Source organism: Daktulosphaira vitifoliae, unplaced genomic scaffold (assembly GCF_025091365.1).
Source record: "Daktulosphaira vitifoliae isolate Bord-2020 unplaced genomic scaffold, ASM2509136v1 Scaffold_3, whole genome shotgun sequence".
Taxonomy (NCBI): domain Eukaryota; kingdom Metazoa; phylum Arthropoda; class Insecta; order Hemiptera; family Phylloxeridae; genus Daktulosphaira; species Daktulosphaira vitifoliae.
Window position 1 is genome coordinate 26,876,135 of NW_026099574.1, and position 72,089 is coordinate 26,948,223.

The 72,089-nt window shown below is 31.1% G+C and overlaps 6 protein-coding genes across 12 annotated transcripts in view; 2 read left to right on the forward strand and 4 right to left on the reverse strand.

Moving 5' to 3' along the window:
- Positions 1–13,177: 13,177 nt before the first annotated feature.
- LOC126903336 (toll-like receptor 6) lies at positions 13,178–31,009 on the reverse strand. Its single transcript, XM_050681485.1, has 2 exons — positions 26,921–31,009; positions 13,178–14,301 (listed from the first exon to the last, which is right to left on the reverse strand). The coding sequence occupies exon 1, from the start codon at positions 30,806–30,808 to the stop codon at positions 26,924–26,926; it is 3,885 nt and encodes a 1,294-aa protein (XP_050537442.1). The 5' UTR covers positions 30,809–31,009; the 3' UTR covers positions 13,178–14,301; positions 26,921–26,923.
- Positions 31,010–35,381: 4,372 nt separating this feature from the next.
- On the reverse strand, positions 35,382–44,410 carry LOC126901197 (vang-like protein 2). Of its 2 annotated transcripts, none has more exons than XM_050677527.1 (9): positions 44,311–44,410; positions 41,134–41,249; positions 40,930–41,071; positions 40,606–40,819; positions 39,976–40,233; positions 38,011–38,162; positions 36,782–37,166; positions 35,999–36,207; positions 35,382–35,929 (listed from the first exon to the last, which is right to left on the reverse strand). In XM_050677527.1, the coding sequence occupies exons 1-9, from the start codon at positions 44,335–44,337 to the stop codon at positions 35,711–35,713; spliced, it is 1,722 nt and encodes a 573-aa protein (XP_050533484.1). In that variant the 5' UTR covers positions 44,338–44,410; the 3' UTR covers positions 35,382–35,710. The 2 variants fall into 2 exon arrangements, with proteins under 2 accessions (XP_050533484.1, XP_050533485.1); XM_050677528.1 differs by lacking the exon at positions 44,311–44,410 and adding an exon at positions 41,324–41,529 and having other exon boundaries at positions 35,383–35,929.
- Positions 44,411–46,675: 2,265 nt separating this feature from the next.
- Positions 46,676–51,159, forward strand: LOC126901116 (ATPase family AAA domain-containing protein 3). The gene is made up of 11 exons (XM_050677357.1): positions 46,676–47,081; positions 47,236–47,449; positions 47,511–47,605; positions 47,671–47,836; positions 47,907–48,064; positions 48,142–48,289; positions 48,846–48,948; positions 49,005–49,252; positions 49,311–49,478; positions 49,558–49,756; positions 50,879–51,159. The coding sequence occupies exons 1-11, from the start codon at positions 46,898–46,900 to the stop codon at positions 50,930–50,932; spliced, it is 1,737 nt and encodes a 578-aa protein (XP_050533314.1). The 5' UTR covers positions 46,676–46,897; the 3' UTR covers positions 50,933–51,159.
- A 1,379-nt stretch (positions 51,160–52,538) lies between these two features.
- LOC126900258 (solute carrier family 35 member B1) lies at positions 52,539–54,895 on the reverse strand. Its single transcript, XM_050675843.1, has 3 exons — positions 54,410–54,895; positions 53,917–54,082; positions 52,539–53,810 (listed from the first exon to the last, which is right to left on the reverse strand). The coding sequence occupies exons 1-3, from the start codon at positions 54,716–54,718 to the stop codon at positions 53,347–53,349; spliced, it is 939 nt and encodes a 312-aa protein (XP_050531800.1). The 5' UTR covers positions 54,719–54,895; the 3' UTR covers positions 52,539–53,346.
- Positions 54,896–55,113: 218 nt separating this feature from the next.
- On the forward strand, positions 55,114–64,324 carry LOC126900257 (heparan-alpha-glucosaminide N-acetyltransferase). Of its 2 annotated transcripts, XM_050675841.1 has the most exons (13): positions 55,114–55,292; positions 55,383–55,423; positions 55,490–55,607; positions 55,950–56,065; positions 57,144–57,250; positions 57,411–57,541; positions 58,003–58,106; positions 58,300–58,407; positions 59,103–59,361; positions 59,471–59,750; positions 59,960–60,084; positions 63,834–64,017; positions 64,084–64,324. In XM_050675841.1, exons 3-13 carry the CDS (start codon positions 55,497–55,499, stop codon positions 64,263–64,265), a joined length of 1,707 nt encoding a protein of 568 aa, XP_050531798.1. In that variant the 5' UTR covers positions 55,114–55,292; positions 55,383–55,423; positions 55,490–55,496; the 3' UTR covers positions 64,266–64,324. The 2 variants fall into 2 exon arrangements, with proteins under 2 accessions (XP_050531798.1, XP_050531799.1); XM_050675842.1 differs by having other exon boundaries at positions 55,114–55,423; positions 55,474–55,607.
- Positions 64,325–64,450: 126 nt separating this feature from the next.
- LOC126900259 (pre-mRNA-splicing factor 38B-like) overlaps positions 64,451–72,089 on the reverse strand; it is a 27,510-nt gene continuing 19,871 nt past the window's right edge. For 3 of the 5 annotated variants that reach the window (XM_050675844.1, XM_050675847.1, XM_050675845.1), the window contains 4 exons: positions 68,537–68,648; positions 66,066–66,307; positions 65,853–66,005; positions 64,451–64,799 (listed from right to left, as the gene is read on the reverse strand). In XM_050675844.1, coding sequence (XP_050531801.1) covers positions 64,632–64,799; positions 65,853–66,005; positions 66,066–66,307; positions 68,537–68,648 — 675 coding nt within the window. In that variant the 3' untranslated portion in view covers positions 64,451–64,631. The remainder of the gene's footprint in view (positions 64,800–65,852; positions 66,006–66,065; positions 66,308–68,536; positions 68,649–72,089) is intronic. The other 2 variants (XM_050675848.1, XM_050675849.1) reach the window with 2 other exon arrangements.

Below are 72,089 nucleotides of genomic sequence, written 5' to 3' on the forward strand. Positions count from 1 at the left end.
GTGTGTATACATACCTTGTTAGCGCACCGCCCACAGCCGGTCGGATTTTTAGGCCACACGTCGTCGTCTTGTTACTTTTTTTACTTATAATGATTATTATACTCGGGTTAAGCCTCATCACATTCATATAAATTGGTTAAGATTTTTTTTAATAACATTATTTCTCTTTCCCCCCGCGTACACCGCCGAGGACACGTTTTGGATTCAATAACCGATTACTGTTGATTGGACTCGAGTTTATTGTATTTTTACAATGGTATTACACATTATCATTATAATTATTATTCAAACTTAATACCGCAAACCGAGTTTAACTCGTCAACCGCGACTGTCCACGGCACCCAAACGTCATCCTTACAACGCAACACATACACTTATAATCGCTATCGAAATAACCGACTTGGAATTACGAACGGCCATCGTTCCTATACGAGTTGTTTGTTTTATTTGTAATTGTACGCGTCAATACTAATTTTACATTTCAGTGTTTCTAACTCGTTCGCGCGCGTAATTATAATTCAATTGGTCAATAAACTTTGTGCACGTCGTATCGAATTTTTTATTTGATTTTACAATGCGTAATATTAATATTTTTTCCCCGACAATCCTGAAAACGCTAGGAAATCATTTATATGGAAATTCTTCACACCGCCTGTTCCGTAAAAGTAATATGCTCTCGTTTAGTTAGCGTAAAATTACAATTGTAAACAACGATAAAAACAAACTGGGTTTTTATTTTTTTTGTGCACAATTCTATTTTACACATTACTCGCATACTTCAGATGTCGGTGAAAAGTATTAGTCAGTTCGCAGACCATCGAATCGTTCACAAATATTATTATGCGCGAAGACGTCAGCGGCTGATAACGTGCAGCCGGATAATAACTGTGTGGTTTATTTTACCGATTATTTTGCACCGAACGGTTGTTTGGGCTAATACGGTTTGATTGTTAAACGAATATTACACGGATCCCATTGGAACAACACAATCGCATAACTGTAAACGTTTACAATTTAATGGTATTTTGATTATTATTTAACTACTGCGCGCGCGGTCAACGTGAAATCGTGAGAAATTCTAATCTAAATAATTTCACCAGCATTCTTTGAGTTCTGCTCGAGTAACGTATTCACTACAACTTAATACCGACCAGATGATGTGTTACATTTTTTAATCAGAACGCGTAGCCGGCACTGACGACAGATGCTGTCCCGGATTAGGTATCATTATTAAGTCATTTATTACACGTCCGCCGCATCATCAGAGTTTGCGTATAAACACACAAACATTACACGCTTAATAGTACACCATTACATCATATCTACCTCAAGTATGTAATAATAATAATAGCAGCTCGGTCGAAGGGCCCACCGAGAAGCTCAACAACTACATTTCGGAAAGCAAATAAACCGAATTAACAAAGGCACGTTAAATGGCCAGGCCTGTTGTACCTGCGCACGTCGGTTAACAAAATGATATTAAAACAGAGAGCGCCGGCAAAACTGAAAAGAGTATCGTTTAAGACGCCAAAATCTCGGTAGTGTTAATTTTTTAATTATTACCGATTTCGGCCGGGAGAGTGATACGTTTAAATAGGTAATCATACAGTCTTATATTTTCCCAAGGCTAACTATTTTTACTTGTAATCACTAGAACGCGGGTGGTCAGCGTAGTGTTCCGTAGAGGTCTAGAGAATTATAATACAACTTGTTATTCCAAATAATTAAATACCTACTCGGAATAAACAACGTGCACTGCCGTACCCTAAAATTATCCTGTTGGTTTTGAAGACGAGGTGCAGACATATGCGACGGCACTCCGGACAGATTGCGTTTTTTTTTTTTTTTTTAGAAAACGTTTCTTTCCCATTGTATTATTCGTATAGAACTTGAAGAACAAAACGATAGAAAGTACTTATCGACAGTGAACCGCCATAGTAATATAATGTAATTCGAGGGGATAAAGCTCACGTCGGATGGGACGGTCGTGTTATTATCATACAACGGTTCCACGTAACGAGAATTTCGGTGTGTTTTATCGTGTTTGTTACAGATTTTTATTATTTTACCAAAAGTCATAACGCCGTAAAATCCAATGAACTGAATAATACGAGCGGCGCCAGGTCGTATACCGTCTCGGAAAGACTTAGAAACGCTCATGCAAAACGCGACAGCCAACAGGAAAAACGGCGTACCGTCACGGAGAGGATATTTTTTTACGAATATCCAAAATGTTGTAAGAGATGTTACACGTAAACACGAGAAATTATTGGTTTGGCTTGGATCCAGACAAAGGCGGCGGTGCAGTCCCTGGTGCTTTTCGAACTTTGTTGGTTTTTTCTCCACGTACTCAAGGAGGTGCTAAAAATTTACGACCCTTTGCATTCGGTGCACGATATTTTTCTTAACCGTCGTTTAAGTAACACCCTCGATAACATATTCATGCGTCCACGTGATCCCGAACGAAATACGCTACCGTCGCGACAACGAGCTCTCAAGGAAAAACTAAAAAAATAAAAAAAACGTACGCGTTGATTTAGTCGCAAGTTAATTTTCCCGTCAAACTTATCCCATTACGACGCACCCACGCCCCGTGTTGTCGGTACTCGATGAATTATAATGGGACACCAGACTTACTGTGTCGATGCAAAAAATATAAAACGTTATCGTCGCTCGAGCAAACTTGCCTAAGTGTTAAATTGCGTTTAAAACTTCCTAAACGCCTCACCGAAATATTTCCTTCGATTTTCTATACTAATTCCGCGCCGGCCGGTCGTTAGTGGAACTATGCTATTGTTTATCGTCTGAATAATAATATAATTATTATGAGCTACCCGCCGTGAGTTTTTTTATTTTCCTCGCCTTTTGTCGTACACTTAAACGTAATGTTTAAAATTCAATTGCACCTAACGCGTTCCAATAACGGGCGGCACACGTTTTAAATTATTTAATCAATACCACGTTTATTATTTACAATTACAATACAACTGTGAGTCACTCCGCTCTATATTTGCATTAGGCAATGCACTGCTACCGGAAACCAATCGAGACTAACGACGATTCGTTAAAAAAGATAACGCCATTATTATTATTATTATTATTAAGTACACGCCGTCATAAGGGTCCGTCTCCTGTAATGAAAACTCCCGTCGGCGACGTTCTTAATTACCCGAGGTTTTTTTTTTTTAGAATTATGTCGACCAAGAATCCGATAATCCCGAGGTGGTCGTCATACATTCCGAGATTTCAACACTTGCGGCCCTCGTTAGCACTGCACGACCATTACATGTTACCCGAATCCAAGTTTTAATTCCTCGGTTACAATTATTATTCCTTCCGTATTGCGGCACCAGTATTTATCACACAGGTACAGGACCGTACAGAGCCGGGGTCATCATATACATGTATTACTATGTTGTTGTGTACACATAAACGACCGGTGTTTCAAATGCAAATGCGACAGTCAAGGCACATTATTTTATTGGTATAGGAAATATACATATATTTATATGATTAAAAAAGAACGCTGCACTGTGTAGGTCTGACAATAATACACTGCAACGCAATTATTCATTTGCATTGTCCCCGTACACACTTTGAATATAAATTTCATTCAAAAAAGGTCTTTACCACTACGTTACGGCTGCATTCTTATAACCATCTACAAACAAACTAGAATTAATATCGAGTTTTTAATCCGTTAATTCCAAATATAATTCTCACAAAAAATCATTTTTATCCACAGAAATGAGTTTTAAAAATATTATATTACAATAATTAATTTCACTATTCTAGGTAACATAGTTTTTTACTATTTAATGAATTAATAATTTACTGATTATGTTTTTCAAATGATTAATCTGTTATATTATAAGACAAGGACGTTATTTTATGGGTTTATCAGAGTTGCGCACCCTAATTTTGCATGGAGCCGAGAATTCGTGTATTTTTTTTTACAAAATAAAATAATTATTTACAAAAACAAAACAATTAATGAATTTTTTTTTGTGTTTGAAATGTATCCATTTGAAAGTACGTACTTACTAAAAAAAAAAAAAAAAACTCCTTTATTTTTAGATCATAAGAAATTATAATAAATTGTTTTTTTTTTTGCATAACGATAATGATAAGTTTAAAAATTAATTATTAAATTTATGAAAAACTACTCTTAAAAAAACATTTATGAATAGTTTCAATAGATTTCATAGGATCAAACTAGTGATTTGTAATCGAACATATATTTTGTACATTTTATATATTTTTAGTAGAATAATTTATGTGCTAGTCAAAATCCTAATTGCAAATTATAAATTCTATCACTGAGGAAACTTTATTTAATTTTTAAGGATTCTTTAAAGTGTTCATGCGAATGATATGAATCCAAAATAAAACATACATTTTTACCGTGTTAACGAATTTTAATAAAATATAAAGTTATTAAGATTATTTAAAAAATATTCATCTGCGGCTCATATCCAAAAGTTGATATGTCACAAAAATGGGGGTTTGAAATTTGTATAGATAAAGATGTTATCTGTTGAAACACTCGCGGAGAATTGTGTTTTATGGACATTTTTCATTTGTTTTTATTCTCTTGAAAATCGCAAAAATTGCTTATCAACTTTTGAAAGTTACCACAGATATTTGTCTATAGTTTATCTGGTTTTTTTTTTTTTATGACAAAAATTAACAGAGTTGTAGGAGTTTTTAAATGATTTTCCATGTCCAGTGACGCTGAGATTATTGTAAAATCTAGTAGATATATTGTGACTTCTGAGTTTACCTTTGCCAACAAATTCATACAATAAAACAAGATTTACATAATAAAGACATCATGTATTTTGTAAACGATGGAGAGTGTAGGTTGTTCATTCACGTTTAACGGAGGAATTATTTTGTGTTCTAAACCCTTAACTGTAATTTATTTGTTTTTTTTATTTTTTATAAACATTTTTATGCGCAAAAGTGAAGGATCAGGTGCAATAATCGACTATATCAATTTGTTTAAATTGTTCAGATGACACAAAAAACCTAATGGTTTTCATACTAAACTGTATATTTATATATATGCCCATGTGTGAGGCATCTCTAATTTTACGGTACCAATTTTATTAGTGAACAGATATGCCCAGTGCTCTCACTAAATAGTTGTTAACATGATATAATATCTAAGCAAGTGTTGGAGTGAGCCCGAAAAATGTGTTATGATAAATATAGTAGCATCCACTTCTCACCTTCAGTCATTAATTTAAATTGTTAATAAATTCTTTTTATCATCTCATAACTACTCAGTGTTTTCCGTCATACAATTCCAAAATATTCTTTTAAATTAGCTTGAAACTCCACTTAGGGGACAAACGGCTGACAGTTTAGATTTTGTATTGAAATCGAAATACCTGTCATAAAGTTGTGTAAGTTATATCGTATTGTCATATTGAGTAAAAATTAAGTTTTGTAATTGTTATCAAACTTTTTTTTGGGGAAGAAATAAAAAATTAGTTGTCATGTTTTGAACTTATTGCAAAAGATTTTGAGCCTTTTATGAAATTTAAAACTATGAGTTTTCATAAAACTAATATGTCTAAGTAGTATTTTATGACTTTAGATCGATGGAACAATGTAATTTTAAACTTTGTTGGGCAACTTGAATAGTCGTTCTACGTAGTCCAGTGAGGAACCAGTCGTGTCTTAGTACAAAGGTGACTGGGTTCAATTCCTTTGGACTAGGCTTTGTAGGTTTTCGTGTCATCTCTTGTACAAGCAGTAGTTTTAAAGAGAACATTACACATAAGTAAACAATAATAATGATAACAATAGAAATCAAAATTAGTAATTTAAGTAAAATGTGTAGAAACTTGTGTTTAAACTATCCATTTATTAAAAAAAAAACAAAAAATTTAATTTTCAACATATTATAAATACTTAAGTACCTGAAGTTGATAAAACATATTTGTAAAATTACTCAATTAGTTATTTCTCTTATAAATATATAAAAAGCTTAATAATACAAAAATTTATCTAAAATTATTTAGCTTTCATGTACAAAATTTGAAAAAAAAATTTTTTTTATTTTTATTAATCCGACATTATCCAAAATATATCATTTTCAAGTGGCCTCAGAATATATTTTACAATAGGACTCTATCAGGTCAAATGGTTTCCAAATACCATTTACCTAAAAGTATGTCTGTAATTCTAACGGTTTTAAACTAATGTAGTGAATTACCCATAGGAAAAACATCAAAATAATTAATTTTGTTCTCTCAATTGATGTTCCGCGGGGTGCTCGATGAACGATTAAAAACTACTGTTAGTATACCTAAGTAATAGCATTAAGTAAACAAGGATTATAGTGGTCATTATAGTAAATTGAGTTATTATAACTCAATATCTATTTTAGATAACTATAAAGACAAAAAGAACAATAGTTTGCAATTTTAGGACGTTTCATTTTCTCGAGTATAATAACCTACTACTGAGCATTAAAAAATTGTGATATTACATTAGGCCTAATAATAATCTAAATAAAATTAAAATTTTTAAATAATTAGTTCACTATAATAGATTANTAATCTAAATAAAATTAAAATTTTTAAATAATTAGTCCACTATAATAGATTAACAAGGATAAAACAATTACACTAATATTGGTTCAATGCCGTGAGAGTACATGATAATTACTTTAATTTGAAATAAAAAAAAATCTTTGCCAAATTATGCGNTAACAAGGATAAAACAATTACACTAATATTGGTTCAATGCCGTGAGAGTACATGATAATTACTTTAATTTGAAATAAAAAAAATCTTTGCCAAATTATGTTNACTTTAATTTGAAATAAAAAAAAATCTTTGCCAAATTATGCGGAAAAAATATTTATATTTTACATACAAACAATATGACTTTTAGATATTTCACACAATTTAGATGAGTAAATTTATGAATTTTAATGATATACATTTTTAAATATTTTATCACAAACAATTTCAATATTTATCTAGTTTTTTTATTAAGTTAAAACACGTGTTTAATTATTGCCTATATATACTTAATAATTTGTTAATTTACATATTTTTTTATTAAAAATGATTAGTTTTTCTACTATCGATTGGAAATTGTTTTGATACGTGTTCGCTTTTCTATTAAATTAAATAATATTGTCAGAACAGACTCCATAAAATATAATAATATTTATTTTAATTTCTCATTAATACGACGTACACGCCATTTGTTTGACATAAATTGTTATGTCGCCAGATAAAATATTAAACTCACTGTCTATTTACTAAAATTACATTTTTTTTATGTTTGTTTTTAGAAACATTTTCAAAGGGTATCAAAAAATTGTTACCGTGTTTGTTCAAAAACATACGAAAAAAATTAACGGTTATATGTCAAAGTCCACGTGACAGAGATGGTTGTGTACATGTCAGCGTTTTACCATCCTACTTAAAAAACATTACACACTTATAGTAGTTCTAACTCTATGGAATATATGGAAACGTATACTAAGTACGCGTATTCAAGGAAAGTCAGTGAAAATAAAAAAATTATGTCTGCTGAAGTTTGAAAGAATAATAAGCAAAGTTAAGAGCTATAAATTAAATTCGCATACTGTCCAAGTCCATGTTAGTCGTAATAGGCCATAATTGTCAGTACACTCTAAGCTTGTTGGAACATGGGCAGAAATACATAATACTTTGGCGATCAATGGAACAAAAAAAAAAAAGACTTTAAACACACAACCTAATAAATACGGAACAACTTCCATTTTGTGACCAAACTCTGTTAAGTCTACCCCAACCCCCTCAAGAATAGATATTTTAATAAATGTCTATCTAAAGTTCATACCACAAATTTTACTTATCGAGTAGTAGAAAAATGAGCTTTTCCAACACAGATACTGTCATTAGTTTTTTTAATTGTATTCTTCATATACGAGTCACATGAACAGGCCTCTTTCATAACTATATTATCACCATCTAGTTCTAGTGAACCATAAGGTTTGAAAGGCTAAACTACAAAGCAAACTTTTTCAAACCGCGATTACAATTTGACGGAAAGACAAAAACCTTTAACAAGCAACCCGGTAAAAAAGAAAAAAATTTGGTTTCAAAACACAACACAAGAATCCACAATTTCTTTATTTAGTTTTAAATATTTTGAGAAATGCGTTCCAACTAATGTTATTCAATCAAAACTATTTCTTCAATTAAAATTCCAAGGATATTAAACTGTGAATGTAATTTAAACCAAAGCAAGCTTAAAATTAAAAACAACGAACATTAAAAAACATATTCCTCTGAAAATATTATCTTGGCTTAAAATCGTGTTCCGTTTTTTAGAGAAATTGTTTTTTTACAAGATTCCTGTGTATTTTAAATTGTAAATCATAATGATTACTTGTTCCGTTTTGAAATATATCAATTAAAATATTAGATCACGTATCATTACGACTGTATCCCATTTTTAAAATTTGCTCCGATGAGCTTAGTTTCAAATTATAACAGCAAAAAATTTAATCTGCTCATTTCCCTTTCATATTCCATGGATAGTATTGGTATCTCACAGGTCCATATTTTATTAATCCCGATGGTTGTAATAACATTTAAAAAAATGACAATTTTAAATCCTATGTGACGAGTAATTTTTCTCTCTCTTTTGGATTGTTCGACGACCAACAGTCATCGGCATTAGCCCAAACAAACGAAATCAGACGTCTATACTTTGAAGTCGACATTTCAAGCAGAACCGCTTTTTAATTATCAAAGAAAAAATGTTTACAGTATGAAATTTAATTACAATCTAATTTTGGACAGCCCGTGTTTTATATGACAACTTCTAATTAGTTTTAGCTGCACTTTTAATTTTTTCTAATCTCATAGGAATTTCATCAATAGATGTTCGTGTTTAATAAATAAAAGCAAATTAGTTCACGGTCAGTACTAATGCTGTCAGCGTTAGTTTGTCCAAACGTTTGAAATAATACACACACACACACACAAGTCAGTTTCGCTTTAAAAATAAATGTCAAATGAATAGTAGTAGTAAACATAGAAAACAAAAATATCACATGTGAAAAAAAAAACTGTTCTTTTGCTAGTGAGGAATTTCGTAATTGGACTTTGAGGTAATTAGTGAGAAATGTGTCGTAACAGCGGCCGATTCGAAACGGTCTTTTGAGAAGACATTTCTTTTATACTCAAACAACTCGACGGCGTCTCTAAATAAAACTCAACATTGGTCGGCTACAGGAACATTCCGATGTCGACTGACCAAAAATCAGAACACCGCTGTTTGAGACACGTCGCTTTGACCGGGTTTTGCGACGGTACGGACATGACCAGCGTACCCAATGAACGGGAAACAATCGAGTGGCTATCGGTTTAACGCTAAAATGTAAATGTCCGCAGCGGTATTGTAAACATCGCAGTTGTCCGATTTAACACCGTGCAATTGACCGAGCAATACATTATCGTCGCAGACATGTATACGCGTACAACATAATACACGATGGCCGCGCGCGCCAAAATTAAATCGGCGGCCCTTTATTTGGTCAGAGCACACACACACACACAGTGACCGTAATTGGGGTTCAAAGTTTTAATGTGCGCGTGACACCGAAAAGCTATTACGAAGGGTAAATTGTCGCGTGCACTCCGATGAGCTCCGCGCTGGAAATTCGGATATTTCGTGCGCTCGAAAACCGGGCGGACCGATGCCGTAAAATAGCACCGGCGAAACGAGAACCAGAAAATTGACGCCCGTTTGCTGTCCGTCCGGACGACGCATTCGATATGATGTATGTGTTTGTATATATTATGCTACGCGTGCACCTCGGGATGATGCACATTACTGTGCCATGTCAGTGCGATACGTTTTCGCACGACTCCATTAGACATTCGTCTCACGTGATTCGTCCTACGAAATGCTCATTTTTTTCGCCGTACAAGATATGTGCCGTACGTACACCGCGCATACCAAATGTGCGTTTTGTTTTTCAAACGCCATTCCGAATAGATACCATTCGTAATTATTATAATGACATCACAGAATTCGCCTACTTGTGTATTCCACTTGGAAAACTATACCACTCGATACGGCTCACGTTTACTTATTACTCATATTTATTGTTCTTATAATATCCATTTCGAAAATTAAATGACGTCATCAACACTATTCCAACGTCTTAAATCTTACGAGCAAACCGTTTTTTCTTTCCTTCTTACGACGAATAATGAATTATTTTACATGATTTTAAACGAGTTTACAAAGGCGTCAATACGAGTGGATTTTAAACAGGAAGTCGGACTAGTAAAAGTATCAGAAACGAGTTGAACGGCGTTAAAAAATAGATATATTTTGCTAATTTGACAAATATTTTTGCACGTATTCCAACAATTCGGAGACGTTATTTTTTTTCGCTGCGAGTGATAAAATGCGATAATATGCAAAATTCATTGTTCGCCTATACGTTATTATTAAGCGGTACTGAGAAACGAAGAAAAATTAGTTAATATTTCTGTGGCAACGAAGCTGCGTGTCGTTTAGACTATGAAATTTGTTGGTCCGTACACGGGATATTGTTCGTATGACACACGAGACAACGACAAATTGGCAATATTAAAAAAGAACGGCAAGAGATAGAACACAAAAAGAAACCGCACCGTTACCAATTATGCCGCCATTTAGCCATTGAGTTTCGTGCGTCACCGGTAATTGATAAAAAAAAAAAATTACTGAACACTCAACTCCAGACTATTACGACTAAGTACACAGTGATATTTTATTGGTGTGGGAGAACGGCACATACGTACGCTATACAAACGCCACGACAATCGAAAAGCAATCTTTTACCCTCTCAATATCACTATGTCTCGATGAATTAACGCGACAGGATTTAATTAAAGTTCCGGGAAAAACGTTTCGTTTGCGTTTAAATGATAAGCCGTTTGAACGTCGTACGGCGCGAGTTCGTTTGCGTACAAACGGATGATCGTCTCGTAGACAAAACGAGCGAGATTCTAGACTAGGAAACGATCGTCCGTTTCGGTAGCTGAAAAATGGTATGAAAAAAATAAAATAAGAAACAAGTTCCGCAAAACATACAGACCGTTTGAGTCCAGTCGGGCTATGAGGTCAACGACTAGACGACTATTAGGTGGAACGGCGAGTGTATATATTTTTACCGTTTTCTCGTGCAATCGATAAATTATCAGACAAATGTTGTTGCCGCGTAGAAATCGGTTATGGTCCACGAGTGCAAGAATATAATCGATCGGCCGGTACCCAACCGTTTTAGAAGAGTAAAAATTGCATCGCGAGTAATCCGAAGCCACGGAATGGTGACACAAACGAGAATCCTGGGAACTGTGAACGCGCAAAGACTCTGGCGCGTCAAACCGTTTACCGTAGTCGTGTGAACGTATTCTTAAATATTATTTACAACGCGTATGGATTTCAGACGAAAAAACGCCAGTCGAATTACAAAATAACGAAAAACAAAACAATTCGTCATGTTCATAAACGTCGGCTCGAAAATAATCGATTGCCGAGGGGTTATTACGAAACAGCGCGCGGCAGCCGTTCGAGTGAACATCAGCCGAAAACATGATAAGAAACGAGATTAGACAACAACAGTTTAACGAGTGCTGCTAATGAGCCCGTGTTATGACCTTTTTTACAATCGTTCCGACCCAATTTGTTTTTACCGACTATTGATAATATTGCGTCCGTCCGAACACTTAACCGCCGATAAGAGTTACAACATCGTACGCGGGGAAACATCATTACCTCGACGAAGATTATTCACCTCTTCCAGTGGGCCACCCGAACGGACTGCGACAGTGCCAAAGAAATCAAATATTTCACCAAGTGCGTTTTGTCTTTTCGTTGCACAATGCGCGTAAGCCGCGACGGCGTTACTGCCTACGCCGATCTATCGGATGATGGCCGGTAATTTTTCAAAACCGTTCTCTAATTAATCTTCTTGGTACAACGACCACGCCAAAACCGTGTTTCGCCGTGGATAAAAATATAATAAACACGGTGCGTGTCTTTCATTAGTGCGCCGATCTACAGTTTGATAATACACGGCAAATATAGAAACCACTGGCGAACATCAAATTATTAACATAAAAATAATCTCGTATAATTAACAACAGCAGCAGCGCCGACGATTGAAAGAAATTTACAAATACCGTCGAGCTAAAACTTTTTTAAACCATCATTATTCGAGAACGCATTTTTTAACGATTAAATCGATGCCTATACGCTGACGCTCGTTAATACGTCGGAGCTCTATTAATGATCATCACCACTTAGTTGATAAACATTTTGTAGATTATCGCGTGTAATAGATACAAACGTCCATACCATTGGAGTGTTGCGTCATTGAATTATTTACAAAAGTCCATTTTATTATTCCTCATTGCCGTGTTCGATTACAAATTCCCAATTTGTATTATCCGTTACTGATAATTACAACTCCGGACTGTAATGTATTCTGCCGCGGATTGATATTTCATTATCGATTCCGCCCGGAATGGTAAACAAATCTATAATTACGCGTCTTTATCGACAAATTTACACATTTCGCGCGAAAGAATACATGTTTTGAATTAGGGTTTTCTCCGGAAAACAGTGTGTCCATTGAGTTTTAATTATTTTTGAGTTGAAATCCAATTAGGACGTCAACTGGTCAACCACGACCACACGTGAGAAACACATATTGATTCAGTTACCATTGGCTTTTCTTAGACCGAATATTTTATTTATTCTCGGCTTGCAAACAAATCCCAGCCTTGAATTATCATCTATTTATAGATTCACAACGATTTATAGTCCGACAACATCGTGTGTGATGATAAGTGCCGGACGACGTTTTGGACAGATAAGAGTCGTTTGTCCGTCGCGCATAACACAACACCGCGTGGCCCTTAAATAAACCAACTACCGAGAAAGTATGAGATTACTGTACTTGTTTTCGCGTCTACAGGCCGACACGTCAAGCAAGTCGGTTCGAAAAGTAATTAAACAGTCTCCGCGATGTCGCACGTCAACGTGTCGCTCCTTAAAGTGAATCGATCGTTGACATTTAACACGCGCACAAAGTGTAGAAGTCGTTTCATTTGGAAGCATCAGGAAGTGTTTGACAGAAATAATAACAAACACACGGTTGAGCATTATAAATTATGACTTTTTATTAAAGCTATTATCATTTGTTTTTCATTATCTTTACACATATTACATCGAATGTGCGCCTAATTATATATAATACAAAATAAATCACATGACGACTAAAAACTTAGTACAAGTAACAGAGACGGAAAATAATAAATACATAGTAATCATAATTTTACGTAGTTAAACGAGGGTATAATAATCCGTTAAGCGGCTTTTACAATTTTAAGTCCGCCGTTCTTTTATTTTCATTTTAAGTACACTGGGTTAGTTGAAAAAATGTACAAAAAAATATCCGATAACATTACAATTACCAACGACTCGGAGCTGTACAGATCGCATAAAACTACTTATTAAAAAGCACCTGTACGCGTTTACAATGTATATAATAATAATAATAATAAGTATTAATAATATTATTTTGTTTAGAAAAAAAAAAATTAAAATTACAGGAACTTTTTCAACATCGTTTCGCGACGACAGAGCCTATAAATGTAACAAAATAGTATCAAAGTACGATTATACAATAAAAAATTTGAAACTGGAAAATATATCTATTACAGAAAATTGTTGTACGCGTCGTTGCAGTCGACATTGCCCCCCCCCCCCAAAAAAAAAAAAGCACAATAATATATTTGTATAAAAAGTTAAAAAAAGAAAAATCTAGTACAAATAATAATAACATGTCCACAAATATATTGTATCAATACAAGTTTTCAATTTCTTTTTTTTTATTCTTATAAAAATATGGCTTTATCAATTAGCTACAAGGTATCATAGAAACCTTCGAGGCCATTTCAGTCTTTTTAAAAATGTCTAGCCTGTAGTTTTGTTGTTATTTTTAAACAAAAGGTATAATACAAACAAAAATCATCCCGAACGATTATAATTATCTCGAAAAATAGGCTTATAAAATCTATATAAATTAAAACAAAACGTAAATTAAACAACAACGAAAGTTATTTACAATATATAAATTCGATGTACACGTTATATAATACAAGTGGTATTTTTTTCATTTCATTGTTTACAGATAAGAAGAAGCAAATAATTGCGGTGCGGCCACAATGTCCGCGCAGTCCGTGGGCGACTGTGGTACAGAGGAGTTTGTCAGCGTTCCTGAAATCAAAAAAATAATAAACCTTAATTAGTACGACAGCGTTTTGAATAATGCATAATTTTACGCGAAACACATTTGATGGTAAAAATAATAGCGCAATTTGTCTTTTTAACACTAAGAGGGGAACGACGATGATTTCGGTCGGGTTACCGATTCGGTACACATAGTCGGGCTAATAAAATAAACGATATGCACGGAGGCGACGATATAATATTATTACGGTCATTAAGACCACAGCAATCTTCTCCGTCGGCACGAATACGAGCAGCGCGTGTGAGCGTGTAAAAAACACAGCGGCGAAATACTGCGGGGGCGGGCGTCGTCGGAGAATATTTTAAAATTGCGAAGGAGCCACCGCAGTCAACGGCCGTATTAATAATGAATTCCCGTCGGGTATTCAAGGGGTGAAAAAGTAGTTTTCTTCTTGGCGGGGTAAATGTTATGACGGAGGGATGAAAAACAAGAGCCGAATGAGACGATTTGTATGAAAAACAACGACGTCCCGTAAAAAACCTTTTCGTCTTAGCGTCTCTCCTTTATATTATTATAAAGTGGTACACGCGTTGTTTCCGCCTCTTCCTCGTACTGAACCGACTACAGTGTATCGCCGGTACGATTATAATGCGGCAGTGAAAATAAAAACATACCGAAAGAGATGAACGAGATAAACTGACGAGGTATTGGCGTATAATGTCGCAAAAAAAAAACACACACACACACAAACCGAATCCGTTTCTCCGTCGGAATACAACTCGACTTTATACATAATACATTTTTTTGGGGGATCCTGGCGGTTGCGGTTTTCGCGGTCTTACCGCGTGATAGCTGCAAGGGGGAAAAAAAACGTTTATAATTCATTTTTCAACGCGTTATCGTAGAGGCGAGCGAGAGTAACTGGATTTCATAGAGGAAAACACCGGTCGGAGTAAAATAAAAAAACCGACATTTTCCAACTGCCCCGAGGAAAAGACGAAACCGGCGAGGAAACGGAGAGAGAGCGATCGAGTTTTTTGTGGCAGCCATGACCGGACTTCCGGCCGGTGCCCCATCGCAATTGGCTGTAGACACCATTTTGCCCGACGCGGTCCACAAACTGGCGTAGAAAATTAACGGACTGGACAATTAAAAACGTAAATTAAGTTGATTTCCTGGAATCCGAGGCGGCATTGTAAAAAACAATTCGTGCAGTGGAGTCGCGCACCGGATATCGGCCGTGTAAAATCAATACGTGCGAAGAAACCGAGCAATTTTCATGTTGTTGTTAAGAATTATTAAACAGCGTATTTTTAGATACACGACACGACAATGATAACAATGGTGACGACACGGAAAAATAAAATACACAACCGCCAGTTGCTATCGACGGCTTATGAAAAGCTCGGCAGTAATAACAACGACGTTTTCATAGACTTATAGTTGTTTTTAGTTGTCACGCCTATTGTAGCGCGTCATTGACACATACACGTCGATCGTGTTTTAATAACAATAACGACACGAGACCGTCCTACTACAAATAATCACTGCAAGTGTGAAACGACTTTGATTCCAACGCAAATTTCAAAAATGGAAAAAAAAACCAGTTTTTAACAGCGTATTTTCTCTGCATTTATAAACCGTAATTTATCGTTTTCGCGACGTCACCTATGCACTACTACTAAATATGTGAAAATATTTTTCCGGGAATTTTTTTTTCCCCTCGATTTCGGTCAAAAAAACCGGGGAGCCATACACAGAAGAACGTATCACCGACCGCATTATGGTAAATATGAAATAAAACGTTAGTGGAGAAAACTAGCTCGCGCCGCATCACCGTAATAAACAGTGTGTGTTTGGACAATAATAACATTTACAATGCGATTGACGTGTTGACATCTGCGCCAGGAATTTTTTACTGCGACAAACGGGTAACGAAAATTGGTTACGTACACCAGCAGACCACTGCGGACGGGAATGTTATGAATACGTATAGGTGTTTAGATGCACGCACGTCGTCTTCACGAAGATTACCGCTCATCATTATCACTGTGGTGTTGTATACACACGCGGATAGATGCACGGAAAAAAAAAAAAAACTAGTTTAGCCTCTGTTTGTTCATCGAGTACGCGTACAACATTTTAGATTATACGCGGTAATACGCCGCCGCTGACCAACTGTTTTATAAACCGATACCAACGCGTTTGTATGTATATAAACATCACACGTTTTTAAAAACATAAAAAATAATAGTGTGCCTAGCTATCTGCCGCCGTGGTACGGCCGCCATCGCGCGCGGTCTGCTCGTAATCCTCCTCACAATAATTGGTGGCTCGAGGGTTCTGCGGCCTTACAGTATAGTTAAGCACTACACCTATCCGCAGTGTAATTTGTACACCGTCAATGTATAATAATATCGATAACGAGCACCGACCCCGTCAACTGATAGTTACAGTGCGATGCGCTCCAAGATCTGTTTCGAAATCGTTCGTGAAAATCAGAGTACGCGACTGCACCTCCCCGGAGAGGGCCGTGAAGAATCGCCGGAAGTCACCAAACCTCATAAACGATTTACAGGTTTTCGAAAAGTCCGTCGTTGAAGCCCAACGATTTTTTTACCGATCGTTCGAGTACGCACTCGTGTAGATTCCGCCCGCCGCACTACGACCACCGGTCGGTAACTCTGCAGCTCGCACGATAACAATGATATATTATATTTGGGATCGCGATTATCCCGGTGAAAACGTTTTTTCATCAGTCGGCGGAAACGACAGACGCGCCGCTTGTGCGTACGGACACACGGTATAACGCGGTAATTGCGAAAAATGATTATAATATCACGGTGAGTATGCTCCACGCATTATTTTATTATTCCACTTCGGCCGGCAACGAGCGTTTTTGTCGTACTATTTTGTTTTTTATTATTATTCACCGCCAGCCGATGGTACTCAGCGCGGAGTATCGTCATAGCCGCCGTTCCACATTAAAATAGCTGTCGGGTTCGTTTATTTTTCTCACGAACCGCACCGGTCACGTTATGATAGACCGAACAGCAATATTGCACGTCCGCCGAACAAGAGATCGAGGGGAGGCAAACGCATCCTCCGACACACACTTACGGTACACTACATTGTAACAGCGCTATCGAAAACGGAGCACAACAATATGAGCGTACGTCATGCTAAATCATGTCGTACGCCTAGTTACCGTCCAACGTGTTCCGAGTGCTTTTCGCTCGACAACAGTCAATATTGGAGTTCATAAACGGTTAGTTCCCGTCGTCGGTTAGGTCTTTTTTTAACGAGTACGGTCCGCCGACACTCCCAACTGCTCCGTTTGCTATCGAGTTCCAGTTCTAATGTTTACATATGAAATCCATTGGCGAACATCACAAAACGATTTGTAGAGTCGGCGGCGGCGGTCGACTTGCACGGTGCCCGTAGAGATTTTTTGTAGTAATTTTTTTTTATTACGGTGCGGGTAAGTGTGTGTTTTCGTTCTCGTTTCGACCGCCTCGTCACAATAATACAGGTATTATATTATAATAAACGAGCTTGGCCGCGGGCGAACGACCGTCGAGGAGAATCGCCGACGGGCACTCGTAAAAAGCGTTTTGTTTTAATAATCGTCGAAAACATAAATCGTCGCGTGTAGATGTTAATGTGCCGACCAGCATTTTTATCGGAAATCTTTCGGACAAGTCGATTCGCGCAGCTTTCTATTTGTTCTAAAAATCACATTTGCACTTGGCCGGTAGGAAATTTCTCATCCCGTCTGTCCATCACCACAGTTATTAATTATACCGCGTGTGATAGTGGATTTTTGACCGGCGGTCACGTCGGCGCTAACGAGACGGCCGTGTAGGAGGAGGCGGATCGGATACCTTGCAACACATAAAGTAATAATTTTTTTTTTGGTGAGACCAACTGGAATATATATATATATATATATTTGTACGATCGAAAAACAGTGTTGAATGGCGGCGACGCGTGGAATTTACAGAAAAAACAACCTATGCATAGACGGCCGCACCAAAACCAACACCTTCCCCTCTTCTGCGTTGCCCGCACACCGCGAGTTGATCCTGCACCGTGCGGTTTGACACAGCACGTACCTAATAACACACAACTAGGTACGACTACCGAGCCACTACGGGCGCGTATGCTTAACGAGTCGGCGGCAAACCGACCGGTGCACATGATTACTGCCGTTATTGTTGCACTCTGAGAGGTTCGTGCAGTTTAAAGAAGTTTGAAGAATTTTGGGCTTCGGCGGGTACAGTCGTATAGAGTTCCACACACGCGTCGTCGTGGGTTTCGCGTCCGGCGGTTTCTTTGGGCTATTACGATTTCCCAGAGCAGCCGTACAAGTTATGGATAGTTACAAGTCATCTGCTCGGGGTACGAAAAGACAATCGCAGTACACCGTCTTATTGTTCGTGTACACAATTTCGGGGCACGCATAATTTATTGTAGTGCATTATCACATCAGTACTGTGTGGCTGCGCATAATAGAAGGAGGGGCGGCAACGCGTGTGGGCGACACGCGCATTCCTAATAACCGTTTGATCATAGACGTTTTTCAGATATGGCGGAAACCATAGAATATTATTAATTACAATTAATAATAGTTATTATAGTGGTAATATCTATTATTACTGGATATTATCGTGCGATGAGTCGGTGTTGTGGTGCGGGGCGGTCGCATTGTATTATCGAGAAGGAAAATGTTTTGTTAAAAAATAATTTGCGCTAATCTCGGTCAAGGTTCCGAGAATATCAATTACGTCATAACAGTGTTGATAAATGTATAGGCGTGTTCGTTTCCGAAAAGAAAAACAATAAGAAATGAACGACTGGCTTTTAATCAGACAGCATCAATAAATAGATCCAAACGGCGTCCAACGAGCAAATTCAATTAAGCTCAGCGAAAAAACAACAAACAAATAAAATTAAAGTCGATAGTTTCACTATCGTGTGCCGTGTATTGAGCGCGTTTGCGTACCACAGTAAACTGTTGTTGTTGTTATTTTTTTAACAGAAATCATCATTACTGTAAAACGGTTCCGAAAATCTCAACCGAGGTGGTCTTTCACACTCGCTCATCGGCGTTTACAGGAAACCGATAATGCGTTGCACGATAACACAGCCGTGGGCGTACTGCGACGTGTGACAGTAACTTGTGCTCGTCCTGTAAAGTACAATGGGCCACTCCGTCAAACATTTTTTCCACCCGTCCACCGATCGTTTAGGTTTTAAGTGCGTGCCCAACAGCCCAGTTCCGGTCAAGTGAAATAAATCGTAATACGCGTGACAAGGCGCGACGATGCGTTTTTTATTTTTTCATTTAACTCGAATTACTACCGCACCCCTTTCTCTCCACCAGACATAACCTCTCTTCGTCGTTCGTTCACCGTTTAATACACTCCGGTTAATGCGAGCCGGCCATAAGGTTAGCGCACGGCGGATACTTTTATTAACGCGCGTTATACATTGTCTCTAATTTTATTTTGTTCTCCGATCGAACCCCACGGGGATAGTCAAGACACAGTTATACTCGAAGCGGACGCCGTCGCCAACGACCTCGTTGGACCATCGTAAAAAATACACCCCACCGCGGATCACTTAACCGCGCGGGGGTCTCCTTTTTAATAAACGACGATTTCAATAGGTATAAAATTAATATATTTTTATTATCTTTTTCCGGCTTTCCGTATACGAGCTGGCTAAAAAATTATGCTCGGAGCAAATCGCACCACTCTCCAAAGTCGACCGTCAATTTCGTTCGAACAGTCACCCCCCAACACGACTGAGATGCAACACGAGGCCAAGTGATAAATCTACGACCGACAGCTGCGGTCCAAATATATGATTTTATGTACACGAGAACCACCACACGATGCGCACTTTTTGCAAGATTTTATCGTTACACGTCGATTGGAGGAGCTTAAAGCGGCAGGAAATTAATTAATGGATCTCATACCGTCGTCGTATTTCGTCTACAGGTTTTGTTCGAGGAGTTCCCATCGACTATATCGATCTATGTAAATATTTGTGAGAATAAGTTTCGCGATATATTTACATTGAAAATCGAGTCTTAATTAAATGTCCAGCCCCCTGGCTCACCGGTGAAAAAAAACTCGTCCCCAGATCCGCACCGAAGCGGTCCGGTCCAAAATGCTGACCGCACACAAAATTATACATGTACGTGCGTAGACGACGTGGTTCGGACGAAAACACGGAAAAAAATTCCATTTGGAAGACATATACTTGGACCCGACAATGACGAATGCGAATACAGCAGCGGTGTATACGTTTTATTCCCCGAGGTAATTACAATCAATCGAGACGTTTTACATAAATATCCAAGGAAACAGGTAGACCGATGATCGATTACAAAAAACCAATGGTCGCCCGAGATATATATCCAATAAAATAATCGACGTTCGCTCGAGTGTGTATAGGCCGTTAGTTCCATTAAAAATGCAAAAAGCTTACGTTTTTTTTCTAATCGATGGTCGAACGGAAACGGTCTGGGGCCTTTTAAGGTTTAACGGAATTAATTTACTGGGCTTCCCGAAAACTACTCGTTTCCTATTAACGTAACCAAAGTTATAATTAACAATAATTATTTTGTTTTAGTTTGTATATTCACAAACGAGTGTTTTCACATGGCTATCATAATGTGACGAAAAAACGTTTAAAAATAACATCGTTAGACTTATCAGAAGGGAAGTGGCGCACGCGGTTTCTTTTTCAATCACGTTTACCGCGCCAGTAAATCGGGTAAAGTTTCGGTCGTCCAAATCCGTATACTTATTGAACTCGAGATGCCCATTCTTTCGTAGAAGACCTTTATCTCCGGTTTCTTTTGGTAAAACCGACAAAAATCATGGTAATTGTCCGTTCGCGTTACTTAAGCGGTTTACGCGAAGGCGACAGCGACCGTGTTTATTTGGTTAAGACAATCTTTAAAGGCCGTCCGGAATTTTCGCCGCTGTTTGATATACAAGGGGTTTTTACTCCGACTAGGTTTTGTCTTCTTTGTAATAACACAGAGGAGAAAGGAAGAATAGGGGGTACAATAACCCGTGTCCGGTTACCGACAGACAATATGCGGTCACTCGCAGGGGGCTCGGATACTCTAAGCGTCGGTTTCATCATATTTCAACCAAACAACACCTTCGCTCGGCGCGGATATTGTTCTATTTTATTGTGGTACGCTGAACCGACCCCGACCGATAGTGCTTATCGGTGATGGTAACCGAATATATAAGTACTCCGCAAACAGACAACCAGTTTCGAAATTTTTTTACTTGCGGGTGTACTATAGAGATGCAATGGTGACCAGCACGCGCTACGTGTTCCTCCGGTACGACACGAGCAGCAACCGATCGAGATTTGAGACACATAATGAGTGCACCGAGTTCGAATATTACCACGATAAGAATAATAGCAGATTGTGTTTTTACAGCGTTTGTTATACGAGACGTTTTACGTGGAAAAAAAATCATTACTGTACAACGTCGATGAAATTCCCACATCAGCCGATGGTCGGCCATTGTTCGTTTTCGGTGGCGGTCAACATTGAAATCGCATCAAAACAATTAATAAGTGCAAAAATATTCACGTCCAACCCGTCGTGTCATATTCTACACCATTTATTAACGGTAAAACACCATAGTCCCGATTAGAGCACACGGAGAGAAAAAACGTTGTGAAGCGATGCGTTACACGAATATAACGTAAAACCTAATGACGACGCCGTAAGTCGTATCACCGCGATGTTACTGACCTTTTTATGTATAATAATATATAACAGTATTAGATGTAATATGTTAACAACAGCCGCATTGTATTGCGGATAATCGGATTGTGCTAAGAGCGCGAACGACGGCGGCGGCGGCGGCGGCGTTTACAATAAAACTTATCACATTCGGCCCGTTTTGGTTGATATTTATTTTTCCTCGAAAACGTAGGCAAAAAAAAAAAATTATCTCGATAATTAAAATATATATTACTTTGTTACGGTTGCCTAAAGCAATAAGTAGGTAAATCTTGTATGCATTTATTTTGTCATTAGTCACGACGAAGAAAGTCATAGTCATCGCGATCGCATTGTACCAGAGATTTAACATATACAGTGTAAAAATGTAAAAAAACAATAATTAAGGCGTTGGTTTTCACGTACGTCGCATGTTTTTTGATATTTTCATCGATACTGCCGAATACAATACGAAACGTCCGAATGTTTTTGGAACATAAACAATATAAATTCTGAATGATTGTTCTTTTTTTTTTTTATATAAACAGTGAAATTTAAGAAAACAGCACGAAATAATACACCGAGCATTTCCACTACAGGAATGATACAGTTGCCGTGCCGCCGGCAGTATGATAATGAAGATATCGTGCACGACGCGAGCGCTTCGAGAACTGATAAGACCACTGGATGAAAATCGTGTACAATAATGAAATCGGGTGATTACACTATTATTAAAACAGTGTACGGAAAAACGGTTCGATTAAGGAAATAACAATACGGAAAAAACAGGCATTGTTTCCTCAGATAAAAATCAGCATGTATATAATAGTAATAACAATAATAAAAACTTTGATCGTCTCATTAGTGGCCAGTCCGGGATCACGACATTGCACACGCGGCGGCGGTAAACGAGTCTTAAATTGACATATCAATTAAGCGCGACCAGAAGGCGTACGACGGTAGCGGCGCGAGGAGAATGTGCAATACACACACACTATATGATGATAAAGAACACGGTGGGAGGGAAAGGGGAACCTAATGACACACGTTCGCACGCACATACAAAGCCCGCGTCTTAATTGCAAACCCCCTCGGAGGGCGTCTGCGACGGAGGCGCGGGCATCGGGATAAATTACCAAAGGAGACGGGAAAAAGCGAGGGAAAACGTATATATATAGGTGTATGTAATAATAGGAGCGGCAAAAAAACGGCGAATCGAATAAGATTCGAGGGAAACTGATAATTTTAACGTCAGGACGTTAACGAGACGTTAAAAAGAAGATATAGGGCATAACTCGGTAGTAGTAATAATTGCGTGTACCTCGCCCACGTTTCCAACCGCCGCCGCCGCTAAGGCAGTCACGGTTTCGAGAGCAACAATTTTTTTCGTCTCGTGTTTGTTTTGTTTTCGCCGGACCGGCGCACTCCGCTAATTGCGTAGGGAGGATACCCTATTATTATATATTAGGCATTGTATTTACGCTTGTGTCCGTATGAGTTTATACGCGCTCTTCGTAGGTTTTTTTCGTTTTCTAGCTCGTTATAACCACCGCGTGTATTTTCGTAGTCCGCCCGGTCGACGGATTTCTATACGTGACGTAGGTTATGTTATTCTCTTGTTATTATTTTTTACGACAAGTGCCGTGCGGGCCACACACAAGCACCGAGTAATCGTGTGCGCATGTACGTGAATGGCAATCGAAACGATGACTGTACAAGCAATACTACCACGTGAACAATGCTCTGCGCGAAATTCGATCGACGGTGTGCCGCAAACGTATCGGCCGACTTGAGAAATGTCTAAATTTCGCGCTGCGCCCGATAAAACGACACCGCCGCCACGACGACAGTTTTGTCGAACGCAACAAAAAAACTTCCTGGGGTTTTCGGGGCCATACAATTACTCGGGACGGCGTGAGTAAAGCGCTAATTTTTGTACAACATGAGATGTCTTCGTCACAACATTTGTGTCAAAACGGTGTCGTCACAAGACCGGTTTACCGGTTCGCCGCAATATCGACGTTTTTCCGTGCACGTTCGTGCTCCGGTGCAACGAATTACGCGAAGAAGCCCTTGGGAGTGTCCGTGTGTGCGTGTACTCGAGCGGGCGCGCGCGAGAGAGAGAGAGACGGAAACGAGTCAATAAAAATTACACGGTCGAGGAGGTATCGTGGAAATCCGGTGTGTTTTTTCTTTATTTCAGTACTGACAAACCCACTCGGGTTGTACACCCGAAGGCGGCGGCGGCGGCGGTAACTAACGTCTGCACCGTTCGGTATATACGATGAAATGCGCGCGAGTGTGTGTGTGTGTGCATCTAGTAAATTCCGAGCTGTGCCGCGAACACGACATATAAAGAAACTGCACGCAGTAGCACCGAAAATCACCACCCCCGCCCGACATCGTTTGGGTCGCATTCCGTCAGCGGGTCTGCAAATGCCGGCGACGGTTTGTCACACGGCATTCGTCGACACGCGGTCTGTTTACACGGCCGAAACAATACGATCGGTGCCCGGACGTTATGATAATTGAATACGGCACATTTATCGTTATAATGCGGTTTTGCGCATTCTTTTGGCATACGACGCGCCAACACGAGACGTCGTCGAGAACGAAATGCCCTTGTTGTGAATAGGTAGTCCGTTACTAATCGTCCGTTTCGTCGTAATAACAGTAATTTTCGACGTGCATACGAATCATAATTGGAAACCGATCCGGCCCCCGGCCGTACCAACAACCACTCCGTCGGCCGGCATACCGATGCAACGACCAAAACGGCCCAGGGCGGACGGTCGTGTGTAAAACGCGGCGCATCTCGTATATTCACCTAATACGTTACATTATCACGACGGTGTGTACAGCCCAACGCTAACGAGACCGACACGAGAGGTTTTATTACATTATCCGACGGCGAAAAAACAAACAGCTGAAAACCGGCGGGTGAAAGGCACCAAACACACGCTGGATTATTTTATTCGCGGCCAAAAAATTCAATATTGTCGTTATTATTATTTTCAACGCGATCCGAATTCACGTTACGCGTCGAACCGAATTTATAAACTTCCTATTGGATTCCGACGAATTTAATTAACTTAACGTTACACCAGTCCCGTACGTTATTTATTCTACATCGGGCCGTGTCACATTAAACGGACGACGCGAGCATACGTGTATGTAGGTACTATTATGTTAATAACAGTCATAAATTACAATAACGTGGAACGTACCCAACAGGACTGTCCGGCATCTCGTCAAACTACGAAAATATTCTAATATCTTTATAACCATACAGACGTGTATGGCGGCCGGGGAATATTAAATACGAATTAAATACATCATTTTTACGCTTAGCGCGTATCTCTGTGCGTTGGTAAAAACGGTAGGTACGGGGGCGCACTCGAGTTATGATAATTGTCCAATGTGTATATTTTTTAAACACAAACGAAAATAATGAGCATACCATTTGTTATTGCCGGTCCGCGAGACTACCGAAAAACGTGTGACCGTTATTGCCCATTTCATTATTATTATGATGAGCCCGAGAAGATCTCGGCGGGGGACCTCTGCGAGTGTTGCGTATGTAATGTTTTCTCGCTTGTCCGCGTGCGCCGTGTACCTGAGTGTTGGAAAAATTAGCCAGAGCGACTCAAATGAGACGCGTAAAACGGCTAGCAATAACAATAACTGTACGGAGACCCGAACGCCATCATTCATTTTCAGTATACGGTGGCCCGACGTTCCGTTCGTTTTTTTTTTGTTCGTTTTTTTTCGAGTACCCATTTCTTCCTGAGGCGATGTGTCATGTGGTGTACACATGGATGCGCAAAGGCAGGAATGTCGGCACAGAGAAAAATTGACTCGTACCGGAGACTTTTATTCGTGAAATTCATAGTATTCGATTGAACAGTTTATTTGGCGTTAGTCTATGTGTATGTAAACAGGACGGCGACAATTAACGCGCGTTGGGCGTGCGTTGTATCGTTATGGAAGAAATAGTGAAGGAGAAAAAATAGTGGCCGAGTGAGATAAAAAAAAAGTATATTATAAAGCATACACGAATAGGAACCGGTTTCGTGTAAAACCAATAATTTCCCAACTATGCCGCCGATCATCAGACTGCTCCGTTCAAATGTTGGTTTATTTTATTCGATAAAAATATATCCGTTTTGAGATTAAACGTTTTTCCTAAGCTTCTAGGTTTCCACCCCTACATGGGTCAGTCACCCTAAATAGTTTGATTGACCTCAGAAATAAATGGCGTTTTGTGAGCGATAAAAACATTATACGTGTTAGAGTATATTATAATTATTAAGTTATCAGACCGACCGGATTATAACGTTTACGCGAAAAACGAATCCGTGACCCTCGATGGTCGTGTCGAGATTACCGAGAAAAGGGGGATGCGTTTAATTAACAATTTATATTATGCACGTACGCGTTACGGTTAAAGAACAATTAGTGAGCAATATAGAGTACAGATGGTAGACTACCAACGACAAATGATCGAAAACTCAATAATTAAACAGCGATGTGTGCCGAATTATTGTTATTATTAACCCGTCGCTGCACCATGTTGTGCACCGTCTCGATTACAAGGCAAGGAATTTTAACGTATTTCGTCTACCAAACTTATTGGGGTCGTCATAACTTAATAAAATTAAAAAAATTTATAAAAGGACTTGAGATAATTTCTAAGCGGAAAAATATCGACGACAGTGATTACTGCAAGTTTTGTACTAAAGTGAAAGTGATAGATTACAGTAGTTATCTCGACATAAGAAGACTGGATACGTAATTTAGACATTGTGGTGCGTTCGCAGTTATTGAACATTTTTTTACAAACTTAAAATAAAACTGTTAAAAAATAAATAAGTACTCACCGACTAAACGAAGTAAGTCCTTCCACCGGCCTGATTGTAAATCGGGTCCGGTATACTACTATACACGTGGTGTAGCTTGTGCCTTTGTTGGTAATCGATGGACACGTAACTGTGGTTGGACGGGTCCTCGTCTTCGTCTGTCGTCCTTTGGGACGATTCTTCGGACACGCACGAGCTCTGCGTGGGAGCTTGGGATTGCGTTATGGACGCGGGACTCATGCGAATCCACGCTTCTAAAGACGTCGGCGCCGCCGTGTACCTGGCCACCGGTCGGCCGTCGCATATCACTTTCTTGAGGTCACTGGTGCCGCCTAGGGGTTTGGGATCCGGCATCAGGTACCTGAGTCGGTCCCAAAACCGTTTTTCGCCCCACGTGACCACGTCACACGCTTTGAGCAGCGCTTGAAGCTCTCGATCAGGCGTGATCGTAGTGGTCAACAGCACGACCACCGGTTGTTTTTTCGTTTTCGCTCGTTCTACACACGCCTGGAACGCCGTTCTAAACACGGGCTTTTCCCATTCGTTTTGCAAGAACGACAACGACAGCACGACGATAATTCTCTTGGACGCGTCGGACGCACCTAAAAAGCTGTCCATCAGATAAACCGGGCTGATGACGTGGATGTCTCTGTAGTGCAAACACATACTGTATCCGAAACGTTCGAGACTACTAGACAATATGTGATTCACAAACTCCTCGTCTTTAATACTGTACACCATATACGCATCGTACAGTTTGTCTGTCTCGCCCGGCGGTGATTTGCACACACGCATTCCGTACCGAGAGTGTGCCCACAAACACAGATCATCGCGAAACACGAGAGCGAGAGCGATCAACACGAACACTACGATGAATAACGCCAGACTGGCGGCCACGAACGGGACATAGTCGGTGCCCAACACAGATGTGTTGTAGAACGGCCGATGGATACTCGGGCCCGAGTCGCGTTCGGCGAGACACTTTTGAATGGCGCTAACAACAGTTGTCGTTTTGTCCGAGCACATCATCGTCGAAGATGGATAGTCATTGTTTTTAAGCCATCCATCCAAACCGACAATAACATCACAGTCGCACAACCAAGTATTGCCAGCCAACGACACTGTAGTCAGTGAATTTGCACCACTGAGCTGCTGCCATGGCCGAAATTCGTTGATTTGATTATTTTCTAGGTGCAATACTTGTAAAGATTTTAGGGGTGCAAATGACTTGTTGGCCACGCTGGTAATTCGATTGTCGTTCAAATAGAGTTCGCTCAATTTTGACAGGGTTTCAAATTCACCGCCGTCGAGCTTGTCTAGTCGGTTATCTTCCATATGCAATACCCTTAGATCGGGTACGCCATTGAACGTCTTGTTATTTAGCAGGACTATGTTGCTATTGTTCATGAACAGTACCTGTAGTTTCTTTTTGCCCAAAAATATGTGCCCGGGCAATTCTCCCAAGTCGTTGCCGTCCAAGTATATTTCTGTGGCGTCCATCGGTATACGAGCCGGAATCGACTTGTAACCAGCGTTCGAACAATCCACTATGTTAGATGACCACACGTGATCATGGTAACACGTACAGTTGTCGGGACAAGTCATTTCACAGTCACACGCGTCAAAATCGCAGCACTCGCAAACGGAAAAACAATGTGACGTATATTCGCATAGAAACTGTGACGGTTTTAAATCCAACAGGGGTTTGTATTTTTCAGTTTTTGAATGTACCAACCGACACATAATCGAGTCCATATCCATAATACGGGGATGTTGACGCTGTACGCTGAGCTGATTGATTCGCTGTAACCATTCAGTAGTACAATCGCATTTCAGTGGATTGTCACCGATGTAAAATTGAGGCAACTCTTTATATTCGGGCACTGGGTCCAATCGTAAACTCGCTATGTCAATGTACTCCATTTTGTTGGCGTACAACACCACCCTGGACAAATTCGCCTTGCGTAAAAATGTATTTATTTTTATTTTGTGAATCAAATTGTTGTTTAGAAATACGCTTTCAACGCTGTCTGGTACAGAAGTGTCCGTAATTTCGGTCAAATGATTAAAACTGGCGTCCAACATTTTTATTTGGATGGCGTCACGTTGAACATAGTAATTTCCTAAATCTCTGATTTGATTTTTGTGCATATCCAACCATTCGACGCTGGACGGTAGGTAAGAGTAATCGAATTTACCTATGCGGTTATCAGATACGTTTAGCCATACGAGCCGAGACAAACCGTCGAACATGCCGTTGATATCGGTCAGGGCATTGCCGTCTAGTCGGATAGCGTGCAATGTACTTGACGTGCCGAACGCGTGTTGGTCGACGTGGACGAGCCGATTAAAAGCCAAGTTGAGTACTTGTAATAGAGGCATTGATGAGAAGGTATACGCAGTCAAGTTGGATATTTCGTTGTTGGACAATATTAAATTGTATAACAAGTCGAGACCGTCGAAAGACGTGTTATGAACGTGTTTGATAGCGTTTCCTCCCAAGTCTAGCGTTTTCAACATGTGCAGTTTGGATAAGGCAACGGGTACTTGCCTTAAAGCATTACCATACAATCCGAGATCGTGAAGATTGGTACAATTTTGAAATGCTGACTCGTCGATGACTTCTATGCGGTTCCTGTCCAAAAACAGTTGATTGATAACGTAAAGACCGGAAAAGTGCATAGGTTCGATGCGCTTGAGTTTATTAAACGATAAGGTGAGCGCGTGTAGATTACTAAGTGTTACAAACGCCCGATCTGCTAGCGTTTCTATATTATTGTGTTCCAAATTGAGAATCTGCAAACTGTACAGGTCTTGGAAAATATGAGAATCGATTTTCGTTAGCTGGTTATGACCAAGATTGAGCACTACGAGACGGACTAGTCCGGAAAATGTATCCTTGTTCACCCAAGTGCTGGTCAGCTCATTATGAGACATGTCCAACACGAGCAGCTGATCCAAGCCTTCTAGGAGTCCTGGAGCCAACACGTTAATTGAGTTATTGTGTAGGTACACTTCGCGTAAATACCTCGTGGAGTGGAACAATTCAGGAGGCAAAGCGGACAGACGATTGCTGGATACATTCAGTACGTTTAACGATGACAGACCGACGAAAGCGCGATCGGCAATTTGATTAATCTGATTTTCTTGGAGGAATAATTTTTTCAACGCTCTCAAACTGGTCAACCCGTTGTCTGGCATTGATATAATATCGTTGTTGGCCAGATTAAGGTCTTCCAAGGCGGTATTACAAGTTTTTCCGGGAGCAGTAGGCCCGTTACCCCAATCAGAAAAACCGAGCTCAAACACGTCCTGTAGTCTGTTTTTGGTAAGATTCAAATACTTCAAGCCAACTAACGGACAAAACAGTTCTTTAGGTAAATTCCAAATATTGTTGTCGGACAAATCGAGTTCCCTGAGCTGGGTAAGACCTCGTAAACTGTCCGAATGGAAATCCATGTTCATAGCAGACCAGTCAGCGTTGTGCGTACGGATGCGTAACTGTTTCAGTTCCCGAGATGTACTGAGCACGACAGGCGGCACGTATTTAATTTTACAGTACTCCAAGTCCAAGTGAGTCAGTCTACGGAGCTGGGTTAAGAAACTATTTTCGAGGCTGCTCTCAAAAAATATAACGTCACTACATTTAAGCGTCAAACTGGTGATCATATCCATTTGAGCAGACGTCAGATTTGATATAACTGCGTCCGCATTATTGATGGTTCTCAACGAACATTTGAGCACCACACGCAACGGTTGAGCTTCGTCGGTAGTTGTTAATCGCTGCCAGTCGCACACCGGGTCGCCGTTGTTGGCTTCCGCAGTACGCGCGCACAACCACATCGCGACCGCAGCTACAAAAAATAACGCAGTCGGAAAACATGCCATTTTTAATACACTTTCACGCATAACAAAAAAAAATCACTTTATAAACATCACCGAACACACATCACACGCGAAAATTGTTTCCGTTGGGTTATTGTACAATTTCAATTATTCCGTTCGATTTATACACGCGACCGAACACTACCGTCACTTCGATGAACGACGTGAGCAGTCCGTTCGATACGGTCGTCGGCGAGAAACTAACACTGTTGTACACAGACTGCAAACGCGATGTGCCGTCCGTCGACCGCCGGTCCCGTGGTACTGAGTTTTGCCAACAGGGTGCGCTGCGAGCGGGGTGCAACCACTTGTTTAGTCGCGACGCCACTACCGCCACAACCCCACCAAGACGAGACGCGGCTTCTGTGTATAAGTAACTGCGGTGGTGATATTTTCTTTTCTATTCATTCTTATTTTTTTTGTGTGGACCTCTCGTTTATACACATTTTTTTTTTGAAATATGTCGTTCGCTCTGCACACACAGAACAATAATGATTATGTGGACACTTACAATAGGGCCTTGGGATAACATTATGTTTTGGATACAAAAATTTATTGTGTGTATACATAATATCTTTGACCACCTGATTCATTTTTGAGGTACCCGTTATAACAAAACACTACATATTTTTATTGTATCAACTGTATATTATATCATTTAATTTTTCGATAACCATATTTTTTTACTCTCCTTTTACTGTCGGACAAAATTAGGTATAATCGAAACACATCCATATATCCGGCGGAATAATATTTTACGATACCCAAATGCTAAAATACCCACGTTGCGTGTATTCATAACAACACAGAAGCCTACAAATGAAACGTGCCATGGTTTTTGTTAAGTAAACTATTGGAACCTCTAAAATATTTTTTTCTATTAGCTCTAAATTTGTAATATTTAGTTACAGATATAGAACTATGTGGACTCAAAAGTCAAGTGTGGTCAAAATTTTTTATTTTGGCCACAATTCCTCAATTGACACTTTAATTCGACTATCACATTGGATAGCATATAAGATGTTTTAATTATACGTGTGCATATATTATCATTCAACCACGGCCAGATTAAGCTATTTGTAGGCTTTAAGCACTAATTTTAAAAAAATGTTTATAAACTATTTCCTTTTTGATCTACGCAGAATTAAGGCTATGACATAAATTTTTACTAAAAATATTCTAATCACAATGTTTTTAGTAAAAATATGTTTGAAAATTAGTCCAGTGCTTATTAGATAATACGGCACTTTATGTAGCAATATCATCCAAATTAATATTTTCATTCATAAATAATTCATCTCAACTGTACATGAGATTTGTTTTATGTAAAAATAAAAAATTGCATAAAAAATAGTAAAAGATTTTCAATTTTTCGTTAATAATTAATTTTATTAAAAAATGTTTCTTTTACATTAACTTAATATTATAAAAGTTTCAGATTTTGTAACATAAATGTAATTTATAATTTATGTTTGATCATTAATACGGAAACTTTAAAAATAATATTTGTAAATTATTATTATTGTACATTTTTTATCAATTCTAGAGTTGTTTGTTATTACGCCTTCAATTACATGACACGTAACTAAACTTACTTTCATAAACCTCTCGAATACCATCACTGAAGGCATTATTATGTTAAATGTTTCCTTTTTTATCTTTTCATTGATTTAACTTTTGATATCACATACATGTTATAATTCCTATAACATCGAATTAAAGTTAACATGGCTTTTTAATAACTACCATAATGACATGTTTTATTGAACATTTCTATTTTGCTTGTAAACTAAGTAAACTTAGTTTGATTTCTAGATAAAACTTCATACCTTTAAATGTAGTATACCACTTTTTTCAAATAAAATATCAATTGTTAAGCATATGTTAAATTAAATTCCTAGCATTATTATAGTTGAAAACACTATGTATTTTAAACAATAAATGACGTGCAGCTGCACATGTTAAATGAAAAGCCTACATCGTATTGCTTTTTAATAATAAATACAATTCTTGAGTTCAATGAAAAGTAGACTACCATTCGGAGTGGACTAATAGTCCAACGGCCCGGGGTAAACAATAATTGTGGCTAGCTCCAAAAAATATTTGTAGCGCTCCATAAAAAGAAATGAGAGTAATAAAAAAGGGTTTGAAATCAATTTTACAAACACGAATACGTTAGTCAAAGTTCGCCTTTGACTACTATCACTAACTAGGAATGACAACTTTCAAGTTTCTTGTTATTTTAACGTGAAAAATTAATAGTTCAAAAACAAAAAGTTATAAAATAATTCATTAATTAGATAATGATAAATATACAAGTCAATAAAATAAAACTTTTTTAAATATTAGAGATAAAAATATAATTATTTCAGTCATTTTGTTACGTTAATTTCAAATTTGCAATTACATGTAAAGTTGATATTCACGAACATTTATAAGAACATTTTTACCATAATTAATTTTTGGCTCAATATAAGTGTAAAATTAATATCTTTAAATAGGAATTTTTATAAGTAAATCAAAACTGTAGTTGATTAGATTGATGTGGTCAGAAACTAATATAATTACTATTGACAATAAATTTATATAAAAATCTCAATATTTTGTTCAATATTTATTTGCAGCATACTTATTTGATTACTAATTAACAAATTATAGTAAATTTTTAAATCAAATTTAAATCAAGTAAATTTTTTTTATGCTTTAACCATACCATCCTTTCCCAAATAAGAGGATTTTTATTCATTGATACTATGGTATGGCATATGGACATTAAACCAATATATAAAAATATAAATAAAATCGATCGTCTGATGTGAATATTTAAAGCCTCTCCTAGGAAAATTAAAAATTTCTCCTATATTACTGAGAACATATGAAAAATTTTACATTTAAGTGTACTACTGGGAGTAGCCTTAAATAAAAAGAATCATTACATGAATAAAAGAGATAATAAAAAGAAAATAAGGAAATCGCACAGGAATATTGATCAATTTACAAAAATTTTTANGGAAAATTAAAAATTTCTCCTATATTACTGAGAACATATGAAAAATTTTACATTTGAGTGTACTACTGGGAGTAGCCTTAAATAAAAAGAATCATTACATGAATAAAAGAGATAATAAAAAGAAAATAAGGATATCGCACAGGAATATTGATCAATTTACAAAAATTTTTTAAATGAAAAGGCAAATTAAAAAAAAAATGTTTTTATTACCTTAACAAAAAATATAAATTGAAAATTAATTTTCAAACATAGACATTTGGGCATTTTTATCATAAATAATAAACTAGATAATATTTTTTTCTAAAATATAACTTCTATAATAAATTACTACAAAAATATAAAAATAAAAAAAAATTGCACAAAATGTGATTTTATAAAATCATTTCTATTTTAAAAAATTGGCTTAAAATAAACACTTTCTTAGATAAATTTAGTATATTATGCATTGATTCGAAAAAGAAAACATTACCACTTAAATTTTCCAGTATGAAAAAAAAGAAACTTAAAAATAAATTATAATAGACAATGATAATTTGATAAAAGACAAAAAAAAAATTATAATTTTGATAAACCATTCAAGTTTTAAATTTCTATGAAAATTAAAAATAAAAAAATTTGAATGTGCAAGTAATACTGACAATAAATATTGTTTATTCAATAAGGCACTTTTAAAAGCAAAAAAAAAAAAATAAAACAATTTTTAAGTAACACTTTATATTAATGGCCCCATAAATTTGAGCATAATAAAACTAACTTATCTTATATTATAAATGCTAATTAAATGAGAACAGTCTTAATAAATAGTTACATAATTTATTTTAGTGTAATATAAAAAAAACTTTACATAAATATCTAATGAAAATAATACTGCTTTATTCATTTAATTAAGTTTTAAATATATTTAGAACTAATATTTTTAAACATTAGTAATATTAAAATTAACATTAATTAAATAAAAATAAATAAATTTGTGAATAATTTAATGATATGATAACCTAAAAACAGTAATGTAAGGTTTTCAGATTTTTACACAATTAAGTATTTAACACACACCTTAAATAAGTTTTAATTTTTCTAAAATTAACAAATAGTAAAATGTAACTCTATATGATTAATTTTTAAATAAAATGTCACTGTTAAGTATGAAATAAGTTTAAAGTGACAGTACAAAAATATATTTTAAAATTATGTATTATTATTAAAAGTAAGCTATAATTATCAAACATTTTAAATAAGATTTTTTATGAACTTTTTTACTATTCAATGTTTTTACCAAGCACAGTTATTATTACACAAAATTATTTCTAATATATCAATAATGTAAAGATTAATAAAACTTATATCTAAATTTAAATTTAATACTCAGTATAAATTTAAAGAAAAATACAAAACTATTGTTATATAAAAAAAATTTTATATCATAAAATAATAAAATAAAAAAATTATTTATAAAGAAATATAAATGTAAAATATGTTTAATATACTATAAACTTAGACACTATTAAAATTATAAAAATAATTTAATTATTTAATTATTTATAGTCTATGAGTAAATAAGAGTTGGGAAAAAATTATTATTATTTCAAATACAATGACATATTGACACCTATATTTTTGACAATTTGTAAAAGAAATATTTGTAATTTTTTTTTCTTATCAATAAGACTTTCAAACAAAAAAAACATATCTTCATTATTCATACTTAAACTAATTTTTATAATTTTAAAGCATGCTATAAATAATTAAATGAAAAATAATAGTGTCTTTTTATTTCTTATATATATATTCAAATTTTTGGCATATTCAAAAAAAAAAAATACTGATCCAAGACTAGATGGTTTTATCATATTATAATCTTTATGAATATTTTACAACTAATTTATTAAATATATTTTAAAAAGTATAAAAGATAAAAATCATACAGATGTTTCAGAATTTAACCTCAACACAAACCTATTTGATTTTGGGTTAATGACTTCTTCTGTAATACTGAAATGTGGCAATGTATGCACTGAACACAAAAGAGATAAATCATTTTGCCTCAGTTGGAATACTGTACCATTTTTAAGTGACCTAGTTAATAATTCACTACAAATAAGTGACCATGACTGAACTGTTTTCTGTTCTTTTTCATTCTAGAAATATATTAAAAATAAAAATTATTATATAAAACGTCAAGTAAAATCTTAATAGTTTAAATATACCTGTAATACTGGAGCTGCACTTAAGTAAGGTTCTAAAAATGCTTTAGGGGAAGCATCATGAGTTAAACATAAAGCTAAGTGTGACAAAATAGATTCTACAGTGTGTCTTGGCTGTTGTCTCGTAACTCTTAAATATTTTTGAAGTGATCGAGCAATAGTTGGAAAAACAGCTTGAGCTGCTTCATAAGGATCCATTGCAGAACCACCACCTAAAAACATAAAGTTTCTTCTAATTAATATCCAAGGTAATTAATTAAGACAGACTGGTGATTATTGTGTTGACAACTAAATATCTGGTAGAGAACTAAGAAAATGCCACAGCTGAGATTTAAAAATCTTATTTATTTTTCATTATTTTTATATTTAATTTATTTAAAAAGGAAAACCTATTTTGTTTACATTGTATAACAAAACCTCTTACAAATATATTTATAATAAATCCATAAACACATATGGAGTAAAATGTGGTAAAAATAAATAAAGTTCATTGACTATGGAAGCTTACATATAACTAAAAAAAAAAACTTAAGGGGATAATAAATTGGGACCCTCTATTTTTGCCAAAATGCTTCATTTTTTTAAAACAATATTTTATTATGAGTAGTAAAAAAAAGTAATTTCCTCCTGTTAAACATAAAGATGTGCCCCGAATTTTACTAGCACATTGGCACAAATATTTTCCCCCTCCACTCCTGAACGTTAATTGCAATGTATCTGTATACTATGTAAAATAATTATTTTTACCCTATTTAAATTATGCTATTTTTTTAGGTCCATACTTACCAGGATCTTGATGAGAGCGTTTTACATGAGTAAAGGCTTCTTCAGCTGCAGTCAGTAATCTTGCTCTACGTTTCTTAACTCTTCTTTCATAATCATGTTCTTCATAAAATCTTTCATTGTGACTTGAATCACGACGTCTTATATGTCCATTTATAGAACCTTTAGTATGACTCATTTGAAGAGTATTATTAGCAATTCCTTCAATATCATAAAATTTAAAGCTCGAAGCATTCTTTTTAGATTTTGAAACTGGTAAACGTTCTAAATATGGATTGTATATTGAGAAATCTGTGTAATATTGTTCTAAAACCCAAACAGCTGCTCGCTGAATGCTTAATTGACCAATAGAATAAGTATGACACTCTCCATCGGGACTTCTAACAACCTATTAAAAAATATTTCACTTACTATAAAAATGTATAACATAAGAAAATAAAATAAAATAATAAAATATAACACAAAATCAATAAAAATTGATAATGTAACAAATTTTTAATTCTAATATTGTTTTTTATAACTTGGTATATTGCAATATCAAATTGATTATAAACATTTTTTTTTATTTTATGATTTTTATACTAATATGTTACTATAAGGTGGTATTATTAGTGTTCGTTTGGCCCAACTGTATAATCTGCAATTGCTCAGAACTCTGAAATATTTTTCAATTTAAAAAGTCCATGAATTTTAAATATTTTAATAGTTATTATTACTTTTATTTTACTAAAATGAATATTATTTTTAAAGCCTAAGTATCTAAATATTATTATTTTTATTATTGTTAAATAAGGTTTTACTACTTTCAATCTAAATTGCAATTTTTACATGCTATTATTTAATTATTAGTATGTTATTATTTATAATTTTTTTTTCAAAGATCAGTTGAATTCTAACTTGAAAATTTTAATAATTTAAAATATTATGTCATATATATATATTAATTTTTTTTTTATGAACAATTTGTAAGTCATATTTTACAGAGACGGGAATAAGGTCATGTAAAACAAATCATTCCAATGATTTTCATTAAGTGTTATATAAAAAAAAGTCTATTTTAATATCCTATATAATTAATAAAAAAAATTATACCTAATTATGATATTAATTATTAAACAATATCAATATAATTAAAATGCAAAAAATTGTTGTTTTGTTAAATTATATTTTTATCACTAATAGTCATATAATTTAGTACTAGCAGTTATTACAAAATAAAATTTTGTTCAAACCTTTAAATAAAAAGCTGGTTGCAAATGCCTTATTTCCATTAAAACTACAGCAATATAATGAATACATAAAAGACAATCACATAAAGACGAAGCGTATGAAACCAATGCTCGATATTCAAGTAGGTCTTCTCCTGTAGCGGTTGCACGAACTCCTATTCCATAATTAAATAATATATTGGTTTACATTATAAAATTATAATTTGTTACAACTACAACACATACATGCTTGACTTATCCTAACTACTATATAACTTGTAAAACAAAATGAAAATATTTTTTTGGAATTTTATTAGTTGCATATTAATTTTTGATATACAACTTTATTATTAATAAGAACAATGCATGTTAGAAGCATTTGTATATTTTTTTGTATTACAACATTGTTGTACTATTTAAAAATGCATATTAAGAACCTTTTTTATTTTAAGTTATTTTGTTTTTGTAATCAGTGCTAGTCTTAGGATAATGCAATTAAAATATTTTTCTAAGTCTCTTTTGCATTTATGGAACTTATCTGGTTAGAAAAAAGGAACACTGAGAAATGCTTGAGGAAAATTATCATAACCCACATTTTAACCTTAGCATTTTGTAATTTCTAAGTGTTAATAATTTCTGAAATATTGATTTAATAGTTTTTTCATCTAACATTTTCTTATTTAAACAAATATTGTTGATATTTTATGAGGCATAAGAGATAAAAAAAAAAATTTAATATTTCAGAATTTTATTATATTGAAATATTATTAAAAATATATTATGTAAACCTATACTGTCATTCTAGTTAAAAAAGACATATACGAAATTGAAAAAAATTAATTTTTCTGAATTCATTTGTTTTTTTATAAAACTGATTAAGTAACTAGTATTTAAACAATTTTCAATGTAAAATCTAATAAAATACCAAAGTCTATAGGACAACTCTTACTAAAAATTTATATACATATTTTTAACTTTGTGATATCATTAATCTAAATCATTTATTATCTAAAAATGAAGCAGTAACAAGCAGATACATCTAAAATGCTTAGTAATTAACAGTTTTGAAATGTGGCAATTTTATAAAAAAAACATTGATATAGCATACAATTTATTTTTAAACCTATCTAGAGGGTCATTAATATTTCTTATCAAATGATTAATACATGATAATTTTGCCATAACCACTTACACAACATAATGTGACAAAACAAAAAAATACCTTTATTGTATGCTACTAAACAAAATGATTGTATTTGTGGGATGTTACTACGTTTTACTAGTATGAGCATTTTACAAGTTTTTTCTTAAGAATTAGGTCTATTTTTATAAGATACATACAAACCAAATTCTTAATAACTTAGTTTCTAAGCTGAACACAAAATATTTCCTAAATTAGCTCTAAAGATGCTCTATTAAATTCTATTTATTGTAACGTTTTTTTAATTTTTGGCATATACGTCCTTAACTAGGATAGCAGTATACTAAAGCTCTTAATTCGTCAGAGCTAAAAATGAAATAAAAATATATAGGCTATGTCTAATATTAAGATATCATTACTGAACAGGACTAGACTATGTATAATTTTGTTAGAAAATTCAATTTATTAGTTAGAATCATTATTATCCTGTTGATAAGTATTAAGAAAAAGTATTCTAATATATGTTATACTATTAAAGAGGAAAACATTTTAATGATTTATTTGAGCTAAGTATAATAATTTTTTTTTTTTTTAATATAAATGACAAGTTCAAATTATTAATATTATAAATTATCATTGATATTACAAAAATTATTAATGGACTGGAATATAATTTATTTACAGATTAATACTCATTTATGCAAACAATAATACCAATATTAACAGAATATTCAGACATCTTAACCTAATTAAAACCTCAATTTTTAAGGATTTACAATAATTTTAATTCTATTAACACATTTTTAAAACTATTAAATCTTAAAAAAAAATTAATCATATCTCTTTACCTTCTGTAACTTGTACTACATAAAAAAGCCAAAATGAAGTACAACAAATTGATACAAGTGCCAAAACCATTGCTCTAAATACATAAATTCTAGGCATGGTTGCTCTTAATGGCCGTAAAAATATTGCCCAAGCTGCTAGAGCCAGCAAAAACATTTTAAATGTCAATGATACTAGCACTCCTTTGCACTCAGTACCACAATTCAAAAGTGTTTCTCTTTGCTGTAAACTTAAATTTGTAACTTCCGGACTAAAAAATCCTAAATATAACAAAACATTTAGTTAATATCCTGTGTTAAATATTTAAAACTTCTATATTTAATTTAAAATTAAACTAGATATTAAATAAATAAAATATATCACTATATACAACAAAAAGGCAGTAACTCAAAAATTTGATTTTTGGATTATGAGGTATTTGAATTTAGATTTTAATTTTTTCATATTAACTTTATCAAAATATCGAACATTAGTATGAATCGGAATTAAACTACTTAAAAAAATTGATAAACATATAGAGTGTAATTAGAGATAAATTTTATTATTGATCTCTTGAAAAGTATGAAAAAGTGAGTTACTGCCTTATTCATTATGTATATTGATATTATTTCAATTAACTGCCAACAAATTACCTAATTTTGGTAAAACTAGCATGGCTAGGGGACTAATAAATGCAATAATTGATAATGAACCAGTGAGAGCTGTAGCTATGTAACGGTGGCAAAGAATAGGAAAACCACTTTTTTGTTCTATATCTTGCCACAATGCTCCCATTTCTTCCATTGATCCAGATTGTACTGAAGTGTTTCCTGTAATTGCTGTAGTGTTTTCACCCCAATTTTCATCCTAAAAAAGACAAAAATATTAAACAAATTTATAAAGAGTATGTTATTTCTCAAAGTTAATTTAAAAAAAATTAATTTCTAGTTAAAATACAATTAAAAAAAAATTATTACTTGAGGTAAAATTTGAACTTCAACAACATCTTGTCCATCACGAGTATCATCTAACATGACAGTAGTTTGATAGGGTGCCATAGTAGTGTCGTAAGTATTTATTAAGTTGTCTGAATACTTACGGCTTATTTTAGATGAAGTTCTACAAATTATTTTAAAAAATAAGTACATAAGTATACAAGATTAATATTAAAAGTTGTATACTTGTAATTGTTTGATCGGTGGTGACTACTAGATTTCAGAGAGTGAGTTTTGTATTTAGACTTAAAGCTATGCTCACTATGTAGAGATCGAAGAGACTCAGTATCCATTGTAGTTATCTAAAAAATGCACTCCACTTTAATATGACATTCAAAAATTATTGTAATAAATTAAACTATAACAATGAAATTACGTTTTACTTAACATAATTATACAATGTTTGATAGAAAACTACGTCACTTTATTGAATAATTGAAAAAAACTTTTAAAATTGTCAATGATATAAATTTAATAAAAAAATAATTTATTATATTTACAAATTATAAAAAAACATAAATAAGAACCAAATATATGTTCAGGTTAATAAAAAAATTGAATTTCAATAATATATTGTTTATTATGATAAACAAATTACAATCAACTCTAGTGATACTCTACACAGCGATATTATCATTTACTAAGATGAATTTTATCGTATGCCATATTCTAACTTTACATAATGTAAATCATTTAATAAATATACAAAACATAGTAACTTCTTTTCATCTTTTCATCCATGAAAGTCATTAGAAAGAAATAGATAAGATCACCATTTCTGTTATCAACTCACACATTGACTTCATAAACTTTATATTGTATAAGGTGTAAGGTAATTATTAATAGTGATTGGCGATTTTCAAAAGTGAATAAATTTAAATCAAAATGCAAAATATTTAAAAATCGACCAAAATGAATCAATTCTTAATTTTAGCTTCGATGCGAAGCTGAGTAGGTATTGGTTTTACTATGATGTGTTTTTTTTTTTTTATGTCTGTTTAACAGACTCTGTTACCACTTTTTCTCAGCTCTCACCAAACTGATTTCTTTCAACGATACGTCAAAATATCACAAATCGTACTAGTTGAAGACATTATCCTCAAATATTGAAAAAAATTCCCGCGTTTCCCGTAAATGGGGGAAACCACCATAAAAAATTACAAATTTTAAAATCGCTAATTTTTTCAATTTTTTTTACTTAAAACTGCCATAACTTTTTTAAAAATAACCAAATCTATAATTTCTTTTTATATAGATGCTTGATATTTTTACCTATCATTTGGTATATTTTTCTTATAAATCTGACCATTTACCTGCCCACAAGGAGAGATTTAAAATGACAACTTTTTCACAAAAAATTTAATTTTGAAAGTGTTCCAGAAAGTCTGACACTTTTATACATATCTTAAATTAAAGCTTATGAAATGTTATGAAAAAAAAAAATTCGGACTTTATTTTGTCTTCACGGTGAGAATGGCTACTGAATGCTATTTTTGTGTGAAAATTCTCGATTTTATATCTTACATTTTTTACTTTATAATGCTATAACTTATTGAAAAGTGTGTGGATCAACACAATTTTTTTATGAGAAATAATATTTATACCCCTTTTTCATTCGACATGCTTTATCTTAATCAGGATATTAATAAGGAAATAGCAGCTCATGTAGCTTTTAGAATAATCCATCAATTTTTTAAAATTAAGCACTATCTAAAGAATTACATTGAAGCATTTTTTTTTATAGTGATTTTAATCACTATCAAATATGAGTAATAATAAAACTCTTTAATAATTTTTAAGTACATACTTTTATTAACAATACAAATTTATTTTAATTAAGAAATTAATTAAGTAGTTTAATCACAAACAGAATCACACAGCAAACAAAACGAATGCAGTGATAACGCCGATTTAGTGGGAACACGGTCGAATGAAAGTAGTTCTCTCCTTTTTCGTGTAGACGAATATTCCATAAAATGTCAAAAATCGCGAAACTATGAAAACGCCAAGAGATGGCCTAAAACACGGACCACCTGCTACTGACGAGAACTTTCAAATAATTCTTGGGACCGCAGTTATACTCTATTAAAACTACTGACGTATATGCTAAACAAAACCATTTTTGAAATCTTAATAAAATTTTGTATTTAATGATATCACTTTTAAATTTACAAGTTAAACTAAAAAATTTAACACAAGTATAGATGATATCAACAGTGATTAAAATCACTATCATAAGAAACGCTACAATGAAAATCTGTAGTGTTTAATTTTAAGAAATTGTTGAATTATTCCAAAATCAAGGAGGGTAATATTTTTAACTAAACACTAGTAGTGATTATTTGACGTATAATTAAAAAAGTGAGAATTGAGATAAATGAATGACAGACACAAAAAAAACACCATATAGTAAAATATTTTAATATGAATAAAATTCATTTTCACAAAGGGAGACTACAATGGTGGTGTCCTTGATATTCATTGATGTTATACAATTTTAATGAGATAAGAGTAGAGTTGTTAAAATACGGTATTTTATTTTTTTGTTGTATAATATCGTATAATACCGTATAAATCCTTGTGGCACCTTATAATTTGGGGAAAAATAAACTTTAGAGTGATTTTTTTTCATAAAACGCAATAAATAAATGAGTACTTATTGAAAAAGCCTTCAGCAAAATTGATGAAAACAAAATGTTCAGAGAGTAATTAGTTAAAGTATTAAACTAAGATATTTCTCTATCCAGAATTCCTGTCTANAGAGTAATTAGTTAAAGTATTGAACTAAGATATTTCTCTATCCAGAATTCCTGTCTAGAGGATGATTTAGTATCAACTAAGTACCAACTATAGTCAATTTGCAACCAGAAACCACCCATGATGTTAAAGGTCTGAGAAATCTGCTTTTTTAAACAAGTATAAATACACAATTGGAATTTTACCACATTAAAAATTTAAAATTTTTAATAACATAATAAATAAAATAATAAAACTCACTTTTTCTTAACAAAAAAAAATCCTATCCTTTAAATAAACTTTTAAAAAATTAAAATATAACATCTTACTATTAATTTTAAAATTGATAATTGTATTAACATTTGTTACCTTAAAAATAATAACTTAAGCACCTTATCGATTATAAATTTTAATATCATAGAGTACTAAGAATTAATTTTTATAAAGTATGAAATATTTTATAATCTTAATTTGTATATGTCATGACATTATCAAATAGTTAATCTGTTTTATTCTCGTTTTTGCTTTGATGGACGACCCATCTTAGTTCGTAATTTGCAAATAATACTTTAAACTTAAACAATTTAAATCACAAAACAAAATACTTTTACCACAGAATAGATTCACCTGTTCTGTGCTTATATTTTCTTCCATTTGAACCGACTTGCGTTGGCGCTTAAAATGTGACAAGATTATTGTGTGATAATACTAAAAACATGCTGAGATCACGGTTATACCGTACACAAGTCAATTGCTTTTGTTTGTTATGATAACCATGTTTCCCTGGCGGATCTGACAACTAATTATGTTTTAAAAATATATCTATTAATCTACAATAATATTCACGATTATAGATATATTTTAATCTAATAATGCAATCCATCTATATCATTAATTACAATTGCGTATATCAATTAAAATCAAATCCAAAAGAATATAAATGTTGATAAAGCATTTTTTTTTTTTTTTGATACAGCCGGTATAAAATAATTTTATACGCGTGTATCATACCTTGTATCATACCGTATAATACATATGTATAATACCGACTCACATCTCTAGATAAGAGTCAATCAAACTTTGAATTTTATTTCCACCTCAAAAATAAACAAGAAAAAAACCCAGCACAGTGGGGGCGTGGCATAGTTGGGTCAAGTATAATGATATCTGACAGAGATTAAAATCACTATCATACAAAACTTATTAAAAACAATAAAACATTCTTTTTTCATAATATAGTATATTACATAAGCTTTCATTTAAAATATATTAAAGTGTCAGTATTTCCGGAATATTTTTAAAAGTTAAGTTGAAAAAGTTGTCATTTTGAATCCCCTCTGCGGTCAAATAAAAGGTCAAATTTATAAAAAAAAATTATATTGATTTGGTTATTTTTAAGAAAGTTATGGCAGTTTTAATTAAAACAAATTGAAAAAATGTCGAAAATTAGCGATTTTTAAATTTGTAATTTATTTGGGGATTTCCCCCATTTACAGGGAACGAGGGAAATTTTTTCAATTTTTGAGGTGATGTCTTGGACAAGATACGATTTATGATCTTTTGCCATATCGTTGAATGAAATCGATTCGGTGAGAACTGAGAAAAAATGGTTACAGACACAAAAAAAACATATCATAGTAAAATTAATACCTTCTCAGCTTCGCATCGAATCTAAAATGTAAAAAAAGTTATTTGACGGGTGGGGTTTGAACTTCGTACCCTGAGCGTAGAAGATGCAACACATTCGACGCAGCTATCGTGTAATATCACTACATATATTTGTAGCTAAAAATGATAATCAAAATTAGTTCAATAATTCAAAGCACCATTTTTTTCTTAACTCTATGAGACAAAATAATCAAAATAATTCTTAAATTTATATCTAATGTAAGGTTAGGTTCATATAAATTTGATAAAAATTGAGAGACTCATTACTATAGTAAACTCTTGAAAGTATTTAAAAATAAAAAAAAACATTAAACTCAAAAACGGCAGCATTTGCATATAGACAATAAGTCATCGGGATCAATTTATTTTTGAACTTAGAGCAGATAATATGAGCTTTATATTAACATATTTTGAATCTCGGAGTATTTTCAGAACATGTTCAAAACTTAAGTTGAAAAAGTTAAATTTTTGTGCAGAAGTTGCTATTTTGAATACTCTCCTAAGGGCAGGTAAAGGGTCGGATTTTCAAAAAATTTATATCAAATAAAAGGGAAATACCTAAATTTTCAATTAAAAAAAAAAAAAATATTTTGATTTGTTCATTTTTCAAAAAGCTTTTAAGAAAAAAAAGTTTAAAAAATGTCGAAAATCAGCGATTTTAAAAATAGTACTTTTTTGGGGTATTTCTCCCATTTATAGGGAACAAGGAAATTTGTTTAATAATTAAATGTAATGACTTCTAATCGATACGATTTGTGATCTTTTGATGTATTATTGAAAGAAATCGGTTTAGTGAGAGCTGAGAAAAAATGGCAACAGACATAAAAAAACATATCATAGTAAAATTAATACCTTCTCAGCTTCGCATCAAAGCTAAAATAATATGTATACACTATTTATATTGAAGGGTATAAGCTCAAAAATGTATGTCCCAAAAAATACTTTAAAAAGTAAAAAATGTCTAACTAAAAAATATAAAAAAAAGACTGTCTATAAGATGGTTTAATATCAACATTTTCCAAGCTTCAGAAACATAGTTACTAATACTTTTTTCCTAATTTCACTTTTAACTCCATCATTTACTTTTGTTACTATTTTTCTCGATGTCGCTACCCACTATGTGTTGTCACTTAAAATATATTAATATTAATTAAAAATAAAATATTTTATATGGTAAAAATATTTTTATTTATTTCAAATGAAATTTAGTATTTAAGTAATGGTCAACATGAATAAAAATGTTAGGTTATGTATATATTCTCTATAATATTTTTACTTATCCAATGTATAAGACTGCATGAGCAAATTTTTTTTTTTTTTTATCATATTCTAAATATACTGTTGTACATATTTTTAAAAAGAAAATTGTAGTTTTTATTTTAATTATCCATTTTTATGAGTACTTGGAATTACGCATAGTTCTTCTAATTACTGTCATCATCACCTTCTAGTATCAAAACATTTTGTTAGTTAATTTAATTGATAATTTTAATGAGATTCTTTTTTAAGTGAAATAAGTAAATTAATATTTAAGATAATATACACTATGTCGTGGATTTTTGGAATGGGTGGTAACAATAAACCAGAACCCCCTAATTTAGAAGATGTACCTGGTTTGTCAGAAAAAAAACCAACTCCACCTCAATCATCATCAAGTGGTGAAGCATATAAATTTGATTCTTCAGCATTAGAACGAGCTGCACAAGCTGCTAAAGAATTAGAAAGATCAAGTAAGTGTTAATAAACTCAAATATTGTTTAATATATTTGTATTAAATTGCTTAGTATGGTATAAGAAATGTTATATGGCTTTGTTGTTTGTCCATATACTACTTATATTAGAGATTTTATTATTATTAATTATAAAATATATATTGTGTCTTAGAGCATGCCAAAGAAGCATTAGATTTAGCCAAACTACAAGAAACCACTAAGCAAATTGAATATCAGTCTAAAATTAAAGAATATGAAATTCATTTGGAACAAGCACGAAATGAACAAAAACGAGCAGAAATTGAAGAAAGAAAAAAATTATTAGCTGAAGAAACTAAACAACATCAACTACGTGCACAATATCAAGATCAACTAGCCCGTAAAAGGTATAGTTTTTAATATATACAAATATTTATATAAATGTATATACGTATGGAAATATAATAGATATGAAGATCAACTTCAGCAACAGCGTGCCTCTAATGAGGAAAATTTACGACGCCAAGAAGAATCTGTTGCTAAGCAAGAAGCAATGAAAAAAGGTTTTATCATTCATATTAACACAATTAACATTAAATTTATAGAAATATTTTTGTTTAATATATAGCAACCATTGAACATGAAATCGAGATGAAATCAAGGTTAGATGCTAAAAAAACAGAAGCAAAAGCATTAGCAAGAGCAAAAGCTGAGAGAGAAAATCATGACTTAATTTTAGAACAACTTAAACTAAAAGCTTCTGAACATCGCCAAACTGTTTTAGAGTCAATCAAGTATAATTTTATTTTTGTTATCAAAGAAACATACAATTTTGTTCAGTTATTAAATATATATTTCTCACAGAACTGCTGGATCTATTTTTGGAAGTGGAGCAAATGCTTTATTAACAGATTGGGATAAAACATTAATGGCAGCTGGAGGATTGTCATTGTTAGCATTAGGTATTTACAGTGCAAAAGGATTTACTAACGTAACAGCAAAATATGTAGAATCTAGACTTGGTAATTAATTATATAAATATAATATTTTCGAGAAGTTTTTATTTTTTTAAGTTAACAGAATAATATTTTAATTTTAGGTAAGCCATCTTTGGTACGAGAAACGTCTAGATTTTCATTGTTAGAAACTGTGCGGCATCCTATTTTGACTCTTAAAGAGCTTAGAACAAAAAAAAGTAGTGCATTAAAAGATGTAATATTGCCACCTAAATTAGAATCAAGATTGGGGTGAGTTTTTTTATAATATAGTATTATTTTGTCATAATAATAATAAATTCAGGAATAACAAAAATATAAATTGTAATTCCTTTTATTATTATTTTCAAATATTTTCTTTGTTTTCCTCACCTTAATCCCAACTAATTGGAATCAGTTACCCTTATCCTAAACTTTCACTTGGCCCTTCTCCATTTTACTTTATTTTCTGTAACCTGTTTTCTCCACATACATCTAAGATGGACAATCCACCTAAGTTTTGTTAAGGACTCCTCATACTTTTTGAAAAAATATTATGCCGGCTGTCAACCTGACGTAACCTCATTAATGTCCTCTTACGATTGGCAAAAGGACCGTAGAAGTATTTTTATCCCCTATCCACTGGGATAATTTTTTAATTATTTTCCAACATCTACTATTAATCTTATAAGATAAATAAATAAATAAAAAGTTATTCATTTAATAATAAATAGTTTTGATACTGTGTTTTATTTATTTTACATATTATTTTAATCAAAATATTATGAATTAAAAATATCTGATAGTAAATTTAATTACATTATTAAAGTGATGTAGCAGTTGCAACTTTAAATACAAAGAAAAATCGTGGAATGTATAGAAACATTCTTATGTATGGACCTCCTGGTACTGGAAAAACATTATTTGCTAAGGTATTTTAATAACTTATTATTAATTTAATGAAAATAATAATGTACTTTTTTTTTAGAAATTAGCTATGCATTCAGGAATGGATTATGCTATTTTAACTGGTGGTGATGTAGCTCCCTTAGGTAAAGATGGTGTGACAGAAATGCACAAAGTGTTTGACTGGGCTATAAATTCTAGAAAAGGTTTATTATTATTTGTTGATGAAGCTGATGCATTTTTACGCAAACGTAGTTCAGAAATGATTAGTGAAAACTTACGTGCTACTCTTAATGCATTCTTATACAGAACTGGTGATCAATCAAACAAGTATATTTTAAATATATTTAATGAAAGAAAATGTTCAATATATTTTCATATTTCATAGGTTTATGTTAGTTTTGGCTAGTAATACACCAGAACAATTTGATTGGGCTGTTAATGATAGATTAGATGAGATGGTAGAATTTGGTTTACCTGGTAAAGAAGAACGCGAACGTTTAATAATGTTATATTTTGACAAATATGTACTAACACCAGCTACTCAAAACAAAGTGTAATAGTGTATATTCATAAATATACTAATGAAATCCATTTGATTTAGTACTTAAATTTTAATTTGTGATATTTTTTAGTAAATTAAATGTTGAGAAATTCGACTACAGTGCTTTATGTAAAAAAATGGCAGAAATGACAGAAGGTATGTCTGGTAGAGAAATTGCTAAATTGGGAGTTGCATGGCAAGCTGCTGGCTATACATCAGAAGACGGTCTTTTAACTAAAGAAATGATATTGAATCGATGTGAAGATGCTGTAAAACAACATAAGCAAAAGGTAGAATATAAAATGATATATGTTTAATATTACTTTAATTTTCTTAGAAAACTTTGAAAATATTTTTTTATACTTATAATTTAATTAATATTTAATGTAGATATTACAAAAAAAATAACCAACTTAAAATTTTCATTAAATTATCATTCTGATTTTTAATTTGTCCTAATGTTTTATAAATATTACAACAAACTTTGTAGTTAAAGTACTCCTAATTGATAATTAAGTGCAAGTTCAATTTTTTTTTTTATGGTTATAATAGTTTTATAATTATTTATTATAATTTATCTTATATATTTTTTTTAATTTAGATATACACGTATATTAAATTATTCCTAATAGACTCTGACATAGTAAGAATTTTGTTCCGGATACATAAGAAATATTTCCACTATCCCTTTAAATTAAATAATAAATTATATCTTCACGTAATGAAATATTTTTGCTATAGATATTTTCTCATCTTCTCTTTAATTATATCCCTTTATAATGCTTATTTTTGTATTTTTTAAGACACTTTGTTTAATAATAAATTTCAATTGTTGATTTTAAAATATTATAAGTATAATCAATATTAAAAAAATCATCAGTTTTTGTAATTTTATTTTTATTTTTAATGTAATAAGAGTGGGTTAAATTCATAAAATATTTTTATATGAAAAATGACAAAAAATAGCATTGTTTCTAAAAACATAATAAATAGTGCTAGGAGATTAGATAATTGTGTTTTAATATTTTTATCTAATTATTTCAGACATTTCAAAACTCACTGCTGAAAATAATACTAACAAATTGTTATATTGTTAAGATATTTTATCTTAAATATTATGTCATTGTAACATCCTCTTTACAATTAAAAATTAAATAGTTTTATTTTTTTATTTTGGTTAAAATTATTCTACTTCATTCTAATTGAATAAAAATATATTTTGCTTATATTTCATTTATAAACTTTATCAATAAATAATTTTCTTGCTGAAAGGATTTTTAAAATATAAATGTCATACTATATAACTTGTCTAATTATTTTTGATAACTGGTATAAATTTGATGACCCTATTGTGAATTGCTTTCAAGTTACTTTATAAATAAGTACAGTAATATTAATGTATATTTTTTCAGATGGAATGGATGAGTGACAAAGAAAAAAATGACTCCCGTAGCAGAAAATACTAAATTACCTATATTTTGTATTAACTTATAGTGAGTTGCTATGAGAATAGAGATTATTAGATTGTTGATTATTACACATTTATATTATTATGTACTCATTTTAAAGAGCTCCTGAAAATTCCATTGTGTATATATAAACTTTTTTGTAAAAAAAAAATGTTAAAAATTTTTTGGTTTATTTAAAATTCATGTTATGTTGATAATTTTATTAAAACCAAAATAATATTGAATTACATAATAGTAATTTATTTCATTTTTTAGTATACTTCTCGAACATTTATTCAATGTCAGTATTGATATAAGTAATATTTTAAACGTGTCTTGTTTTCTTGATACTACATTACTATTCTTATTTTGAGTGAAGGATTTTTATTTAATGAGACAAATCAAAAAATAATTTACCATAACATTTTGCAAGTGTGTATTAATATAATGATGCAAATCATTTTTAGAGGCATAATTTTAACTATACTGTTTAAATAGTTTTATATTTTGTTATGCATCATAGTTTTATATTAGTGCATTACTAACATTAAATTATTAAAATAGTTCATAGAATACTACCGATTTGGATTAAAAACGCTACCTTTTGTTCTACAAATTTCTTATGACTTAATAAAAGCCATGAGTATAAGGTCATTGGTAACTATACTCAAATAGTACGCGTTGTACTTTTGTAGATTTAATGTTACCCATACCATATATATTTATTTATAATGAAAAAAGTAAATAGTCATACCACTTATGATTCCTTATACTGAATAATGCCACATCTACTAAACATTTGAAGTTGGTTAACCAATGCTATGGTTAAACTGTTATCAATCTCACAACTGATAACAGGTGCTGCTATTCAAGAGCAACACCTGATTATAATGTTAAACGTCTATTCAAATAAAATTTCATCATGTTCTGCGTGAATAACTATTCTATGTATTAATAACAACAAATATTCATGTCACAAAAAAATGATTTTAACATCTGGATATTATGGGTATTCATCACTCTCTTCTATCAAAATCTGTATAATAATGTAATATTATTCTTATTTTTGTATTTTATGAACTTATAATTAATTAATTTCATCTTTGTCATTTAGTTAACTATGTGGTTACATTATGTTTTTGTTATTGTAGTTGATGATTGTATTAAGAATTTATACATTAAAATAGAAAAAAATATTAATTACAGTTCTTAAAAGTTTTTTAAATCCTCTATATTGACTTAGCGTATGAAAATATGTAAATTGCTCCTCATGGCTATTCATATTTTTGTTAATTGATTTAACTTAATTCTTTTAGTTTTATTTACCATTTATTTAAATTTTTTCTGATTACTGAAGTTAATAATATTTTACAGTTAACAGTTTAATAACTGTTATACTAATTTATAATTATTAATAACCTTTTTTCCCCTACAATGAGGTATAATTCATGTTACTCTGATTTTGCCTCGAACTATGGTAGACCCTCTTCTGGGTTCTTGTTAGGCTGGTTAACTATTAGTTTAATTTACTACCTTTACTTATGTTAACATGTTTTTATAAATTAATTTTAATATATTAATGTAATTTTATCTTTATATTTAATATAATAAATTGAAACACAAGTAAAACAACTAATATTTAATTAAAATATATAAATAGTAAACAAGAAAAAAATTAATTAATTTTTAGGACACAAAAAACTTTTTTTAAATAAACATTTAAAAGATATTTATACCAACATCTTAGGTATTACTACATTGGTAATTAAGGAATAATAGATAAACTTAATTGATTTTTTTTATAAATTACATGACATAACTTTGTTAAATATATCATAACTACATCTACTTTTTCCTCGTTCTTATTTCAACTTCTTGGGGTCGGCCAATATATCATAAATACATAAATATTAAATTAAAACACATAAAAAAAAAATTTCACTTAATATTTGTAAAATAAATTTATAGTCATAAAAAAATTAGAATAGAGATGATATTAGTTTTCTTAATTTTATAGAATGTTATAAGAATTAATTACCAAATAAAAGATATTAGTCATGAGTAATTGATTCCTATTGTTTGAATTAAATTTTAAATTAATGAAGTTATAAAATGCTTGTCAAATGAAATTCTATTAGGAATTTGCTACTGTAAAACAGAATAGTTAATAAAATATCAGAGAAGATATAAGTCATGAATACAAATATTATTTATTCTCTTAAATAATAGAAATTAATTAATATAACAATTTTTCTACATTTAATAAAATTAAAATGTCAACTAAACACAAGAATTATTACTTTATTAAAGTAATGATACTTCATACAATATTTTATAAAAATAACTTAATATAATATATTATACATATTTTTTACATTTCATGCTGAACATATAAGATGTAAGTAATAAAATGAATATCATTTTTACAAAAATTATTTAGTTTTAACTGTTTGTTTTCCATAAAAACTATCTAAAAACAACCCAGTAAATACTACAATGGTAGCAATCCACTGTCTAGTTAGCATTGGATTACCAAATAGTAATACTGATGCAAGTACAGTAAAGAATTTTCTGGTAGTTGTTACAATAGAACAGGGTAATGGTCCAAAATCACTGACAGTCCAAAATATAAAAAACTGTCCTAAAGCACTAAATATTGAAAACATCATTAAGTGTACAATTAATTGTGGATAACGTTGAACAAAACCAATGAATTCAAATATTTGACCAGTAACAATAAGAGCAATCCCTAAAAATAGCATTGACCATAAGTTCATGTTAATCATCATATGAGTAGATTTAGTTTTTGATTCGCTTCGCATACGTTCTTGAATAGCACCAGTAACACCATCCATTGTTAATGACAATATAAGAAGTATTTCTCCTAAGCCTAGGACTAGAAAAAATTTTAAAATTCAATTTCACAAAGTACAATAACTTGTAAAAAAAAAAAAATAAATAAACCACATTTTAATTCAATAACTTAAAAATTCTGTACTTACTAGACTCAGATCGAGATGTTTTAGATTTTCCATCTTTAAACATAAATAAAGCAACTCCAATAACAACCAACAACACAAATAAATATTTTTTTAATGGATAAGACTTTCTTCCTAAGATAACTCCCAAAATCATAACTGGTATAGGTTTACCTGACTTTGCAACAACCTAGAAATAAAATTTTTGATTTAAATGAAAAAATAATAGTCTTTCTATATCAAAACTTTAAATATAAAATATTGCGTATAGTAATAATGATTATGTGAAGTCAATACTATTTAATTTATAATTAGCAAGACTTTACTCTAGTAATATTATTCATAACATACATAGTTAAACTTAATTCTTTAAAGGCTGCGGAGACAAGGACATTAAATATTGTAATACAAAAAATATTTCAAATAATATTACAATAATTTTGGTCACTTTTATCACTTTGCTTTAAAACAAACAAAATAAATTTTAAATATTATGCTAACGATAAATTAATAATACCTGAGTTGGATAATCAACCCATTGTAAAGCCATATTGCTAAAAACCATAGCTATTAAATATGTAAGTGAACTTATTAAGTAATATGTAGAGCTAGTAGTATCCGAATCTTCAGGAAAAGCTTGAAGAATTACTTTTGCAAAAGCATAATTTACCACACATTGAACAAATACTAGAGATAACGTGTGAGTAAATTTTTCTCCATCTGTTCCATATGTACCTCTAGTAATTTTTTCTTGAAGTATACCATAAAAAAAATAACATACAAAAATTCCAGCAGCACAAACAACAAATTTTACACGTTTGTCCATATTAAATAACTAAGGATTAACGTCAGCGGTTATCGAACAAATAAAATGATTGTACGAGAGATTTTTATTAATTATTTTAGAAATTAAAAATCATTATAGATTATTACTTAATTTAACTTAACACTGTAGTTATTTAGTCATAAATATTTGAAATGTAAGGTGCACAGAACCCTTTAAATTTAAGTTTATCTAAATGATAACAAGTGCCACAATTCTACAATACACGTGTCTTTAAAGTATTGGATAACGTTATCTGTACGGTTGAATAGAATTTAAGTGTTATTTGTATCTTTAACAGATAGATAGCAGTAACATTAAAATGTTAATACTAATGTGGTTTAAATAACCATATGTTTATTTTTGAATATTTCAATGTTTTGATAACAGTTATGGTAATATGAAAACAAAATTGAAGTAGTAGGTATTTAACTATACGAAGAGAAATCGTATTATTTTCTCCGATTGTTTACAATACTTTAATAATAGGTTGGGGTTTCTTTAAAATTTAGTTCACCAATGACTTAACATAATTAAAACTCTTAATCATAGCCATGTTTTTGACAACTTTTTTTTGGTAACGATTAAATTTTTAATTGACTTAAAGCTATTATTATTTACCTATTTAATAATAATCAGTAATGATTTACTTATTATTTTTTACTAGATTATAATATGTTATTCTAGTATAAGACTCAATGTATAAATGTAAGTTCTTTTTACTTAACATAAACAGTCTCAACTACTCTTATTCTCAGAGCTAATTTTTTTTAGATTTAGAATGGCATCTGACGACTGCAAAACTTTAAATTATGACCAAGCATGCCTACAAATATGGGCTACAAATACTTCAAATACATCTCTTTGGATGCAGTCTGAAGAATGCTATAATGTAAGTTATGATAATAACCTATTATTAATATTAAAATAATATTAATTTAATTTATTTCAGTTTGAAATCAAGTTATAACTGTTTTACATTATTATAATATATATTTATTAACAATATAATTGATAAATTTAGTTATTACTAATGTAGGTTAATTGTTAAAATAATTTATTTTACAAATATTTAAGTTTTTTGTTAGTATATGTGTTATTATGAAACTAATAGTCGCATAAACTAAATGATTATTTTTTATTTTTGTGCATTGAAATAAATATTTTATAAATATTTAGAAACAGTTAGTTTTAAGTGTATAATTATTTAACCTATTGAAACTAATTTTTTCAGTGTGATTTATTAAAAGTAACAAATATAACCAACTATAAAGTAACAACTATTCGTTTGAAAACAATTTATCGTCTTTTGTTACATCTGACAAATGATCAAAACAATGAAAACTGCAGGTAATTTCATTATTTTATATTTTCAAGTATTGCTCTAAAAACTCATTAAATCTATGTCTGAACATTTAAAAACTCAAAAACTATTTTAAAAATTATTTTAATAAGTTATAAACCTGTTAGTAATAAGTTGATTGTCTTATAGTTGACAATTGTTTAATAACAGTAAAACATTGTTCAAAAAAATGTTTATAGTACTTAAAGAATCTAACTTTTTTATAGGATTTTATTTTTTTTTTTTACCATAAAACCATTAGTAAAAAGTTATTGTTTTAGAAGTTGTAGTAATTTTATAAGTTTTAAATTTAATACATTTTCTTTATTCTTATTTATAGTTTATGGATAATCACTAAATTTGGGGAGCTTATTAAATTTAAATTTAGCTGAATTGGATCTGCAAAAGTTAAGATTTTTATAGTACAATTATAAGGATAGAAAATATCATGGTAAAATCTATGCTTCTAATACTTATGGTAGAAATAGAGCACTCTATCGCTCCTCCACTTTTTTAAATCTTTAAATATTTATATCTCAAAAAGCAGTATATACCAAAGATTTTAGTAAGGTTTTAATTATAGATTGATAATAAACCCATAGATCTAAAGGCTCCCACATCCCCCACTATTAAGCTGAACTAGTTTCAGACAGAGTTAAAACCTTACCCCTGTTTATAATACTGTCAACAAGTAATATTTATATCTAGTTGTTAATCAACCAGTCAAAATATTATCAAGTCCATTTTCCATCTAATTTTAAATTAAATATAGGTTCTTGTTTAACTTTCATGAGTAATTCCTAAAAACTATCTTTAGATATAATTTTTTTTTTTCAATAAATGTTATAATTTTTTTTATGCATGATAAAAAAAAAAATTAGTCTAGTGAAAACTTAGAATTTTTATTGACAAACACAAAAAACCGCATATCATGGTATAACCAAAATTCCCTCAGTATCGGATTGAAGCTAAAAAAGGAATTAAATTAAATTAATCCTCTCAAAACAAATTTCTTTAAATTTTATTTCTTTAACTAATATTAATATTATTTAAATTTGGTTTTTTATTATTTATTTTATCTTATAGTACACTGTATAACTTTGAAGAACATGGTATTTATAGATGGAATATTACAAACAGTTCATATTGTTCTAAAATAGAAGCACTTTCACTTTCTCATGACTTTTATATGCGTAAGTCATTGTTATTAATACAGTTATAAATTTAACTATATTAATAATAATAAAATTTTTTTTAAGAACAATCTGAGTCTTGATTTTTAATCAATTATATTTTGTATAAATAATATTTTTTTTTGAAATGTACTAAGAATGAACTTATTTTCCATTTTAGCTTTTGTATTTGCATTGCTTCTTATTATACCATCTTTTTCCATTTGGTTTTTCATTACTTACATACAAAAAACTAATGTAGTTCCATCAGTGTTTCGGTTTTCATCTAAAACTGATTTGGATATTGAAAATGTAAGTGAAATAATAAGTTAATAATAAGTAATAATAAGTTTTTAATAATATTTATATTTAAATTGAAAATAAAATTTGTTTTTAAATAAAAAAAGGTCATTAATGAAGTTAACCTTATCATCATATTAAATAATATCATTACATTTGCTAATATAAAATCGTTAATATATTCATGTAATATTTAAAAGATAAATATACCTAAACTGTCTATTCACCATCAATAAATGTTTCATTTAAGCCATTCTAGAGTAAATTGAAAATTTAATATCTTATATGAAATATAAATCTTAAATATGATCTTAAATCTGATAAATAAAGTTATGTACAAAAATATGAATGAATATCTATTGGTTAGGTATCACATAATTTTTATTTTTTTCACATAGAATTAATTTTACTCTATCATATTTAATTTTTTTATTAAATGAATATTAAAAATGCTACAAGTTTGTACATTTTAGGATTTTGGTACAGGTTCTAATGAACCTGTCATTATTCAACCTCATATTCCTACACCTGTAAAAAATACAAGTTCCCGAATTACATCATTAGATGCATTTAGAGGGTAAGAATTTTACAATTTCATAATAGATGTTTTATAATATTTAAATAAATATTATAAGTTTTTCAATATATATATTTATAATCTCTTATTGTTTATAAATACACTTATTATTGTTTCAGAAATTTTTAAAATTAGCTTATTTAATATTTAATTCAATCATCCATAAACTATTTAAATTTTAATTAATTTTTAGAATATCAATAACTCTTATGATATTTTTCAACATGGGTGGTGGACGTTACTGGTTTTTTCAACATACTCCATGGAATGGTATTAGAATAGCAGATTTTATTTTTCCTTGGTAATTTATTAATATAGTTGCAGAATAATAATTATTGTTTAAAAAAAAGTTTTTAATATTTGTCTTTAAGTATATATATAAAGATTCCATTGCCAATAATCTACAAAGATAACTAGAAAATATTCATCACTATTTTTTTATCCTAAGTGTAATAACAATTAGCAAAGCTAAGATTTTTGTTGTGGTGAGTTGCCTTTTACTTTTACACATAATCAGTACAGGAACATAAAGAGTATTGTTACTATTATTTTACTTATTTTTTATGTAGGTTGATTCTCTTCCTGCTATGATCTGTTTGGTTTTGAATCAATTCAATTTTTCTTCTTTTTTTAAGTTATTTAAAAAGATTAATATTGAAGGATATTGTGTTTAAAATAGAGTTAAAGGAATTGTGCCACTCTTCTACTACTATGATTCAAAATACTATGATTGTTCAAAATAATTTACTAAAAATAAATAATTTTGAACAAGATCTTAGTTAGTTCCACATTTCTAAGAAAAGTTTTCAATTTCTTAGACTATAGAAAACTTTATCCTCACTAGCCCCCTTTTTCCTATTCCTTATATGTTAATATTCCTAATCAGTCAAAAATTTCTCGTGATTGCTGACTAATCACTAAATATCTTAAAATAAACTTTTGATTATGATACTGTTAAAACTATTTTGAAGGCATAATTTTATTCTAACTTAATAGGTTTTGTTGGGTAATGGGAGTGAGCATAGCAATATCATTACGATCTCAGCTACGATCAAGCACAAAAAGAAAATATGTATTTGGCCGTATTTTCCGGAGATCATTTGTTTTATTAATTATGGGATTAATATTAAATTCAGTACATCATAACAATTTAAATACATTTAGACCATTGGGGATATTACAAAGATTAGCTATTATATATTTTGTTGCATCTTCACTGGAAACAATTTTTATGAAGCCCCAACCATATTTCACGGTAAACTAATTATTTCTAATAACCTAATAATTATAATTTACATATTTTAATATTGTTTTACCTAGTTATAAATTATAATAACTAGAAAATTATTTTTATTATTTTATAGAATACAAAGTTTGATATAATCAGAGATGTTATTGAAAGTGCTCCGCAGTGGTTTATAATTATTTTATTAGTGGGTGTACATACAGCAGTTACTTTTTTATTAAAAGTTCCTGGTTGTCCTAAAGGTTATTTAGGCCCTGGTGGTTTATATAATCATTCAAAGAATTATAACTGTACTGGTGGTGCAGCTGGTTATATAGACAGAATGATATTAGGAGAAAATCATATGTTCTATGGTTATGCTAATGAAATTTACCAATCCAAACCATTTGAAAATGAAGGTACTCATTATATAAATAGTTTAACTATACTTTTTAAAATAATAGTTTGTTTTAATTTTTTTAAATGTTTTTATTATACTTATTTATTTTTTACATGCCCTCAACTAAGTAAATAAGTTATTGTATAAGAAAGTCCTGTTAAACTTACATTTTATTAAATCATAATAAATTGACCAAGTATAATTTAGTAAAGTTACTCATTTTTTTAGGTATATTGAGTACATTAACTAATGTTTTACTTGTCTATTTGGGCGTTCATGCAGGGCGAATTATTTTATGTTATCAGTACACTAATGAACGAATAAAACGTTGGACTATTTGGACAATTGTACTAGTAAGTAACCCGAGCAATTTTTCTCATTTATTCTACTTAGACCATTTTTAAATTATTATTAAAAATTAGGGAAAGATACATGTAAATTTATCTGTTATAATGTATATTGAATGTATATTTAACTATCTTATTAGGTAATATTATTATAACATAATTACCATAAAATGGACCAACTTAGAGCAGTTAAATACTTTACAGATTTTGTCACTTAATTTTTATAAACAAGTAATTTGTATTTCTTAACAATACTTGTAAAAATTTTATAATACTGTAATTTGATACGAATAAAATGTTAAAGATATTTAACTGCCTCTAGTTTAACCACTCCCCATTAAAATTCACCATTTGATGGTACTATTTAATAATAATTAAATAATTGATAACCTACTATTTACGTGATAAAATTATTTCAGTAAACTAGACATCAAACCAAGTCTATTGCTATTCAGGAAAATTTTTTTACCAAGATACCTGAAGGCCTTGACTAATCGACATTTTCCTCTACCATTTTTATATTCTACTTATAAAAAAATTAAATTTTAAAAGTTACTATTAGGCCAGTCAATAAAGGAGTAATTTTGGCGAATGGCGGAAAAAATTCCCAACCAAATTTTTTTTTTTTAAAAGTTGAATTAAGATATGTATAATTACATACTAAAAATCCTCATCGATTGAACTTGAGCTTTTTTTTACAGCTTTGCAAAAGTTCAAAAATATGAGCTTTTTTAATATTCTCAAAAAATATTTAACTTACAAAAAAAAGTTTCGTACAAAAGTTGTTTAAAAGACAATTTTGAACAAAAAAGGTATCGTATTTTTTTTCATTTAAACAAATATTTTTTGAGTTACATTACATTTAATATGAGTACTAAAATTTATTTTCCAATTTTTTAGCTTCGATGCGAAGCTGAGAAGGTATTGGTTTTACTATGATGTGTTTTTTTTTTTTGTGTCCGTTACCACTTTTTCTCTGCTCTCACCGAACGGATTTTTTTTTTATAGATGCTTGATGTCTTTATCTATCATTTGGTATATTTTTTTTGTAAATTTCACCTTTTTTCTGCCCACAGGGGGGGATTTAAAATGACAACTTTTTCACAACAAATTTACTTTTTCAACATAACTTTTGAAAATGTTCCGGAAGGTCTGACACTTTTATATATATCTTAAATTAAAGCTAATGTAATGTACTTTAATTTGAAAAAAAAAANAGTTACATTACATTTAATATGAGTACTAAAATTTATTTTCCAATTTTTTTCATTTTACGGTTACTTTTTATCATGTTATACTTACATTAGACACAATGTTATAAATGTATATGTGTGTATGTGTGAGTTTATTTATTTATAGTATCATTAAAGTGTAGTGTATATTAAGATACAACCGATAGAGTAGGTAATTGATTTGACGCTATATTGTTTAAACCCAACTAAATGCTAAATTGTACATTTCCAAAGAACAATTATATTATGACAATTGCAACTGGAATTTCTGCTAATAATAAAAATTGTCATAAAACGGCGTTTAGTCAAGTGCTGGAGCTGGTAAAAATTTTGGCTGCCGAAAAACAGTGCTTAAATGTTTTATTATTTGTGAAAATTGCAAAGGTCAATGGCGTACAAATTCAATAGAAATAAAGATTGAAGATTAAGAAAATTGTACTTTTGTTGAAGATATATTCTATCAAAATTTAGAATGGGAAAATGATTATGAAAATGGAAAAAAATTTTGTTTGATACATTTGTCAAATAACTTTATAGTGGAGAAATCCTCCATCGATTACATACTTTGCACTAGTAATGCATATAACTTGTATTTAGGATATAAATAAGGAAATAGGAGATCATGTAGCTTTTGTAATAATCCATTAATATTTTTAAATTAAACACTATCTACAGATTTGCATCTAGGCGTTTTTTTTTTTAATCACTGTCACATATCATCTATACTGCACCCAATTATACACAATGTGCCGGGACACTGCTGGTTTTTTTTTTAAATAGCGTTTAGTTGAAATAGTAGCAATGGGTTTACTTTAATCATTTCATTATTAATTTTAGCAATAGAAGTTATTGAAGATACAGTTAAAACTTTATTTGACCTATTAAGATTTATATCATGAATGTTATTATCATTGAGTTTACTAGAACAAGACCAATTTTAGACACTTTATGACAATTAATTTTATCATTACCAGAAATTCTGGCTGGCTTGACAAAAGAGAACATGAGGTAGGTGAAATGAGGAGATCAGTGACAATAGGCGAGAGTGTGAATGGGGAGGTAGAAAGTTTTAAGTATTTAGGATCAGTAGTGCAAAAGAGCGGTGGTATTGACGAGAATGTAAGACACATGATTAAGTACGGGTGGTTAAAGTAGAGAGAAGCGTCTGGTGTCTTATGGGATAAAAGAATTCCAATGAGGCTAAAAGGTAAATTCTACAACAATGTAGTGAGACCAGCTATGATGTATCGTTCAGAGTGTTGGGTGGTTGATAAGAAAGTAGAGCAGAGAATGAGTGTAGCAGAGATGAAAATGCTTATAGTTGGATGAGTGGAGTGACTAGAAAAGATAGAATAAGGAACGAGCAAATAAGAGGGAGTATAAGTGTAGCGTTAATCGTGGATAAGATGAGAGAAAATAGACTTAGATGATTTAGTCATGTTATGAGGAAAGAAGAATCGGAAGCTGTAAGAACAGTTATAGAAATGAATGTTGAAGAAAGAAGAGGTAGAGGAAGACCAAAAAAAAGATTGAGGGATATTATTGAATGCGATATGAGGACAGCTGATGTGAGCGTAGATGATGTGGGAGATCGTGTCAAGTGGATGTTTAGGATGAGGGTGGCCAACCCCAAGTAGTTGGGATTAAGGCAAAGAAAAAGAAAAAGATTAGCAGAAACTCCGGTTGCAATTGTCATAATATAATTGTTCTTTGGAAATGTACAATTTAGCATTTAGTTGGGTTTAAACAATATAGCGTCAAATCAATTACCTACTCTATCGGTTGTATCTTAATATACACTACACTTTAATGATACAATAAATAAATAAACTCACACATACACACATATACATTTATAACATTGTGTCTAATGTAAGTATAACATGATAAAAAGTAACCGTAAGATGAAAAAAATTAGAAAATAAATTTTAGTACTCATATTAAATGTAATGTAACTCAAAAAATATTTGTTTAAATGAAAAAAAATACGATACCTTTTTTGTTCAAAATTGTCTTTTAAACAACTTTTGTACGAAACTTTTTTTTGTAAGTTAAATATTTTTTGAGAATATTAAAAAAGCTCATATTTTTGAACTTTTGCAAAGCTGTAAAAAAAAAGCTCAAGTTCAATCGATGAGGATTTTTAGTATGTAATTATACATATCTTAATTCAACTTTTTAAAAAAAAAAAATTTGGTTGGGAATTTTTTCCGCCATTAGTCCTTTGTTGATATGTATAATCATTCTTATAATATTAAAATTTCATACAATCAAGATATCAATAGAAGTAATTTCTCGAGAACACAATTATAATAGTTTTGATCAAGTTAGTCCTGAGAAAGGTTGCATAAGATAATATGTCATTAATTTCATTATAAACTATGCAATATTTTATACAACTAGTTTACAGTTAGTTAATTTACTTAGAAAATGTTATTGTGTATTCAACAATTATTGCAATAATTAATAATAAGCTAATCTGCCTTATTATTTTTCATTAAAATACACTTTTGTTATTTAAAGGGTTTTGCTAGTGGTTTATTATGTAATTTTTCTAAAGAAAATGGGTTAATACCAATAAACAAGAGTATGTTTTCTTTATCATATACATTTATTGCTGGAAGTTCAGCTTTTTTTGTTTTCATATTATTATTTTTGATTATTGAACATTGGAGATTATGGAATGGTTCTCCATTTTGTGAAATTGGTATGATTTGTTATTATTATTATTAAGTTCAAATAAAATGTTTTACTTTGAAGATTTATTTTCTAGGTCAAAATTCAATTTTATTATATATTGGCCACGAGATATTTTATGACACACTTCCATGGTCTTGGGAACCAGTAAATGAAACAACACATACAGAATACTTATTAATGCATTCTTGGGCTACAATATTTTGGTGTGCAATTGCATTAGTTATGCATAAAAAGAACATATTTATAGTTGTTTAAGTTTTTAATGCTGTTATAGTTTCAAATTAATTACATTATACACAGTAAATAATATTTTATATTATGGCTAAAATACATTTTTTAAATGATTCAATTACAGTTCAACTTTTCTGTTAGATCTCAAAGATAATTTAAAAAAAAATAAAGTATGATATCAAATTTTCTTCTTAATTGAATTGTATCAATTAATAGGCCAATGTAATTAAGTTTATCAGGTTATATATAACCTATTAACTTAATAAAATCAATAACTCCTTACTTCAATATTGTATTATAATACTTAAGACTATGTTATCTAATATCTATTTTTTTCTATTTCTCACTTTAAATATATTTTATTTTTAATGAAGCATTAAATTATTATATTTATGTGTTCCTATTCTTATGAGTATTTCCCATATCTTTTTGATATTTAAATTTATTATTGTAATGTGAACTATTTAATTTTTTCTTGTTTAAACCAGTGTCTACGTTGATTCCTGATTGAGTCTCTGCTTTTGCTTTTTTTTTATTTCCGTTTTCAGTTTTACTTTTCTAAATATATAAAATAAAGTAAGCCCTCAGAGTTATCAATCTATATAATATATATAAACTACTTAATATTTGAATAATAAATATAGTAATAATAATTTTTTTATTGGTTTCTTTTAATTCAATTTTTTTTCTCAATCTATCAACCATGATATATTTTGTTATGTTCATCCCTTAATAGTAACTATTTCGGAAGATTTTGACATATTTATACCTAGGCAAGAGAAAGAGTACGGCTTGAAAATCGATTAATTATTTTTTAAATTACATCATTATCTAAGATTAATATTAAGTTCTCTAGTTAATTTTGTGCATTTCCTTTTGAAAAATGAAATTTGACACCCATTAGGAATAAGGAATGAACATGAGAAATATTTCATGAGTAATATATTGAAAAAAACGTAGAATTACAAGAAACCAACATAATGTTAACAGTGTTATTTTTTAATATTTGATTAATTCAGTGGATTATGATAAGTGAATCACTCTGTGTGTGTATACATAAATACAAAGGTGTTCATTGGGTGCAACTTATATTGATATTTATATTAATGCATACTCGATCCGTATTGCATACTGACTATATATTAAAATGCTTCTAGCTTAATATTTAGTGGTCCTTAAATTATTATTGTCCCATTTATTAATTTTGTATAAAAATTGAATATTTTGAAATTATAAATTAAAAAAAAAAATGTATTTATTATTAATAAGAAATAATAAAAATTATGACGATGACATAGTCTAAGAAAGCATAAATATATATATATATATATTTAACGAAAGATGATTGTATCATTAGATTGTATTGTAGTAGTTCAAATCAAATTTGTGATAAAAAAATCATCTTGTATATATTACATTAAAAAAATTATTGAAATGTGATTCTATAATTTGTGTAATTATTTAGTATTAATATCTTATAAAGTTTTTTTTATTTTCTATTATTAACATCGAACTGTAGAAGATATAAAAATAAAAACAATATTCTAAAATATTGTTTTTATGATTACCAGATTTTTGCTATAAGCCAATAATATTCTAGAATTTACTTACTTTATTTTTTTCATTTCTTTTTTTAGTTTTTTGACCGTTAATTTTTTTATTTTTCTTTTTACCAATTTTTTTAAATGTTTCATATGTTTCATAATTATCCCAGAAAGTATTTACATCATGTTTTTCATCCTTGTGATGTTTATCACGAAAACCCTATTATTATATACTTTTTTTATTTCTTCTTTTATTTTGCCCATATATTATTATAATTACCTTTTTTATTTTATACTTTTTATTCTTGTGTTCTTTTTTGTATGTTGCTCCTTTTTTTTTTTTATTACGAGAAAAATATTTTCCTTGATGTAATATGCCATTATCCAAACCTCCCTTTTTTCGATTGTACTTTTTCAGTGATTCTTCATTACTTTTTTCCCCATTATTATATGTTTCTGCTTTCGTATTTTCATCACCTCCTTTATAAAGGTGAACATTTTTTAAATTGCTTAGTGACAAACCTATAATATTTAGAGAGAAAACAAATAACAAACTAAATTTACTCTTTTTCAGATTGTAAAAGTTATGAAATAAAAACTTTAAATCAACTAAAAAGAAAAAAATTATTTTAAATATTTTTATTTATCTATAATATTCAAATTCAATTTAAAATACCAAAATAAAAAATCCAACCAGCACAGTGGGGACGTGGTATAGTTGGGTGCAGTATAGATGATATCTGACTGATTAAAATCACAATTATAAAAAACGTTACGATGTAATCTGTAAATAGTCTTTAATTTAAGAAATTGGTTGATTATTCTAAAAGCAAAATTAACTCATATTTCTATCATTATTTCTAATTAGTAGTTGATTTATAAGTCTAATTTATAAATAATTATCTATTAAAGCAATTCAATGTAGTATGAAATTGATATTTAATAATTTAGTATTGTAATTTGTTTGGAGAATTTATAAAAAATTATAAAGTAGTTATTACTTTTATGGTAAACGTGTATAAAAATTGAGGGGCTTGCACACAGAACTATTCAGATAATAATTTGCAAAAATTTTCATTAGAGTAAAAAATATACTTTTATTATTTAATTTTTCGTGCTAATTTCAAATCAGCAATTATATGTTTTTCATCACCAATAATTTTTGATATTATTACTAATTAGTTAAAGACTATAGATTATAACTTTAAGGCAAATAGTTCTGAATATTTCAATTGCATCTTCTATTTAAACACCAAGAATTACATAGAAATTATTAATATTTCTTTTGAAATGATTTATTACGATAAAAAAATAATTGAAGACACAAAAAAATTGTTTTTAAATTAATACAGAATTTTATTTTTAATATTTTAAAAATAATCAGTGAAAAATTAAAAATAAATGATTTTAATAGTCTATATGGAGAATGTGAGCTAAGTAAATTTTTCATTGATAAAGTGGAAATTTTTTCAATTTTTGAGTGTAATATCTTTAACTAGATAATAATTGTGATCATTTGATGTATCGTTAAAAAAGTTGGTCTAGTGAGAGCTGAGAAAATAAACGAGAGCCATAAAAAAAAATCACATAGTTAAAAAACTTTAATATAAATAAGAAATTTCTTTAAACGAGGGGGACTGCAATGATGGGGTCCTTGATATTTATTAAAGCTATTAAATCTTAATGAGATAAAAATCAAATAAGTTTAAAATTTTTCCTTAACTCAAAAACTTTTGTAAGGTATTTTAAAATAATATAAAATACAAAATCGAAAATTTTAACACAAAAATAACATACGGTAGCTATTTTCACCATGATGACAAAATGAAGGCCGAAATTTTTTTTTTTTCATAATAAAATATATTAAATTAGCTTTAATTAAATACTGAAACCAATATATATATAAGTGTCAGTATTTCCGGAACACTTTCAAAAGTTAAGTTGAAAAATTTAATTTTTTGTGAAAAAGTTGTCATTTTGAATCTCATTCCGTGGGCAGGTAAATGGTTAGATTTATACAAAAATTGTAATATCTTTAATTAGGGATAAATAACATTAATATTTAATATAGCAATGATTAGTATATAAATCAATTTTTGTATCTTTTGAAAAATCGTCATTTTTAACTAAGGATTCTTTTCCTGGAAATATGATATATTTATTATAGGAAATCATAGGCATGTATAAACCTATCAAGCAATTTTTTTACTTTGACTGATGTTTTCTAGTAGTAGAGAATTGTGGGTTGGAATTTTTTTATTATTAATACTATAGTACACTTTAAGAGCTATAATCAGATATAGATTAAAATAAGACCGACGTCCTAAAATAATTGAAAATTGAGTTGAAAAAAAAATTTTATGAGATGGAGGTCTTTTTATAATCTATCCATTACTCATATTTTTCACTGAATTTTCCTAAAAAGTAAACTAAAAGGAAATTAATTATCTATCATGTAAAATTTTTATTATATTAAATATCAAGTTGAAAAAAAATTTTAAGACTTCATATGCGATATAATTTTTTTTAGATTCCCAGATATCCTGGTACTTTTTTCATGTGTACAAAAAAATTATATTTGCAGTAGTGTATTATAGAAAATTACCTTAGTTTTCTGTTTACCACAATTACATAATTAATCAGCAAAGGTTTAAATATTATAGAATTTTGTTGAATTTTATTCCATACTAAACCTACTCCCCCAATGACTATAATAACTTATTAACTAAAAAATATATAAATATTACACACTTTTTGAAGAAGGTGAAATTATTGTACCACTCGTTAAAACATCCTCCAATAAATTGTTATACTCCATAAACTCTGAATTTGTATTCTTCGTTATAACAGCAATGAGCATTAACTATTTTAAAAATTAAATATTTAGTTTCTAGATAAATATTAACAATTAATTATGTTTGAATAAATAAAAAACGTCATTAAATAATTTCAATTATACATTATATGATAATACCTTAATGGCAATCAGGGAAAAAAGACAATGACTTAATAACTATGTCACTTCCTTTTCATACAATTATTTATTATATTTACAATTAGTGGTGTATTTAGGGATAGGCCAAGTAGGCCGTATCTTATGGCGGCTATTTTTGGGAGGTGGCATTTTTTGAGAAGTGGTTTGTTTTGGTCTAATGAGTACAAAATTATTATTAAATTTTTATACAAGATTTTTCAAATAAATATAAAAATAATTTAAAATAACTTTAGTCGTAATCATAGGAAATACTAAATGTCAAATTTAAAAATAAATAAAAATCGGCTTAAAAGATTTTATTGATACCTGAGAATATTATTCATTTATAGTGTAATAAATATTAATTATTAATAATAATGAACGTATACGAAATACTGGATACTAAGCAATAGAGGCAGGATAATAATTTTGCACGGGGCATCAAAGAGCTAAACTCGTACTGATTACAATTATTGTGTTTGCACCTCCTGACCCTACAATATCTGCGTAAATGGCTCTCTAGTAAGTGTATGCGTAAATGATTAAATTCACTATATAAAATATATAGAATGTTCAGTAAATAAAGAAACGGATTTCTATTGCTCTCATTGTTTATAACGATTAACCTATTTGTTTACTTTTTGAACACTCTGTATAATGAGAATTGTACAAAAATGTCAAAGAGAGGTATGTCAATATGTATACCTCTGATCCCCTCCTATTCAGCCGCTAGTGACTCATATATTAAAATCTTCAAAAATAAGAAATATCAAATATTTATAATAAAAAGCATTCATATCTTTTGATTTATGACGGTTGTTGCTGTAGTAAGTTGTAAATAACAATGATGCCGTTGCTTAAATTCGTGGATAGCGGACTTCGCACCTTACCTGGGCTTGCTAAATACGTTGTTACGTATTTAATCACATGTGATTAAGGGTTAAAAATGTTGAATATCGCTACAATCTATATGTTTTTAAAATCTACATCGTTAGAGCATGTTACTAATGTAGAAATAAGTCAAATCAAAGCATTTAAAAAAAATTGTGTATACAGAGTGATCCAAATAAATTATTTCAAAATACAAAAAATTTCGATTTTTAATTTAAATTACAAATTTAAATTTCGATTTCAAAATGAGTAATAGATTTTGGTTTTAATAATTACGGAAACTGTGTATAATATATATTATAATATAGTTAGGAAAGAATTACGACACGTCGCCTCTTACGATCTTCTGCCAGTCGTAAGAGGCGACTAATGAGGTTGTGTCAGGTCGGCAGTCAGCGTAAAAATCTTTGTCAAAAAAAGTACGAGGAATCCTAAACAAAACTTAGGCGAATTGCCCCATCTTGGATGTACGCGGGGACAACAGAAAGTCATATGTATAGGTCAACCCAACGCTTGTAGTGTCAACGGTGTAGGGACATCACCACTTAACTCTAGGCTGGACTCGTGTAAGAGAGAAAGATAGATACAAAGTAAGAATAGGTACTTGTTGTGTTGGAACATTAACTGGTAGAAGTATTGAAGAGGAGAAAAGTTAACATTTGTTGTGTACAGGAAACTAAGGGGAAAGGATAGAAATCAAGAGAAATAGGTGAGGGTTATAAAATAATATACTCTGGTAAGTCTAGTGCAAAGAATGGTGTAGGGATAATAATGAATGAGGAGATGAAAAGTAAAGTAGTAGAAGTAGCTAGGACAAGTGACAGAATTATGGTGTAAATTGATATTCGAAGTAAAAGTGTAGAATGTAATGAGTGCCTATGCACCACAAGTGGGATGTGATGAAATAGACAAGGAAGAGTTTTGGAGAGAGATGGATGAGGTGATACAAGGGGTACCTGGCAATGAGGATGCGATGATAGGTGAAGATATGAATGGACATGTAGATAATGAGAGGGGAGGATATGACAGACTACATGGAGGATATGGTTTTAGTGGGAAGAATGAGGCTGTAGAAAGAATACTGGATTTCGCAGTATCGTATGATCTTGTTGAGGTTAATACTTATTTTAGAAAAAGGGAAGAACATTATATAACATATAAGAGTGGGAGGAATAGATTACAGATCGATTTTTTTATGTGGAAGAGAGAGAGCGTAAAGCGAGTAAAAGATTGTAAAGTTATACCAGGCGAGAATGTAACTACACAACATAGACTGATGGTAATGGAGTTGTGATATACCGGAAAGAGAATAAATAAAAATAGAAGAAACACAAGGGAAAATCGAAAATCCGGTGGTGGAAATTGAAAGGGGAAAATGAAAAAGAGTTTGTAAAGACGGTAAAAGAGAGGACGGTGTGGAATTTCGAGGGAGACATAAATGATGTGTGGAATAGATTTGCTAGTTGTGTAAAGAATACTGCAAAGGAGATTGTTGGTGAGAGTAGGAGTAGAATGCTAGGAAACAAGGAAACCTGGTGGTTGGATGAGGACGTTCAAAAAATCATAGAAAGTAAGAAAAAGTAGTTCAAAGTATGGCATAAGAGCAAAAGGAGAGAAGACTGGATGGAGTATAAACACTTGTGCAAAGAAACCAAGTGTGCAGTAAGTAAGGCGAAGTTTAAGAGGTATGATTAGTTGTATGATAGGCTAGGAACAAAGGAAGGCGGGAAAGAAATCTATTNAATGGCTCTCTAGTAAGTGTATGCGTAAATGATTAAATTCACTATATAAAATATATAGAATGTTCAGTAAATAAAGAAACGGATTTCTATTGCTCTCATTGTTTATAACGATTAACCTATTTGTTTACTTTTTGAACACTCTGTATAATGAGAATTGTACAAAAATGTCAAAGAGAGGTATGTCAATATGTATACCTCTGATCCCCTCCTATTCAGCCGCTAGTGACTCATATATTAAAATCTTCAAAAATAAGAAATATCAAATATTTATAATAAAAAGCATTCATATCTTTTGATTTATGACGGTTGTTGCTGTAGTAAGTTGTAAATAACAATGATGCCGTTGCTTAAATTCGTGGATAGCGGACTTCGCACCTTACCTGGGCTTGCTAAATACGTTGTTACGTATTTAATCACATGTGATTAAGGGTTAAAAATGTTGAATATCGCTACAATCTATATGTTTTTAAAATCTACATCGTTAGAGCATGTTACTAATGTAGAAATAAGTCAAATCAAAGCATTTAAAAAAAATTGTGTATACAGAGTGATCCAAATAAATTATTTCAAAATACAAAAAATTTCGATTTTTAATTTAAATTACAAATTTAAATTTCGATTTCAAAATGAGTAATAGATTTTGGTTTTAATAATTACGGAAACTGTGTATAATATATATTATAATATAGTTAGGAAA

Coding starts and splice junctions, on each gene's coding strand:
- LOC126900257 (XM_050675842.1), top strand. CDS start 55,497: ATGGCATCTGACGACTGCAAAACTTTAAATTATGACCAAGCATGCCTA. Junction 57,251..57,410: donor TTCTCATGACTTTTATATGC/GTAAGTCATTGT, acceptor TTTCCATTTTAG/CTTTTGTATTTGCATTGCTT. Junction 59,362..59,470: donor AGCCCCAACCATATTTCACG/GTAAACTAATTA, acceptor ATTATTTTATAG/AATACAAAGTTTGATATAAT.
- LOC126900258 (XM_050675843.1), bottom strand. CDS start 54,718: ATGGACAAACGTGTAAAATTTGTTGTTTGTGCTGCTGGAATTTTTGTA. Junction 54,083..54,409: donor GGGTTGATTATCCAACTCAG/GTATTATTAATT, acceptor TTTTATTTCTAG/GTTGTTGCAAAGTCAGGTAA. Junction 53,811..53,916: donor AACATCTCGATCTGAGTCTA/GTAAGTACAGAA, acceptor AATTTTTTCTAG/TCCTAGGCTTAGGAGAAATA.
- LOC126903336 (XM_050681485.1), bottom strand. CDS start 30,808: ATGCGTGAAAGTGTATTAAAAATGGCATGTTTTCCGACTGCGTTATTT.
- LOC126901116 (XM_050677357.1), top strand. CDS start 46,898: ATGTCGTGGATTTTTGGAATGGGTGGTAACAATAAACCAGAACCCCCT. Junction 48,290..48,845: donor AAATTAGAATCAAGATTGGG/GTGAGTTTTTTT, acceptor ACATTATTAAAG/TGATGTAGCAGTTGCAACTT. Junction 49,253..49,310: donor ACTGGTGATCAATCAAACAA/GTATATTTTAAA, acceptor CATATTTCATAG/GTTTATGTTAGTTTTGGCTA.
- LOC126901197 (XM_050677527.1), bottom strand. CDS start 44,337: ATGGAAGAAAATATAAGCACAGAACAG. Junction 37,167..38,010: donor AACCAGCTTTTTATTTAAAG/GTTTGAACAAAA, acceptor ATTTTTTAATAG/GTTGTTAGAAGTCCCGATGG. Junction 36,208..36,781: donor ACGCTCTCATCAAGATCCTG/GTAAGTATGGAC, acceptor TTATGTTTTTAG/GTGGTGGTTCTGCAATGGAT.